The following is a 72089-nucleotide window of genomic DNA, read 5'->3' on the forward strand; positions in this document are numbered from 1 at the left end:
TTGTATCTTTTTCTCTTTGGGAGAGGAATTCTGTCCCATTAGGTTTTATCCTTTTTTTTAATTTGTGAGAGATCATCTATACATGGGTACTTTATTGGCTTGATGATGATTGTAATGAATGACTTTGAACATATGTTGTCATTGATGGAACATGTACACACACATATGATCACATTATCTACCGGTGTTACTTCAAAGTTATTTGTATTATATTGCTACTGGTATTAGAAGTTTTGCTTAGAGAGTATCAAACCAGTACATGGAGACAACCAGTATATATGTATATACAGGAATGACCCGATACCAACCTGAAGATCTAGTGGAGATTATCAAAGGAGCAATGAAGGACAATCGGCTTACATGTTGATATGGTTAACTCCAACCGATATTGATGTTCCAACCGGTATTCATGGATTGTGTGATGAGTTACCTTAACCAACAATTTTTTGCAGTAATTTGTGATGAGTTATGTTTGATTGTCTAGATACACTACACCTAGGAAATTGTGATATAATTTCTAAGGCCGACATGAAATCTAAATGTCTATATAATGACATATGATGAGATATGAGATATGATGATTTGATGCGAAGATAGAAGTGTTAAGGTGTTGAGGGCATTGCAAAGTATGTTGGTAATGAAGTTTTGAATGCACAGAAAAGGATCTATTCAAGCAAGTTGTGCTACTTCTAGATCACACCACCTGTTGTTTTCTAATCACTACAACAGTCAAATCCCTAACCAGGTAAGCTCTAACAAGCTTCATTGTACAAATCCTCTAACCAGGTGATCCATTAGTTTGGATTCAAAAATCCTCTACCGAGGTTACTCTTAACAGGGTACTACCTTTAACAAGGTATAGCTTTTAACAGAGCTTTGGGATCTTTAACAGGATTTGCTCCTAGCAGAGCACTTTTGTAGACCTTAACCGGTCAGTTACCTATTACTGCAGATAGTTAATTTGTGAGTCCCATCTCACCATGGTTTTTCCCATTTGGGTTTTCCACATACAAACACTTGTGTTATGGTGGATGTTTTACTTATTGTGAATGCTTTAATATCATTTTGGATAGCATCCATAGTGTTTAACAAACTTGTTAAGTATATCTATCGGTCGGTGTTTAAAGTAGTATTGTTTTTGGTATCACTGATTCAACACCCCCCCCCCCCCCCCCCCGGTGATTTATAAGTCTATCATACCTAACATGGGTTAGTTGTCGAGACTCCTCATCACATTGCATATTGCATCGTCATCTTGAATTCATTTGCATAATAATTCCATCTCCCTAAGTTTCACTTAAAGTGGGTGTTAGTGTGAATGAAGTTAGTTTCTATCTAGTTATTAGTGGGAACCTATTCATATGTTACATTTACAAGTAGGTCCTAAATGTCATTATCTAGAAGTTCGTTATAATGGGGTTGGATGTTCATCTTATTAACTTTTAGCTATCTAGGCATTTAATATTTGCATCATGCATTTAATGTTTGTATCAATGGTAGTTGTCATACCTCATCATACCTTGCTTATATAAGCAAGGCCTCTCATTATATATTACATATTCGATCAAAATTCAATTAATGCATTATTATGCAAGTTATCTTGCCGTTTTCTCTTGTGGGAGCTATTTCATCTAGTAAGAAATTTAGGGGTGTTTAGGAGTCACCTATCTACTACATATTTCATTTCATGCAATTCATTAATAGTAGTGGAAGTATTTAGTTGACCAATAGATACTGCAAGAACATGAGCCAAGATGGGTTGGGTCAGTGGATATTTTGAGAAGAAGGGCATTGGAAGCTTGGGAGCGATCTTCCCCACCTATATTAAATAATTATACACTTTGATAGCAATGTCATAAGCACCAACTAACACCATACCCTCAAAGATTGAATCATAACAACAATGTCATTGTTTAAAGCCCTTAGACAATACAAGAAACCATGATTGAAAGAAGGTTTGACCAATGCGAGGATTCTTGTCCCATATCCTCTAAAAGCTAAAGTTAAAATCTCCCATGAACTCACGAGGGGCTCTCTTAATGGTAGTTAATTACTCAATAAAAGAGAGATAGTCACTTTGTCCTCAAACTAGATGTAGAAACTCACACCAAGCTAATCCTAGTTGTGAATAGAGTTGGGTTGTAATCTCCTATACCATTGTAACTTTTTCTTTTAAGGAGGTGACAAGAAGCCTCACAACCATGTTGTCTTTTTTAGTGGCATCGTGAATTAAGTAATGTTGTTACAAGTAAAAGGGGACTAACCCCATAAAAGGTCACAAAACATGATTTCTCAAGACAAGCATGATATGTTCTTTTGTTTAGATAGGAGAATTTACTTACAATAGGTGACCTTGACTAGGCTCTTGAATAGGGTGAAGATCATCTAATATATTTATGTGTTTCTTATTGCAAATAAAGTTAACTCTGAGAAATCAAGATGCTTATCTTTATATGATGCTCTAGTTTGTATCTTTGGTATGAATGATTTGCACAATCTAGAGCAAATATAATGGGGTTGCAAGAAATTTGTAGTCACCTAGTGCTCATATATGTGTCCAACAATTTCACTCTAATATCATTACCAAATCTCTTAACAATATAAAATATAGCTCATCAAACTAGTCCGACTAAGCATGCTACAAACTATTCACCTATAATTACACCCTTTGCTGAAACTAATTCAACATTCCAATGACACACTAAGAATGATCTCAACTACAAGGGCCCCACACCTTGATATCATTCCCATTATGTCATTAGAATGTTTAACCAATTTCAACAGAGTGCAATTTCAAGTGATAATAGGTACACTTAGAATTGTTCTAAGTGGCCAAAGTTTTGTGTTGAGTGCTTGCTCTATTGAACATGTGTTCTAAATAAAAGTATTACTACTTGAGTGTATCATAGCTAAGGTGGTGTAAATCACTATGATCTTATAAGGGTGAGTTGTTTCTAGAGTTGTTTAATATAAGGATCACTTCTTGTTTGATTTCAAATATATGTTTTCAATATTGGTAATAAAAATTAAATTTCGTTATTATTTTGAATATTGAATATCACATTCAAAATATCATTTTATTTATTATTCAAATTTTATTTCTTTAATATATTATTTTATGTTGGATGTACAAATTGGAAGTTATACATAGCTCTTGCACCAAATATGAAGGAACACACAAATCGAGAAGTACTATTCCTTGACTAAAGACCAAATAGATTTTAAAATGAAAATCAATGAATAGAACAATGATACTTATTTAGAAATTTGATATAAATATGATCATTACAAGTGTATGATAATGAATCATCAATATGTAAAAAAAAATTAGATAATCAAGTTTAATGCTCTAAAATATGAAAACCTATTATCTATTTGTCTAGGTCACTTCTATACCTATAACATATTTATACACTTGTGAATCTATCTTGTGCAACTATGGATCTAATTTGGCTCCAGTGTTCTCCGTCACACCTACCGAAAAACTAGTTGTGTGGGTTGGGAGCTTGAAAATATACCTTCTCTTTTCATCAAACTCCTAACATATCAAATCATAATTATTTTTTTTTATAAATAATATCCAAGTAATATAGAAGCGTCGATTTTCTATAAATGTTATAATAATACTATAAGATTCCTCCATAATTTCCAAATCCCTTAAAATAAACTAAACGTACTCCTTTAAAAAAACAATTTAAAAAAATCAAATAAAATATTTCACGCTTTAAATTAACACATTATTTTAGAACAATAAATCAACCTAAACTTCAATTTTAATTTTAAAAATTTAAGTAAAATATTCTATGAAAAATCATTCATCCTCCTTCATTGTTATCTCAAATCGAAGAAAAAAAGTGCCGCAAGACATGTTCTATGTTTTACTGTTTTCGTGCAAACACAGAAAAATTAAATTCACGTGCCATTGAACCAAGATCTTCCATGCCGTTAACTGAAGGAGCTCAAATAACAAGTGTAAGGTGCAGATGCATTCCAGAGAGCTTGAGTTTATTCCCCATCCCATACAAAAACGTCACACGAAGTTTGAGCTTCGTTAGTCAACTCTATTTAATAAGAAAGCTTCAATTGCTGTGCTGTCAACACTTGAAGCACCATTAGAGTTCCAGCTTTTGTAGCCGGCTGAAAATCCTAGGAGGGATTTTACATAAACTCTCACACCCTCTCAAACTTAACTTGAAGAGTTGCAGTTTTGGCAGGTCGGCAATGGCATTAGGGAGATTAGTTAAGCTCTTACACCATTTTATGTCCAAGTGCTGGAGCTCTGACATGTTGCCAATGGTACTAGGGAGGTATTTTAATTCTATACACCCTTCCAAGTCCAAGTGCTGCAATTTGCACAGGTCGCCAACGTTAATAGGAAGGGAATCTAAGCTTTCACACTTTCCCAAGTACAAGTTCTTTAGCTCTGCCAAGTTGCAAATTCCATCAGGGAGCCTACTTAACCTATCACAACATCTTAAGTTCAAGTTTTGCAGCTGGGATAGGTTGCCAATGCTACTGGGGAGATTATTTAAGTTTCGACAGCTTTCCAAGTTCAAGCGCTCCAGCCTGGTAAGGTCGCCAATGGTATCAGGGAGCTTATCTAAGCTTACACACCTTTCCAAATTCAATTGCTGCAACTGTGACAAATTGCCAATGGTATCAGGGAGATTATTTAATCTATCGCACCATCCCAAGTCCAAATGCTGGAGTTGTGACAGGTTGCCAATGGTATCAGGGAGGCTGGTTAATCTTTTACAACATGTCAAGTCCAAGTGCTGCAACTGTGAGAGGTCGTTAGGAGGTGAAAACAGGGAAGAGAGGAAAACGCTATCCAAATCAGCGCAGTCTTTTAGTTGCATAACCTTCAATTCCCAAATGTTGTCCATATATCTGGAGTGACGTGGCTCATCTACTGCTGATCTATTCCTTCCAATTGCAAAAGGACAATGTTCCAACCTTAACCAGATCAAACTTCTAGGAAGCATGGCTAGTGTGTCTTCAGTCATATTTTGAATGGACAGATTCTGCAAATGAAGATAGCGAAGAACAGAGCTGTTAAGCACCTCAAGCCTCTGTGGATTGCCTCCTCTGAGTCGAAGGCGAGACAAATTGATATTGTTGGATATGGTGCTCAAATGGTCAACCTTCCATTGCCGGGTGCGCTTTTCTTCTTTTTCAGCTATGACCCGCCCCATATCTTGCAAACGGTCATGCATATGAAATACACCATCTTTAATCTCTATGAGAGACTTCAACTTAAGATTAGATAAAGGACCTTCAACCACATCGTACAAGAATTTCCAGAAAATAATGGGCAATGTGTTCTTTTCTCCAATAAAAAAACAAGCAATATCCACAAATATTTCTTTTTCCACCTTACTCAGGGTATCATAACTGATTATGAGTCCGTCGTAAATATCTTGGTTGTGTTTAATGTTGTCAAGAGTTTCCCTCCAGCAACTTTTGTCACCTTGTTTATCAAAGAGGGAGCATCCAATGACTTCCAACGAAAGAGGATGCCCCTTGCAAGCTTCCACTATTTCTTTGGAGAGATCTTCGTATTTGGGTCTTGGAGATGGTCCGAGAAAAGCGTGCCAACTAAATAAGTGGAGAGCTTCAGTTAGCTCTAATCCACTCATCTCGTGGACGCATTCCGATGAAACCCTAGCAACATTCAGAATGTGTTTGTTTCTGGAGGTTATAATAACCCTGCTACCAGGAGCCAGCCAATCCCCACCAGAAGTCAGCCAATCCCCACCAAAAGCATTCAGTTGTTCAACAGTATCCACATCATCCAAAATAAGCAGCACACGGTTTCTTCGCAAACGATCTTGGAACAAAGATATGCCCTGAGAAACACCGTGGACCACTTTTTCATCGTAATTGCATAAATCTCTGAGAACTTTTGTTTGCAGTTCTTCAAGACCTGTAGCCTTTGCAGCAGTGGCGCGGACATTAAATACGAAGGAAGCAGCATTGAAAGAAGCATAAACTTCATTGTACACGGCCTTGGCAACCGTGGTCTTTCCAATACCACCAATGCCCCATATTCCAATTTTAACCACGTCATCCACTGAGTTAAGATTTAATTTCTGAATGATGGCATCTTTCACATTGATTATTCCCACTGGATGCTTGGCAACATGTAACGGCACTCTGTCGAGTGTCATGATCAGGTCATTCACCACCGTCTTGACTAGCCGAGCTTCGTAGCTGCAATGGCCAGAGTAGGTCAATTAAAATTGCAAAAGTACTACCTATAATCCTCATTCTATTTTCTCCAGAGAGGTGCAAGAAAAGTCGTAAAATAAAACTTTCACATATAAAATGAAAGAATTTGGAAAAATATTAATATTGTACCAATATATAATTGGTGGAAAATTAGTTAGTGGTAAAAATAGTTAACATTCAAGATCTTCCTATTCGATCTTGTCTGGTAAGTTAGCTTAGTTGTCTAGATTCTTTTGTTTATTCCCGTTGTCTCAGGGTTAGTTTTTTTTTTAATCCTAATGTGCTTTTCCAACATTTTTTCAGAACTGTTTTATTAATACAAAATTAAATAAGATATATTTATTAATAATACAAATAATTAACATTTGTATTGTTTTTTATTAATACAAAATTAAATAAGATATATTCATTAGTAATACAAATAGTTTAACATTTATTAAATTGAACTTTTGTTAATATATTAAAATTCAATATAATATCAAGGTTGAGCCTTAATAATCTAAGAGGAATCATTCATGATCATTGAAAAAGTGTTAACAACTCTTTAGAAAAACTAATAGTTAAAAGAACGAAATGATTTATCAAAATTAAAAGTCAAAAATTATAATATTTTTTAATTTAAAATAAAAATAATTATATTTAATTTTTAAAAGACTGAGTAGGATACTACAAGGACAAGCTTCTCGTGACTTCTTGCTAAAAACAAGATCTTTAGTCAATTGAACCAAGTCCCGCAAAATTTGAAAATTCATTTTAAGTAGAGATAAAAACTATAATTGATAATAAATAGTAGTTAAATTAAGAATTTAATTTAATTTTTTTTAAATAGACTATAAATTTGAATAATATAAATCATAATTTTTTTAAGTCAAATATTTATATTTGAATAAATGTTAAATTAAAATTAAGAGAAAACATTAGCGTTCCTTATTGTTCATCAATCAAATAAGTAATGAAACAATAATATAAAAAAAATACAAATAAAAATTTAAAAATAGATTAAAAAATTTATTAAAAAAGAAAATTAAAATTTTAACAATTGAAAATTTATTTTTTTTTAAATGTTTATATTTAAATAAATGTTAAATTAAAATTAAAAGAACATAAATGTTGCTTATTATTCATCAATCAAATAAGTAATGAAACAAAAATATAAAAAATATATACAAATAAAAATTTAAAATTAGATTAAAAAATTAAAATTCTAACAATTGAAAATTTACTAACTGCCATATAGTGGCAAGTACTTCTCTTTATGATGTTGTAAAGTTGTAATATATTTTTTCGAAGGCAAATCAAATAATAGTTTCAGATAATAGATTCTTAGATTGGCAAGTACTTCTCTTTATGGTGTTGTAATAACAATATTTGTTACAAGTTGTAATATATTTTTTTGAAGGCAAATCAAATAATAGTTTCAGATAATAGATTTTTAGATCTTACTAACTGAATGTATCGCAATTTTACAGTTTGATTATGTGAATAAAGATTATAGTTATTAGTAAATTGAAGTTAGTAATTTTTTAGAATAAATATTTGTTAAATATTGATGAATTTATATTAAGAGAATGTATTTACAATTTGATATATGAATTTGTTAAATATTTATGAACACTAAAGCCGGCCTGGAATTTGACGGCCCGTCTGTCATATGATTTTTTTAATATTGCCTATTATGATTTTTTACGGTTTATTAATAATTTAAAGTGTTATATGTACGGTTTTTTGGGAAAAAAAGACTGTCAATGCATACGGTCTAATAATTTTATTAGTTGTCATATATGATCTAAAAGAAGAAAAAGGGCCAAATAGACCATCAAATTCCAGGCCTGCACTAAAGTATTATTGATAGTAAAAAACATATAAAAGAAGTAATGGACTATCAAAAATGTGTGTTATTTGACTTTTGATGTAGCTAATATTATTAGAAACAGCTGCTGCTACTTTTTTATTGTAATTATTGATGTCAGTCACTTGTTGACAATATTTTTACTGTTCTGAATTTTTTTCTTAATTCTCATGCACTTCCTCTTGAACTGCTTATTTTTTTCATTATTGTAATCTTAGATCTAGAACATGTAATTGGTTTCAACATGTAATTGGTTTCTGAACTTAAATTTAGATGGCTCCAGATCGCCGTCGTATTAAATTTCATAGGCAATATATTCATTATTTCTCTCTAGGTGTTGATATATCGTGAAAACCCAAAATCTGGCCCTCATTTGTTTTTAGAAATTTGAATAGCCAGTGGTAGCCAGTGGATAATTGATTGGTTCTTAGGGTTTTCTTTCACCGTCTTGGTTTTTTGGAGGATTTTGGCCTTAATTAGGGTTTATATTTTAGGTAGTTTTGTAATAAAATATGGATTAAATACGGGTTTTGAACCTTTTAAGTTTAGTGGGTATGCTGCGCTGGGTTTGGAAATTATGGGTTGGTTGTAGTTGTATATGGATTACCGTAGTTGGAATTTCAGAAACGTTTTTTTTGGTTGGATTAATGTAAGTCAAATCAGATTTTAATGGAAGTTAGCAATGATACAATGTTCTGATTCTCGTTTTATTTGTGAGCGTGTTTCTCTGTGGTTAGAAAATTGTGGTGTGTAACTTTGATATGGATGTCATTTGGGTTTGGGTGGATAGAATTTATTAAGAAGGTTTTGGGTTTTTTCTTCTTTTGGGTTTTTGGGTTTGTTGCAGTAGGTTCAGTTAGAAAATTGCGCACTGTAGATAGACATTTACATGTCTGTAATTTTAGGTTGAACTCTGATTGTTGATTTTATTGGGTTGATGTACCAAAATTCGTGGTTGGAAAACATGTGAATTAAGGTTTTTGAATATTTAGTGGCTATGATACTATGCATTCCAAATTGTGGGTCACGTTTGGTATACTTGTGTGTTATTGTAGGTTGAAATTTTATTAATGTTTTTGTAGGGTTAATCAGATCAATTGAACTTCTTTTGATTACCATCAGGCTCATGAATTGTATAGAAATTGTTCTAAGCACACAATATTCTTGCTTTTGGAAGGTAGATTGTGGAACAGGGTATGTACATCCACCAAAGCATAATAGTACGGGTATTTTTGTCAGATATTGTGACTGGAATTGTTCTGGTAGACATTCTTGCAAACTTTAGAAGCATAGACAAGACTCGTCAACTGTTTGACAGGATGCCTCAAAGAGATGTGTTTTCTATGGACTGCAATGATTGCAGGATATGCACATAATGGATTTGCTGAAAAAGCTTTAGAGACTTTCAAGCAAATGCAGTTGGCAGGTATAAAGCCAACTTCCACTAACTTTCTCCCTGCCTGTGCCAAAATGGGAGCTTTGGAACAGGGCATTGACATCCATTAAAAAGTGTAAAGGATAGAAGACTTCAATCAGCTGTTGTAGTTGCAGCTGCCCTGATATACACGTACCCAAAATGTGAAAGCGTTGATAAGGCACTTGTACTCTTTGACAAAATGCCTCAAAGAAAAGTGATTTAATGGAACGTCATAATTGCGTGAAATGTGATTTTGTCAAGATGTTGTAGTTGCAACTGCCCTGGTTGATATGTATGCAAAATGTGGAAGCATACAAGGCATTTGAATTATTTGACAGAATGCCTCAAAGAAATGTGGTTTCGTGGACTGCAATGGTTGCAGGATATGTACAAAATAGATTTGTTGTGAAGGCTTTAGAATCTTTCAAGCAAAAGCGATTGGCAATTCCACAACCTTTGCCACCATCCTTCCCACCATGCTTCCTGCTTCTGAAGTAAATTGGGTTAGGCATTCATTCCACAACCTTTGCCACCATCTTTCAAGCAAATACGATTGGCATTTTTATGTTGCAGATAAAATATTGTTTGCTGCATCAGGTGCGCTGCTTTATAATTTGGTTTTATTCAACATATTGAACATAAATAGTAGTAAATGTGTAACGTACATTATCCTGACCGAATAATGTATACCAGAAATATAAAGCAATCTTCCAAGACATTTACATAGTCATTTTGAGCGTAGTTTGTCCAGGTACATGTATGTAGGTGTGGAAAGCTTAAAGGATTTGCACATGCACTATTAAATCCAACTAAAGGTGAGGAACAAACTACTTAGTTTGGCACTAACTCTATCATACTCAGTACTATTATATATACATACACCAAGAAGAACAATTATACATACACCAAGAGCAATCTAAAAAAAGAACAATTATATATACTTACAGTTATTACAGAGGTAGAGCTATAGGTCATCCACTATTGGACATGAAGTAGCAATGAATGTAAGTTGCACTAACTACAAGAGTGTGCCTATTATGAAAGACTTGGAATAAGTCCAAAACAATCAGTTGAAGGTTATATGTCTTTAAAGTTCAAGCAGAGTTGCATTGCATAACTTGCTTTCTGCGGCTCTACTATTTTTTTATATATATATTGGAAATTGTACAAAAAAATATAGCTTAAACAAGCATAAAAAATTTACAAAGATCTGAGCAATCAAGAATCACAAAGATCCAGCACTATGATATAAGAACAAGAACCTCGAAACCACAAGATGCCAACCATCAGTTACACCATGAACCAGCATTAGAAGTAGCACCTTCGACATTACAAACATCACTCTGGGAACCATATCACCAGAACTTGAAAACACATAAGAATCTCAATCTTACCAAAACAATTTCCATCACCAAAACTGCCAGCCATGTCCATAGAACTCCAAACGAAGGAACAGCAAGTATCAGCCAATATAGTCTCATATGACAAAGAGTCGAAAGAAACCATATAAGCAGGCCAAAAAAAATCAGCATATCCAACAGCCCAAAAAAACCTCATGCAAACAGTTAAATCACCAAATAACACCTTAACAATTTTTCTTATTTCCTTTCTCATCAAAATAATTAATGAAACCCCTCCACTTTCTTCTTAAGAGACTGAACCCTCCACAAGGAGAATGAACAACATCAATGTCATCATCAAAAGAACCATCATCTGGCCAAACATCCTCACACACTGAAACATCCACAGCAACATTTTTCTCTTTATCCACAAGAACCCCAGGGTTCTAACAACCCGGAATAACAACAGCTGAGACATGACAAATTGGAGATATCTCAATAGGCACATGACCAACTTGCATTGGAATGTCTTTAGCGACAAACTTCCTCTTATGTGAAACAACTGCATAGACCTGATTATCAACTACAGCATTCACCATACTATGAAGACCAAGAAAATTATCATTTTAATCTGCTAAATGTGGATGTGTTTCCTTGGTGCCTGTAGAGCACATATGAATATAGGCTTAGGAATATTTACAGCAACGCTATTTTTTATTTTTTGTTTATATGTTTTATTTATATACAAATTTGCTTTCTTAAAAAAAGAGCAATCCTCCTGTATGAGAACAGGAAGTCTTGGTCAAATTCTGTTGAATTATTTTGTAATATTACAAAACACTAATATTATAAAACTTATAAAATACATTCTTTTAACAAAAATAACAAACAATGCCCATTAAAATATTAGCTGAAATACTTGGAAGTTAAAAAATGTAATGATAACCCGTTAATGGGTCCTCGGGGGTTGATCCTTTTTCTGATATAGGGGATGTTAAATGGGAACCACCTAGTAAAGAGTGGATAAAGGTCAATTTTGACGGTGCTTCAAGACGAAATCTAGGAATCTTGGGTGTTGGGGTGGTGGCGAGGGATGACAATGGGTCTATCCTCTTTTAAGGAGCACAACGTTTGTAGGACGGTACGAATAATGAAGCGGAGGTCCAGGCGGCACTTTCGGCAACTGAGTTGGCTTTAAATATAAAAGTCCAATGGCTGCATTTGGAAGGAGATTCTCAAGATTATTAACGCAATTGCTAAAGGCAACACACCATGCTGGAAAATAAACCGCTAGGTGTCTACGATCCAAGAGAAGCTCAAATCATTTGTGGAATTTCGTGTCTCCCATGTCAAGCGAGGAGCAAATGCAGTGGCAGATTTACTATCTAATATTGGATGTGATATGGACAGTTATACGGCCAAGTGGTGGAAAGGAGATGGAAGACTATGGAGGTGGTCTTAAATGCAATCTTTAAGGAATTTGCAGCCTGCAATACGCAAGCGAGGGAAGTTTTTTGGCAAGTACACCATGCAAGTTGGCGCTTGCTCCTTGAATGTGGTAGTTATCTTTGGCAGGTCACACGTCTTGGTGCAGGTGGAGGATGCAGCAAATCTTCCGTGCAATCTCATGGCATTTATGCCATCACTTCTGCATTCATTACTCATCCTAAACGACGGCGGAGGAATTTATTTCCTTTTGGTTTGCGAGCTAGTGTTTGTGTGCTTTTTAATTGATTGCACTACTTTGTGGTTTTTATGACATTGTCATTGCAGAAGCTGGTGCAGTTTCAATTTGCAGGTGACTATGGAAGCAAACTTCACTCTGCGCACAGATAAGAAGTTGGTGCCATTCTTGAGCAAGGTGACGAAGAAGAGGATGCAAGGACTTTTTAGTTACAAGGCGAAGCAGCTGTGGAGTGCAACTCGCCTCATGCTTGTAGAAGAGGTGGTGTTTGTCCATCATTGATACCGAACGAATATGGAGGTGTACTCTTTGATTCTGGCATGGGCATGCAAGTTTGAGTCGGAGGTCGAGAAGATTAGACTCACATTGACCAAACTGATTGATGAGGAGTACTTGCTCAATCTCGGCTCACTTCTGGAGTGGGTTGTGCCTCGAGTAGGAATTTGTATCAATGAGGGAGATGACCAAGAGGAGCCGCTGCCTTTTGTCCATTGGCCGGAGGATGATATAAAAGAACAATGTCGTGAATGTGCTCGTATAGGATGGGAAGCTATGAAGCTATGTGCGAAACTAATTAGGGCGGACGAAGTCCTGAAGGCATTACAGGGGGTAGCACGGATGGAAGCTGGTAAAGATCTGAGAAACAGGTTTGAGGAAGGATGGGCTATTCAGTTGCTGGCAAGCTTGGAAGGTAACCCCGACTTCGAAGATGAAATGTGAAGCGGCAAGAGGTAAAGCTCCGGCCACCAAGGAGGGAGGGGAGAAGGAGAGCCAGGGTGGCAGAGAGAGTGGCCATTTGGCCATTGTTTTTATATGCTTTTACAAATTTTATGATAATAGTTAACTGTTAAAACTAAACCATTTCTATAATATTTGGGTGTGGCGGAAGCAGCATATTGGTCTTTTTTGGACTTGCATAGGTTGTATGGTTTTTTAGAACATATTGTATGGTTGTGGGTGGTATGGGGGTTTGTTGCCTACAGTATGTAAATGGACTATGGGAGACTGCATTTCTATATGCTTAAAATTTTGCATTAATATAATTCAAAAACTATTACCGATCACAAAAAAAAAAAATGTAATGATTCAATTGTTCCAAATTGAATATTTATTTTTATTTATACTTTATAATTATTTTAATTTAATAGATTGTTAAAAATAGATAATAAATATTTTTAAAAATTTGGAACATAAAATGATTTTAAAATGAATATTATAAATCATTGTAATATTAGAAAACATAATAGTATTATAAATAATGTAAATTGCACTCTTTAATTTAAAAGAATTAAAAAAGAATGACCATTTTAGAAGAACAAACAATGGTCATTAAAACATTTGCTCAAATATTTGAAAGTCAAAAAATAGTAACTGTTGTACTGTTTTAAAAATGAATATTTATTTTTGTTAATCATTATAATTTACTAGATTATTAAAAATAGATAATAAATTGAACAAAAACTTACTTATAGCGACATTTTCCTAGAAAAAAAATTAAAAAAATTATTGCTCTAAGTATTGCAAACCTACTGCACTAATTAAAGGCAATCAACAATCATTACTTTTGAAGGACTATATATTTCTTGTTATCAATTTTTTTTTTTTTAGAAAAACAACTATGTATTGTATTCCTGCATTTGTACATGATGTTTTATTTGTAAATATTTTGGTGGATTATTTAATTTATATTTAGTTTAGTTTTAATAAATTATAGAATGGTACTAAATTTCAGCAATTTAGTTTTAATAAATTTCGTAAATTCATGTAACTAGTATTTAATTATTTTTATTAGTTTTATCCATCAACTTAGGTTTTAAAATTGAATATGTAAGTTTCATTTAAAAAGTAGATATGATTTAGTGTAATAATATTTTAAAATAATAATAAAAATATTATTCTAATGTCTACAAATATAATTAGTGATTACTAAATTATTTTATAATAAATACTTAATTTTAATTATTCTCAATAAAAATGACTTTCATTTCCTCCAATTCATCATCTGTGCCTTCTTTAGGTGCAGGTGCTAGTAATTATCGATCATGAACAAAATAAAAACTAAAAACTGACATTACAATTTAAAAAAATGATAAATAAAAATATTGACAATCTTTCTCGTATACCAAATTTAACTTATTAACGTGATAATTGTTTGGCTTGTTTCTCGAATGGACAGGATTCATTATTGTGCTTTTCTCTACAATAGTTAATTATAACAAGTAATGTTTTTGAACTGAAGTTCATTTAAGACGGTGGTAGGTTAACGAATGGCAACATAAAGCAATTTATGATAAATAATAATAAAATTATAAAATGTAATAAAATCTATTTATAAAAAACCATTTCAAATAGAATCTTGAATTGTCAAGTTTGAGCATAATAAGGTACTTGGTAATTTACAAGGCATGTAATTAAACTAGCACTTGTACCTATAGGAGGTTCAAGAAATATGCTGATAGGAAATTATAAGTGAGTGGTGGCTTTAGATCTATTTTGAACCTTGGTGGGTTTTTTAAGATCTATTATTGCTCTTTCATGATTGACTTTCAAATTGCATATTGTTTAATTACTCTAATTTTCATTCATGTAAAAAAACAAATTGAGGTTGATTTCTTTGTTGTTGTGATTGGTTTTTATTTGTGAAATGTGATTATATAATTGCATGACATGTTGAATGTCTTTAAATATCAAGACATAACATTATCTTACAAAAATATGTGCAAACTTGACTCATAGTGACTACTATGAAGGGGCAAAATCTTAGAATTTGAATTTGAATATATTTTATGTTTATTCCTATGTGTTGTGTTATTGATCATAAATATCATACAAATGAATTATGGAAATAGAGATGCAATCTCAAGGTAAAGGACAGATATATGGAAGTAAGTGCAAGTGAGTGTACAATAAAGGAGATTTCAAATGATGAATGCATGAGAATTAATATATATTGGAGTAAATAGTCATAGATTATGTCTCTAAAGCTTGCAATTATAATTATTCTTTTTAATGTAAATCTCTCTAAGATTTCTATTAAATTGAAATAAAGATCAATTATAAACCTAACTTAATACGAAAATGTGTCACTTAAATAAATAATAATTGATTGTATATATAGAACTTATAATTAAAACAAGTTTTTTAGTCAAAATCCTTATAAACTTTCTACTATATTAATAAAAATCAGACCATAAATTAAATGTAATATTAAAATATACTACTCACCAATATCTTTGAATTATTATTATTATTATTATGTTTGATTAGATTGACCCCAAGACCTTCCCCATCCTATGGAAGGCCAAGAGTCACAACTTAGAATTCCACTTTAGATGTCCCTATTGGGAATTGAACTTGGGTCTCCACTGTGAGAACCCAATGTTTTAACCAGTTAAGCTCAACCCCTTGGACTACTCACCAATATATTATTACTAAACAATTAATCAAATAAAATATAAATTACATAAAAGATTACGTAAATATAAAAACCATTACAATTACATATATTCAAATAAGACCAAAACACCATGGTAGCAAGGAAGTGCTAAAATAATACAACATTTTCAAGTGTACAAACTGAACTGGTAATCCATCTAGATACAATTATGATTTACTCAATACATACCTCTACTTGCAATAAGCAGATGATGCTTATGGACTAGCTGTCAATACAATTACATGCGTCTTCTGGATATATATATCCCATTTTTTTATAAGGAGATGGTGCTCAAGACAGAGGGGCAATAGCACTAAAAAAATAATCAGGAGCCCAAAGTATTATAGGCAACATTTGAAAGGGATGTGGATTTGATATAAATGTGTCTGAACTTGACATTTCCTCCATTGGCGATGTTCTTCTTGGCATTGAGGAAGATGTGTGGGTGGCTGTACCATTTCATATTTTCTGAGAATATGCAGGGGACAGTGATTCTATCAGTGGTTCATCTTCTACAATTGGAGAAGGTGGTGTTTTGAAGAAAGCCCACTGTGCAATGTTCAATCGTTTTGTAAAATCTGAGACGTGTTGAGTTTATGCTTAATTTGATGGCTGCAAATGACTTATTAATATGCCAAGAAGGAAGCGAAATTGGTATTGGTTGCCAGAACAGAAGACCATATTAAGGTTGTTGTTGATAAGTCCTCCTCCATGGGCGATCCCTCTGTTCATGTAATTGCTGCTAATGTTTCCAAAAAGGACTGTTACAAATTCTTAGAGGAAACAATAGTCGTTGTAAGACCCACATTTCTTACTGTTCATTTTGCCCTGAATTGTGAAATCTAGTCGAGATGTTTTTCTATGTTTATTTTTTTGTGGGTTTTGTTATAGAATTTGTAATTGTTTTGCTTACTTGGATAAATTTATCAACTGGGACAGAGACTAAATTAATATTGTTTGATCAGTGGATCATATGGTGAACAATGTTGGGATAGCGCACGGTTTTCTGTTTGATTCAAAACTGCTACTGACTTTTGGTGACTTGAAAACAGTTTAGCGAGTTACCTGAAAACAATTTAGCGAGTTACCTGAAAACAGTTTAGTCATGTCAAACAACGATTTAGGGGCGTGAGACAGGTTTTCCGCTTCTCCGTACGCGAGCTTTCTCGCAACAGAAGCCTATCGGCTAATTTTCAGGCGTGAGACAATATTCACGGCAAGATGTAGTGGAGCAAGTCCACTTAAAACAAAGCCTATCGGCTAATTAGTTTGTAATCTATTGTGATGAAAAACTAGTTAGAGACAAATGGTTATGTTTAGGATTTTAATGGTTTTAAAATTTAACCTTGATTTGTGTATTTTTATTTAATAAATCTAATTTGGGCAAAGCAAGTGGGCTTTGAAGAAAGCTTGAGATGTTCTGCATTTTCATTTAATGTATCTGATTGGTGCCGCTATACTATACTAAGCACTATGAACATTATTGAAGATTTTACATTTTAACGGTATTGTTATTTAGGGCAAACCAAGTAGGCTTTCAAAAAACTTTGAGATGTTCTACAAGTTTTAATAGGGTGGATGATAGGTGGCAAGAAAGATGGTGTTGAAGCTATCACAATGATCTTTTTCATTACAATTTGTAGCGTTTCTTTTTTTTAATTTTGCTTATTTTTTAAAGCTAATATTAAATTTTATTTTTATCGTTTATTTAATATAAAAAATATATTTTACAATTGATAAATATGAGGTATTTTTTGTTGTCTCAAGTTATAATATTACAATGCAAGGACGTGTCCGCCTAAAATCTAAGCATCTCGAGGACAAGAACGTTTGTGAAACATGGAGACGTAGGGGAGACGTCCCCTTGTTACTGCAGAGATAATCAAGACATTGTCATACGACGGGGACATCTTAAGAACGCCCATGCAACCCTCCATTGTCACAAGGACACTATGGTGTCTCCTACGACGACCATACCAGAAAGGCAAAAAAATCTTAAATTTTTCATCAAAACCAATGCCTGAGGCCAAACCCTAATTGCCAATTGATCCTACCAATGCCTCCCAAAATCTTCATTTTTACTCAAATTCATTCCAACAAGGTTGAAGAGGTGCAAAAGAGTCCATGAAGAAGTGAGAGTGTGATTGAATTGTTGCATGTACAAATTCTACACAACTTGTAAGGATTTTTCAAGCATAAGATACGATTCTATGACTTTTTTGAATCTTTTTTAGTTTTATACATAGTTTAAAAACTCGTGGACTTGCCACGGACTCGCGAGTCCATGGTAGCCACGAGTCGACTCGCCAAGGACTCGCGAGGCCATCTGAAAGACTTGCAAGTCTTTTGCAAGGACTCGCGAGTCTTTCAGATGGAATCGCGCGACCCAGAAAAAAAAGTCATGCAAGCTTTAAAATTGAGTTTTTTAAAAACAAATTGAGTTTTTTTTAAAAAAAATTGCCTTCATTTGGCATAACTGAGGGAGTGAAAAATAAAAGAAAAATAACACCCGACGCCTTTATAAATAATAAAAGTATTTTTGGCCTCACGGGGCGCTGCCCCTTGACCCCACCCTATATCGCGACAGGGAGCGCGCAAGGGGCGCTGCCCCCAAACCCCCGTCGAAAAATATAGGGGGAAATTGCACCGATGGAAGTAGGGGAAATTGCACCGATGGAAGTCTGATTAGGCTCCATATAACAGCATAATTAGCATTGAAGAAATCTTGGTATTATACATTTTAGAGTTGAAAGTTTGAAACTATGAGTATGTGACATGTGTAATGTTTCAATTATGGCTCTTATGTTCTCTAAATGCATTAATTTCTTTATGTTTTTTTGTAAAACTACGGTTTTTTTTTTGCCGAGTCCATGGCGAGTCCGAGTTTTTCAACTATGATTTAATATTCAAATTGTAATTTTATTGATCATTTCAAAGACATGGCTGCAAGAGCATATTCATTGTTCATTGTTCATTGTTCGTTGTCCATGTTGTCATCAAGATTCGACATTGAAGTTTATTTTGCCAAACTAGTTTAAAATTTTTGTGTGTCCTTGTCCTTTGTTTTTGTGCTTCATGTGCCCTAAAGTAAGAAAACGAAAAGTGAAATCCTTTGCTAACAAAGATTAAGAACAATGATTTTTATTTGTGTATCAACTACTTTTGCGCTTCGTGCAATCTTATGATGTTACATGCATAGTTTGAATTTAAATTTTAGAATTATAAACTTATAAATTTTATATTGTTTATTGCGGTGTCATAATAATTTCTCATGGCATGAGGGAGGATGAGGTTGAGCTTCAAAGTGAAAGTACTAGATCCAATTATTTATTTAAGGTTGAGGCTGAGAGGGGTGATCAGGATGGTGAACCCCAAACCATTAGTTCTATAGCAAGTGCAATCACAAGTATAAATTGCCTCTCCACATTAATACCAGAGTATGCTAAGGTTCCTTTTGATTGTAAGTCTCCTTTGAAACAATTTGCAACAAAAATATTGAACAAGTTTGGGAATCTAGGGGCACAAGGTTGTGGAAGTGTTATTTTTGTGCACTTGAATTTTATGGCAGCATTACTAGAGGCAATGCCCACCTTCTTCATATATGAGGAAAAGGTATGGAAGCATGTGAATGTTTCAGAAGATTGGCAAACCTAAAATACAAAGTTGAGATATATAATCTATGGGTTGTCAATGAAGAAAATGCAGTTGCACCTATATTTGCTTCTCTGTCTCACAGGCCGCAGAGTCATCAATATCAGAGCTGGCCACTATTCTACTTCTACTTTGCAGAGGCAAGTTGCACATATGTCAAGTTCTTCTTCAAGGGACTCTACAGTAGACGTTAGGGGGAAACACAAGTTGACAAGTGATGGTCATAACCCAATAGCTAAATTATTCAATGTGTAGCTGAAGGATGATACAGATGATGCCATTGGCAAATTCTTCTTTGTCAATGACATTCCATTCCATGTGGCTCAATTTCCTTATTATAAGGAGATAACGTTGATGGTAGCAAGGGCATGCCCATCATGTGCCACCAGTGAGACTAAATTGAGGACCACAATCTTGGAAAAGAACTATGCCAAGATAAATGTGTTAATGAAGAAAATGAAAAAATGGTGGTCAGAAAGTGGATGTTGTATACTTATGATGGGTAGACGACCATTAGGCACCATCCACTCATCAATATCATGGTTACATGTACAAAGGGCCCACATTTTCTTAGGGTGGTTGATTGTTCATTGTATCACTAAGATGTTGATTTTCAATTTCATATCCTCAAGATGCTATTGAGGAGGTCCAACAACAAAATGCGATCCAAGTAGTCACAAATGCAGCCCAAGTGTGCAAAGCTGCAAGAAAATTATTTTTGGCATCTTATATTATTGGGAAAGGTGTACACCTTCCATAATGTTTAAAACTGTATTACTTATTTATTATGTGTGTTGCACCTAGGAGACGTAACACGTAGAGATTCCATGAAGATTTTGCTATTGGGGCCACTTGATGAGTTGTATTATAACAATGTAATGTTATATTGTAATAGTTTAATATTAGGTAAAGATATTTAAAAAATAAAAAAACTTAGTACCCAATATTAAATGAGGGGTCAATGAGATTTTTTTTGTAGCACATGTTTGCTAGTTAAGGTTCCCTCGTGGTTTGGGCTATCATTGTATTTAGTCCTTTGAAGGATTGCATTTGTAAAGCATGACATCGGATGTGTGGATTCATGTTTGCACACATGGAAATGCATTGAAGGACTTGATGGTTCAATGTATTCATTGTAACTTGTAAATGTTTTGTATTGTTTTATGGTTGAATAATACAATGGAGCATGGATATTTTTGGAGGCTAGGTTTTTCACTCATGAGGGTTTTCTCGAGGTATATGTTGTGTATTTGATCTTTGTGTAATGCTGATTCTTGTAATATCCCTACATAAATTTAATTAGATCTTCTTATCCTGTCTCTGCACTTATTCTTACTGATTGTCAATGATTAATTTATTATCTTTGCACTTATTATTTTTAATGCACTAATTTATTCTTAATATACTAATGATTAATTTATTATTTTAATTCATTAAATGCATTTATTAATATCACATTTTATTGTATAGTATTAATTAATATTATTATCTGCATATATCGTATTATTATTAATGGGTATGCTCTATGGGATCGGACCCTTATTTCCCAAGAGCTACCACCGATCATTGCAACTGAATGGGGGCAGCGGTCAAAGGAAGGGTCATCCCCTTACCCAAACATCACTACCTGCTGTAGGGAATATATAAGGATCGTACCAACATTGAGTTGGGGGGTCATCGAAGGAAGGAAAAAGGAAAAAAAACGGACTACAATAATCTGGTCCGACTATTAAGAACTGGTACGTATGCTGCTCCTAATGTTGAATTCTTAAACATAAATCATCGTATATATATATCCATAAGTATATATCAATATGTGTGTAATATGGTTCCAAAATAGATTGAATACATTAATCACAGAATAAAGTAATTCAAATATATAAATCAGATTGAATACATTAATAACAGAATAAAGTATATAAATCAGATTGAATATATTAATAACAGAACAAAGTAATTCACAATTTCACATATATAAATCGGATTGAATACATTAATAACACAATAAGGTAATTCAGATTTATAAATCAGTTATGTTAGATAATACTAAACTTTATATAATCTGGAATACACTAATAACAAAACAAACAGTAATATAATTCAGAATATCAAGACTATTTATAATATTCATAATACAAATATTTCCACAACTTGGTCTGAAATCTTAAATCTTAAATCTCCTGTGATTCTTGTAATCCCCAAGGGAGACGGGTGCTGTTAGGGAGAGGCAGAGTAAATCCACTCCAAGATATAAGAGCCCCAAGGACGAAAGGACTGAGGTTCCTGACGGCTGGGCTGAATGAGGGAGGTGGTGTCATAGCACCCTAGACAGCCAACGCCCTCTTTTGGGATTGAGGGTCAGAAGGGTTTTGGAATTAGGACTCAAGTAATGACAATATTGAGTTGTATTGTGAGCAACTTTAACTATTTATTTTGAATCAATGTAATATGTTAGGTAGTAATGTTTGTTTTCCCTTTGGAGTTGACAGCCTATAAATAGGGGACATTACAATTTTGTAAGCTTGTATGCATTCTTTTCTCTCATGGGTTATGTTGGAAATGGATTAAATGATTTTGGGATTAGAGCATTATTGCTAACACATATTTGGTGAACCCCTAGTCAATGGTGCTAGAGAAATGTAGATGTTTATCTGCAACCACCACACTTCATATGCACTCGTAAAGAGCTTCTCGGTTGAGTTCTTGCAACCTATCAAGACTAGATATGCATCCTCTATTTCATTCCTCTTGGAGAGAATGCTTGAATTGCAAGAGACATTGTAATTAATGGAACTATGGCAGCAGAATAAATTTGATAGCCAGAATCCAAGACAAAGCAAGAGAAAAGAGTGAAGGATGTAGTTAAGAGTGATGTTTTTGGGGGCGATGCAAAATATAGTCTCCATCATTACTTTAGTTTTCCAAGTCATTAGATATGGGTATGCCAAAGCACCTAGCCTTGGAGAAGATGTGTAAGTGCATTGATACTATGTTTGACCAAATGTGGGTTGTCATTCAAGAGGAATCCATATTACCATTCTACAGGGAGCACATTCAACCAAACATTCATAGAAAATGGGAGATGCTCAACGCTCCCTTGCACATGGATACCTATGCATTGAACCCCACGTGGTTTAAGCAAAGACTTGGTAGAATTATACCCATACAAGATGTTGAGGCGAAGACAAGATTCTTTAGGACAACTGAAAAGATGTATGATGCTATAAAGGCCAACATCATTCATATTGAGGGCATAATTTGCCACTCGTAAGGGTTATTCTAAGGCAGCCAAGATGGATATGGCAACTATGGCATAGGATGACCCAATTGTCGTGGAAATGCCATGGATTAATTTCTTTGACTACCACTCTAGATATTCGATTGCTATCTTAGGTTTCTTATTTTTCAACTGCTAAGAGGAACTAGCCTACTTATAGCTTCATCCACACTTTGGAAAACATACTTAACTCTAGAAGAGCAGAGAAACTTGCGGTTGTACATAGTGTTTTGTGTCTCATTGATCACAAGACACTTTTGTACAAAGAGAGTCCAGCAACATGATGGGATGTAAAACTATAGGAGCCAACATAGATTGATGAGGATGCTAGGGTTACAAAGGCAAGGCTGGTTCGTATTAGTTTGGTAGAGCAAAACCATGTTGAGTCCAACAGTTCTAGTGATAAGGAGTTTAGGGATGACTAGAGGCCTCCACTCCATTTTGTTATTTTGACATCATATAAATATTATACTCATTGTAATCACCATTATGAAATTTTGAATGTGATATAAATTTTGAATTTTCAATGTTAAATTATTAATGTTCACTTCAAAGTTTAGTAGTATTTAACTGTTTTACTAATTTGCTTTTCTAAACTAACTGAATGTTTTTCTATTTTTTACACTAAATAGACAATACTATCAGCAAGAACTTTGATACATCTCTCTTGTTGAATTAATTAGCTTTGTTAAAACCACGAACAAGATTATGACATTAATTTTTCACCTCTTACTACATTTTTTTAAGAGGCTGCTATATTAATTTTAATGATGTTGACTTGGAAATGAATGAATGAATGATGGATTTTAATAACATTCACCAAGCCAAAGCAGCCTATGGGACCCACCGACAGCACACACCCCAGAAAACCAGGGCATTAGGACTTACCTCTTACTACATTTTTTTTAAGAGGCTGCTATATTAATTTAAATGGTGTTGCCTTGGAAATGAATGAATGAATGATGGATTTTAATAACATTCACCAAGCCAAAGCAGCCTATGGGACCCACCGACAGCACACACCCCAGAAAACCAGGGCATTAGGACTTTAAACAGTATGTAACATCTTCTCAAGATCTGCTCTTCTGCAATGAATTTTAATCAATTGATTTGTCGTTTTTTCGAGTTTTGTTTCTTCAAAAAGCATATTTAAATTGTCCGTTTTCAAATTGGCTTCAAAAATGACTCGGATGTCACTGTATGTCGAGCATTCCATGACAAAAATCTGCTCCGTCTCTACTGCTCCTGTGTTACAAAATAGGCATATTCTTTTCTCCCATTCTTCTTTAGGCACCTTCCACTTACTTGTTTCACATCTCAAGTGATGAGAGCTGGCTCTTATGTGATGAGAGTTGGTTCTTAACTAAGCCATTAGCATTTTTTTTCTTCATGGTCTCCTGTGGGATTGAATTTTGTGATATAATAAAAAAAATTACATCCATCTTGTTTTGTCCATAACCTACTTCTAAAATTTTCCTTCACAATTGTTTTGACTTCTGCATTGATGTCTGGGCATTCTTGAATACTCATGTCCCATTTTTTCATCCATTTGTCATTTTGCTTCATCCATACGTTTTTCCTTCTATCTAGTCTTTCCTTCATAATCAACTTAGGCCATCGATGTTCTTCCATATTTTGGATCTTCTTTAGATAACTTACCAAACGAACCATCACTATTTAAGCTTCCAAAGAATAGGTGCCGATTTCCGCCAATAGAATCTCATATGGGACAGCAATTTTAATTTTGAAACAGCTTAAGATTAGGTGCTTTTGAAATCTTTCCAATTGTCTCCATTTCTGATCTGACATACTGCTGCCCCAAATTTCACATCCATAAAGAATCACTAGAGTGACAAGCAAACCAAAAAGCATTCTCTTGGTTTGCCAATCCCATAGCTCAACATTTCTACACCTATTTTGTAACGAGTAAAATGCTTTCCAACCTCCTTAATTCTTTTTGCTCTACAAGTTTCCCAGCTAAGCTTGTTGGGAAAATTGAGCCCAAGATACTTGTATTCATTCACAACTTCCGACGAACTACCTTCAAAGAGAGAGTCATTTTGTGCCTTTTTACTTCTTTTCAAAGAAAAGATCATCACATTGGTCTTGCTAATATTCACTTGCATCCCAACTCCTTGACAAAAGGCTTCAAGTGTCTTGAAGTGTTTTCTCAACCCCTTGCCAGTTTTAGCAATTAATATGAGATCATCTGCATATAGAAGTAACTTTATTACATAATTAGCCAACTGGATTCCTCCTCTACTAGTATTGTTTAGCCATTCTTCTAACTTATCAATATATAGCCCAAACAACGTTGGGGAAAGTGGGGAACCTTGTTTGACCCAAATATCACTGTCAAAACATTCTAACATTCCCTCTGAGGTTCTGATTTTAGCCTTGACCTGCTCATATAGTCTATGAACTGCAGCCCTAAGCTCATTAGGGACACCCAGTTCTTCCATCCTCTTCCATAGTTTGTCTCGTGGGACTGTATCAAAGGCTTTTCTAAAGTCTACAAAGCAGCAAAATGTCTCATCCCTTTGGTTATTCCATATTTTTTCAGCCAAGAATCTAAGTGTAACACCATGGTCTATAATAGAATGTTTTGGTCTAAAACCAACCTGTCCTTTGGCTCTTTTTCTTTCTATTTCTGCCCAACTACTGATCCTCCGTTCAATCATGCTTCCAAACAACTTCTCGAAAAGGGGGTTGACCATAATAGTGCGGTAATTTGATGGGTTGTTAATATCACCGCTTTTGTGAAGGGGGATCACAACACTAGTTGTCCAGTTTTCTTGGAAACCCTCTTGAGTGACATTGTTGAAGATGCAGTCGATATGAGGTGCAAGGACCACAATACCCCACTTAGATATTTTGCCTGCAACCAATCTATATCTTGTGCTTTTCCCCTCACCAACCTCTTTATGCCATGTTTGATATCTTCAATGGTAAAAAGTTCAATAGTGACATTGATTATCGGAGTTTCTGTTTATCTTGGTCACACTCATATAGCATCTTTGCATATTCAAACCACTGACCTCCTGTGATATTGTTCTCTATTTGTTTTCTCTTTTGTTGCAGCTATTTCCTGAATCTTTTGGGGTTTTGTTTTCCAAGAGTAATCACCTCCACCCTTCTTATGTTCACATATTTTTCCTTTATACCTGTTGTGACGTTTTCACACATCGCCCCATTGCAAATGGGGACCCTTGCTTTTTTGCTTTTTAGGGTTTGTTCTTTAAGTTTTTTTAGGGTTTTGTTAGCTAGCCTTTGCATTTTGAGTGTCGCCCAGGGGATCACATGGATAAGCAAGTCCGACTTGAGTGAGGTCCTGATCCTGAAATTTGGCTAAGTCTGGAATGTCCTGATCCTGAAATTTGACTAAGTCTGGAAACTGAAAAAACCTCCAAAAACTAGATTTTGCAATATATCTCCTGGAGGTCTGAAACCACTCTCAAACATCCTGAAAGTATATATGGAATATAACTTAAAGTATAAGAAAGAAGAAACATTTTCACTTATACTTAAATGTTATATTCCATAAAAATTATCCTGATAGAGAGTTCGAAAGTCAAATTTCGCTCCTGTCCCTCACCAAGGGACCAGAGCGAAAATACTTATTTGAGCTATTCCTGACCGTGTTTGGACGAATTGAGACATCAAAGGCATGGTGAAGGACGAAATGAGCATGATAGAGCATCCAGACTTGATCAAAAACAATGAAATGATGAAGTTTTTGCCTAGAGGGTCAAATTCGCTCCTGTCCCTCACTGAAGGACCAGAGCGAAATTCTTCATAAGGTACGATCTGGGCAAAGATCAAGCAAGTTTTATGTTCGAAGGTAAGAAAGGAGATGAATTGAACCCATTGAAGACAAATTGAAGATTATTAAACATCAACAAGGGACCCAAATGCCCAAGTTCGCTCCTGTCCCTCAGGCAGGGACCAGAGCGATTTTTGTCTTAGACAAATTTCTTGCCAAGTTACAATGAATTCCAAGGCATGGATGAATAAAAGGGGACATTACGAGACCGTTGAAGATAAATTTGGAAGCTGGCGAAGTGTGATGGAGACTACAAGTACAAATTCGCTCCTGTCCCTCTCCAAGGGACCAGGGCGATATCTTAGTTATGTTGCCTTTTCCTCCAAATTCAAGACACTTCAAGGCGAAGTACAAGGTGGCAAAGATGTTTTAAGGTGTCTCAATCAAGCACAAAGTTACGAAGATCACCAAAGTGAAAGATTTGCATCAAGACACCTAATTCGCTCCTGTCCCTTGGGAAGGGACCAGAGCGATATTTCCATAAAGGCATAGATTTCAAAAGTTTCAAGCGTCCAAGGTGTTCAAAGGGACTTCATTCTACGCAATGAAAGTGATGGCAAATTGGTCGAAACAAGGACAAACTCAAAACCTTGAAGTTCGCTCCTGTCCCTCAGGAAGGGACCAAAGCGATATCTATTATATTTGCCAATTCATGTAAAATTCATGCCAAGTCAAGGTTTTGCAAGGTGGTAAAAGGTCTAAGGCGTCCTTCGAAGGTGATATACCAAAGGCTTCAAACGTCAAACGATCACCAATTTGTATAAAGAGCCTATATCGCTCCTGTCCTTTGGACAAGGACCAAAGCGATTTTCATCAAAACACTCATGTCCTGTCAAAACCAAGACAAGGCAAGGATAGGCAAGGTTAAGGACGTCCTTTGGAAGGCAATGAACGAAGAACGAAGATCAAAAGTTTGCAAATTTGAGCCAGGACACTAGGATCACTCCTGTCCCTCAGGAAGGGACCAGGGCGATATTTGCCAAAGCACTCATTTTCCTTCGGAGATCATGACAAAACAAACTTGCAAAGGGTTCAAAGCGTTGTTTGAAAGGTAATAAAGGAGAAGTTGATATCAAGGACGAAGAATTTCAAGTAAAAATTGATGGATCGCTCCTGTCCCTCTCCAAGGGACCAGGGCGATAATAGTCATGAGATGCATTCATTCGCACAAACAAGTCAATTAAGCTCAAAGATCCTAGCAAAAATGTCTAATTCAACGTGGAAATAAATACTTTGGACGTCGAAATTGCAAGAATCAAGACCCAGTTGATGGATCGCTCCTGTCCCTCTCCAAGGGACCAGGGCGATGAGGTACGTATCTTTCCATCTTCAAAATATTTTGGCGCTCAAACACATTTTTGAATTTATTTAAATGCTAGAAAATTCGATAAGATTGAAAATTTAATTAAAAATAGCATTTAAATATTAATTAATTTTTGCCTTGTAAAAAAAATCGAAGTTTATTAATTTAAAACGATGGCAAATTAATTAATTATTATAGAGCGCTTGGTATTTTATTGTTTTATGAAGGTCGGCCTTTCTTATTTATTAAAAAATCGTTTATAATTGCTTTATTTTTACAAAAGTCGGCCTAAATAATGATGAGAGGTAAGCACTTATAAAGGAGGGTGGTGAAGATCATTATTTTCACATTGTTATTTTATCATCTCAAGTGCGATTTAAGGAAGACAAAGAGGTGCGAATTATATTCAAAAGGGGTGCGAACTTGAAAATTCTATTGGTGCGAACTTGTCAAAGGCTTGAAGATCACGTCAAAAACTTGAAAGGTGGCGAAATTGCTATTTTGAAGGGAGATCACGTTGAAGACCGTCTTATTTCAAATTTTGCCTAGGCGAATTCCTTTATTTTTAGAGTTAAGCTCTCAAGTAAGGTATGGCAAGATCTCTTGTTTTAATTTCGAATTTTGATCGTCATTGCCTTAATTTTGAATTTTGAAAATTTGTTTTCCCTTAGCTCAGTCGTTTTTAGGAAATGATTAATAAAGGACTTATCATTAAGTTTCCTAAAATTTGCTCTCTAATTTATGTTATGTATTGCAAAATCATGTTACTAATTTTGAAATGTTGTGTAGGCATCAAATGGAAATCTCTTCAAGGAAAATCAAGCCGGATCAAGGACGGTCTTCGCCAGGACGGTCTTCGCCAGGACATGGGCGACCTCTTTCAATCCAGCGTTCCAAGGCGAGGTACATCATCATCCTGCACATCAAGGACACAAGGAGTTAGAACAAGGGCTCGTTGAAGAAGTAAATAGTTCCAGATGAATTAATTAAAGCAAGCTTCTCAACAACATCAAGTTGAATATCTACCAAGTTACAAGTGTCAAATGAGGTGGCGTCCTAGTCATCATTTCTCCAATCAGTGAGGTCCACCTCAGCATGTCCAGATTCAATGTACTTAACTCATGGAAGGTGGCACAAACTCCGATGTACCTACCCCGGCTATCCATTGGTCGATTTTTCTAGAAGGGACATGTGTCCAAGCAATACAATTTTGTCATTGGTCAAGCATTAAATGTTATGTAATGGTTGTAACAAACCCTAATTAGGGTTTTCATTGTTGAATCTTGGCCATTGATCTTGAATTGATCTAAGCCATCAAATTGTATTGTGGGCACTATATAAGCCCAGGCATTTCATTTCTAAAGGCTAATTAGAAATAATTAGAGAGAGAGTTGTAAATAGTTGAAAGTAGTTAGTAGATAGAGAGTAGAATAGGAGGACAAGGCAAGAAATTGTTGCCATTGATTGTAAACAAACTCCATTTTCATTGAAGTAATGGTGAAATATGTCGTTTTCTTGCAATTTGCATGGTTTCTTGTTGAAGTCTTCAATCTTAGATGGTAGATAATTAGATGAATGGAGGAAATGTGATTGATTGATGATGGAATTCGTATATCCATACTACTAGCAGTTTGTTGATTGCAAACTTGCCTTGTGTAGTCAACTGGAATCGTTCAGCTTAAGCTCAATTTCAATTTGTCGCTTCTTCATTGATATGCATCAACTTGATGGTGTCTATGCCTGCAGTGATGATTTGAACATCATAAAGCTTCCCTTAGAAGATCGCACTAGCCTTGTGTAGATGTTCCATTGATGTCAAAACAAGACCTAGTTAGAGTTTTATCAAAAATCAATCATTGCTCCTACATTCTTAGTATTAGGATTAGATCCTCTCTTCGCCCTCATCCTTTTTTCCATTTTTTTTCAAATCTAAACTAGTAAGAGCCCGTGTCCCAGCAAAGCAGATCGGAAGTTCAATCACCAAATGTAAGTCCCCTTGTGATTCCAGCAAATCACATCATACCACGGCGAGCTTATCCACATGTAGAGACCCTACTAAAAGGAACCTTGGAGTCATCCTAACTGATCCTTTATGCGAATCTTCAGCAGTTAGAGACTTTTTCTCAAGAGAGGATAAGATACCCTTAGGTATTTTATTCTGTGTTAGGCTGTGTACAAAATACACGTCAACAATACCCCTTAGCAATCCTTCATACTCTTTTTTACTTTCCTTGTCCATCCCCCCTCCCACAGATTTATTTTTGCTAACTTGCACTCCTCATCAAACCAAGGATTTGCCGAGAAAGGGTTCTTTGCCTGTCTTCTAGATCTAATCCTTTTACACATAACTAGAGCTTTGTGAATTGAGGGGATCAACATATCCTTGCCCACAAGATGATCAAGATTATTTTCTAGTTCCTTAATAACCCGTTTGAGATGATTCTCTTGAGTCATGAGGATTTTGAAAGACAAATTAAAATGGAGCATTGACTTCTTTCCATTGTGATTTGTTATTGGTGATATATTTACGTCGAGAGGCATCATACAGTGGAAGCATCCTATCCGTGTACAAAAAACTGAACTGGATTAAAGTGATATTTGATTGACGTGCAAGCTACAAGCAAGAAGTTGACGATAGTGGGAGGGAGTAATTGGACGAAGGTAACACCAAATGATTCCACTATGCATGAAAATGTTATCTAAATGTCGTTGACATGCACAACAATAAGTTGAATGAGCTTATTCTGTCTCAAATTGGTCTTCTGGCGAGGCTAAGCACCTTCCATGCCTAGCACAATGATTTGCAAGGTATGAATCCTACGACACTTGTGAATCGAATTATGATCTTGTCGAGGTTCAATGCGAGCTCATTTGTGGGGAACATGAAGCATCACGACTATCCTTTGCTGCTGCCGAAAAATTGTATTCTGTTTTATTTTATGACTTTTGTTCATGTTTCTGAAACTTACTCCAAAAACGATTCCCTGGCATAGTGGTATTAGCATGTGTTTTCCTAAATGGATCTAGGGTTATCTCCATAAAAATGAATTTATTAAAACTACTTTTTACATCTAGTATTTGTTTTTGTTAATGGGTGTCATTATCTTGAGGAGAAAGTGAAGAGAGAATGCTTTGAGAGATCGGTTCTAAATTTGTTTCAGACCATGTGAAGATTGAGAATGGCTTTATTTTTGTTGTGTTAATGCAACATCCCATTTTGAATGGGCTGCAAAGTGAGAAGTTGAGGGAGGATGTTGTTATGTCTCTTGTGTTTACCTGACGTTGTGAGGTGAATTCTGCTATGTTTACTTGAAGCTGAGAGGTGAACAAATGGCAAGAACCAAATCATTTTTATGACGTTGACGATACTATGGTTGCTGCTAATTTTGACGGACGATGCTACACTTCAATGAGAGAAGTGCCTTTTTTATTCATCAAGCATAGTAAACAATTGCTGTTTCAATTATAAGAGGTTTGAGATCTGCTTGTTGTCAAAACCTAATGTAAGCGAAGTCTTTGAAGTCCTCGACAAGGTTCAAGAAGTGGAGGAGATGACAGTAAGGTCAAAAGGAGGAGTGCAGAAGTGATTCAGTTTTCTCATCACAGACATGTCAGAATTAGTAGGAGATTTGAGATTTGAAAGAAAGACAGAACACAGTGATAAAAGAAAGAGTGCAAAGGTGATTCATTTTTTGTCATGATAAACATGGCAGAAGTAGTAAGAGATTTGAATGAAAGCCAACACAGATAAATTTCAAGACAAAGTTAATGATAGACAGTGCCATGGGGGAGGAAGCAGAACACATATCACCATATAGACCTGTAGTGGACAATGCATAGAAAGCAGGTTATGATGCATCAAAAGACAGCGTTTTAAAGATTGCATGATCTACCTTTTCCTTTGAACCTACTTGAGACCCCTGTCCATTGTTAAAACTTCTATCATATCCCTGCACCTGTCCAAGGATAGGTGGAGCTAAAGACTGTCATAGGAGATTCTTGTTACAGTAGGGATTTTTATTGTTAGTTAGAGGTCTTTTATTTGGCATTTCCATAGGCTAAGTTTGAAATTGTTAAACCCTTGTCATTGTTAAAACCCTCATGAAGACCCCATACCAAGCATGTTCCTACCTCGTATCAATTATGTTGAATACTGCCAAGACTGTTGATACTCTAGCCAAGAAACCCATCATAAAGTATATGTCTGACCTAGATGTTAAGGTGAAGGAAGTTTTATCAGAGGTTTAATCATTAGTAAGTTGGCATTTATAAGTCATTCGTGTATCATCCAAGCAAACTTACAATGTAGCAGGTGCGAAGGATGTCAAAAACATCATGAAGATAATGTGTTAGTGTGAGAAAGCGGACATGAGGGTCAAAGGCAGCACTATAGTAACTAGTAAGCACCAAGACACTCAGCATGACAGTTTGATAGGACAGAGCTATGAGAAGCCCTCACCAAAGTTGCAGTCAAGGGGGAAGACAGTACCAAATGACAAACCACAATTGTTGAGCAGGTTAGAGCAAGGCTTAGAAAGAAGGAAATAGACAACAAAAGAACATAATTAATGGTGCTAAGGGGCAGTTCAGTGAGCAAAAATACAGAGAAGTTGCCTAAAAGAAAGTATTGTGACTATTAAAGCTATGATGACAATGAGGAGAAAGCAAGAATTCTGTCACCATAGCAAATAATGAAGGATGTTTAGTGTTTGAAACATTGAAGTGACATGACAGCAATGAAATATGACATCTCAAGAGCCCACCAAGCATAGTCACAAGCACAGAACAGTCATTTTAAAGGGCAAATACAAATGAATAGCAATGAAAAAAATCATTTCCAAATACCATGAACAGCAATGAAAGCAGCAGGTGATGATCACTAAAGTTATTTCTCACTGTTAATATCTTGATCTCGGACTGAGTTACCAGGTTCGCCCCTGGGATGCCCTGGTACAGGTCCGGGTTCGACCGGGTCCGTGGTACGGGTCTGGATCGACCTGGGTTCGACCAAGGTTCGAAAAACCCATGGTGGGTTCGACCAGTCAAACCCAGTCGAACCCAAGCGGACCCAGTCGAACCCGAGCGGCTGGGCGGCCCATAAAGTTAAAAAACAAAGCAATTTTTTTTTTTTTTTCAGTTCCGCCTTTTAAAAAGTGAAAATTATAACCTAAAAAACACTTCTAAAACACTTTATTGACACATTTCACCTCATTTGTGTTGCAAACAAATTTTTTATGAGAGCAGGTTGAAGAAAGGTTGAACAAAATTTGGCTTCCAAGATCAAAGAGGAGGAGTTGAAGACTGATTTTAGAAGCTTCAACAAGTGTTGCAGCATCATTTCCATACATTTTCAAGCTTCCATTGGCTGCAAGAGGTTAGGTTTTTAAACATTTTTTTCCAACTATTTTTGTTTCACAAATTGTCAAACATGAAACTTGAATTTTTTTTCATTATTTAGTTTTTGTTTTTGAATATGTTTATTTTATTTCTTGCCATAGGAACTAGAATGGCATCTACATCTTCCTCCATTGGCAATGAACAAATAATTGCAAAACAAAGAAATGATCCAAATTCTCCCTTATGGAAATATGTGGACATTATAAAACAACTTCCGGGAGGTGGGGGATTCTGTTGGAAATGACATGGATGTGATATTGAACATAATAGTTCATATTATCAGGTGGTAGGCCATTTGTGTGGAATAAAAGGAAGAGGCATCAAAAAATGCCCTGGAAAAAATGGTAAACCTATACCAAATGAGATAGTGATGAAATATATTAGGGAGCATGAGGCGGCAGAAGAGAGGGAAGCCCGTAGATTGAACCAAACCGCATCAAAGAAAACAAGGGGAATGCAAGGCCCTTCTAATCCCAGTATTGTAGTAGAAGACCACCCCTTCTTTGCCACAAATGAACCTCAAAGTGAACCACCCTTGACACGTAAAAGAACAAAGGGGCCTTTAGAAACCGCATTCCAAAATGAGAGTAGAGACAATGCTGATCAAGATATAGTAAGGTGATTTATGCAAATGGGTTGTCATTCAATGTTGTTCGCTCCCCATATTGGAAGCAAATGATAAAAAGTGTTAATGAGGCACCAAGAGGGTATAAGGGCCCCGGTTATGGGAAGGTACGTGGAACATTATTGGAGAAAGAGGTGAAGAGGGTTGAAGATGCATTGAAACATTGAAACCCATAAGGGATTCATGGGTTGAGACAGGTGTAACAATTGTTTCAAATGGGTGGAAAGATGCTAAAAACCGACCCTTGATCAATGTCATAGCGGTGTCCCCTAAAGGGGCAATGTTTTTGAGAGTTGTGGATTGTGAGGGCCAAATAAAAGATGGCCAATTTATTGCAGAAATTCTCATCTCTGCCATTGAGTCTGTGGGACCTCGCAATGTTGTCCAAGTCATAACGGACAATGCAAACAATTGTAGAGCTGCTGGTTTGTTGGTTGAGCAACGCTATGATCACATCTTTTGGACACCTTGTGCGGTACATTCACTCAATCTTATGCTACAAAGGATTGGGCAAAAAATAAAATGGATCAGAGATGTGTATGCAGAGGCTGAGGACATCCAGATGTTCATCACAAACCACCACATGTCTCAAGGGATTTTTAGAACCTATTCGAATTTGGAGCTATTGAAGGTAAATGAAATAGTAATTTAATTTTACATTTTCTGATTTTTTTGAATTTTCAATGTTAATAATATCATTGTGTAAGCTATATTGTGTATTCTTCTTTAAAGTTTGGCTTTATTTTTTAATCATTTGGCATTAATTTGTGTTATAGGTTGCTGAGACCCGTTTTGCATCAAACACAATCGTCTTAAGACGACTTGTGAAAGTTAGAGTGGCACTATGCAATATGGTGATCAGCACCAATTGGACTGTATGGAAGCAAAGTAGCACTGAGAGGGCAGAAAAAATTAGGGATAGAATATTGAATGAGAAATGGTGGGATCTTGTTACATATCTCCTAAGTATCACTGAGCCCATCATGAGCATGATTCGCTATACAGACATGGATAGGCCTTGCATAGGTGAGATTTATGATGGCATTGATTCAATGCTTGAAAAAATAAAGGTCACTATAAATGAAAAAGAGAATGATCCTCAGGAGAAATTCTTCAAAGAACTGGAAGTAATTATTGTAGAGAGGTGGAATAAGATGACCACTCCTTTGCACCTTCTTGCCTATGCCTTGACACCTAAGTACTATAGCAATCAGTTTCTTGATAAACCAGGAAGGATTCCACCATGGAGAGATCTAGAAGCATCTGATGGGTATAAGGCAGCATTTCTTAGACTATATCCCGATGATGATTTGCGAGATGTTGTTACAAATGAGTTCATAGAATTCACAAATGGCAATGGTCTAGGTGTTGATGCACTTCGTCATAGATCCAAGAAAGATGCTCATAGCTGGTGGTACTTCCATGACACATGCTTCCAACATCTACAACCCCTCGCTATAAAAGTTTTATCACAAGTAAGTTTAATTAATTAAAATTTTAAATTTACAAGTTCTAGTTTATTTATAGTTTACTTTGTCTTCATAGGTTGCTAGTAATTTTATTTTTATTAATGTATAACTTTGATTGTTTAATTTGTCTTCATAGGTTGCTAGTTCATCTGCTTCAGAAAGAAATTGGAGCACATACTCTTTCATCCACTCAGTAAAGCGCAATAGGCTACTATCAAAAAGAGCGGAGAATTTAGTATATGTGCATTCCAACCTACTTCTTCTTTCACACAAATAACATGACTACACACAAGGGGAAACAAAGATGTGGGATATAGAGCCAGAGCATACTGATTTGGATGCTCCTGCTTCTCAGCTTCTTGCATTGACACTTGATGACTCGGAAATTGAGCCAACTTATAATGCAAGTGCAAGTGGCATTGGCTCATGTAATGTCAATGTCAATGAGGAGGAGGAGGATGAAGAATTAGATGATCCATTTGATGATTAAACTTTAAGTTTATATTGTGGAAAGTTGAAACAATGATACTTGAATATTTTGTCATTTTGATATTAAACTTGATGTATATGATGCTATTATCAATTATGGTATGATCATGATGCTATGATTACAAGTTTATGTTTGTTTTGTTGTTCATATGATGCTATGTGACATGCATATTTTAATTCATGCTTATAGGCTTCACAAATATCAAAATATATATATATATATATATAAAAAAAATTTACATGTTTTCGTACTAACGAACCCAAACGAACCCAAACCCCTTTTCAAAATTTTGCCGTACCAGTGTACCGGGTTCTTCGAACCCGAACCGGAACCGGAACCCGAACCCGAACCGGCAACCTAGATCTCGGAAATGTTCTTTGGTTTAATTGTCAGAGTAAGGCCTCCCTACTGGTTCTTTGCAATGACAGCAAAGGGTGTCAGTCAGTGCAAAAAGCTATTAAACATGCCCTCTTTTCCTGCAAATGGCAGTTGGAGAAAAGAATAAAATCACCAAGAGCAGTTATAGCCATATCTCACCATCATTTACTCATCCAATGAAGTGGAGACACTTACTGAAAAATTCAAGCATACTTTCAGCTGTCCTAGTTGGAGTCATCCAGCTTTCTTCCTTTCATGCTATGATGATAATTTTCAAGGAGATAAGCAGCCCAAAGAATCTGACTTAGCAGTTGATGTCAGGGAGCATTTATCACAAGAGAACATGCCCAATTTTCACAGATGTTGGTTAGACATGCCAAAAGTACGTCTTGATGGAGCTTTCAGTGGAGTCAAACAAGGGAGTCAATTTCGAGCACCCAGAGATGAGCTTTGACCCAGCAACCAAAGCAAACACTCATCATTTTTTATCCTCAAAGCATGTGCCTAAACAACAGGATGCTGTTGGACAGTTAATAAGGACGCCTAGGGCAGATTTTCAAGTAGTTCTGGCATTATTCACTATGCATTGTAACTCTTCAGGGTTCTTTCCGGGTATATTATGCATTGTAACCCATTTTTTCCTCAAGAAAAACAACATTGTAAAATCAGGTTCTGTCATTCTCAGACTTCTGGAGCTGTAAAGAACAGCTTTTCCCACTAAAACTCAGTGATCTTGCCTTCTTTTCTCACTAGAACTCAGTGATCTTGCCTTCTCAAAATCTGTTTCATTGTGTGCAAAGATGATGATTGATAAATATTACTGTGTCTTTATGCAAAACTTCTAATGTATGTCTCATTCCAGCACCTTTAGATAGAAGAAAACATACTTTCTTTGCAGGTTGTAGGCTGTGTGATTAGTACAAACAGCTACTAGTTGTGAAAAGTTCATTTTCCTTCTTGTACTGTTAACATTTTTACCTTCCTATGAAGCACTCATGCATGGATATGTGAAAACTTTTGAGTTGTGTCATTGAGTATATGTATGTCAAAAAAGCAGTATAGGTCTACAGTCTAAACATATGTTGGTGCATCACCTCTTTACCTCTTTAAATCATGGGTTTCATTAATGCCATTTTTCATCCCTTTTCTCAGCAATAGCAATAGGCAAGTTAGATTAAGTGATCTCCAAGAGAATCAACCCTCTCTAGAGGTGGGATCTCAAAGTACCAAAGCCCCCACTCTCAGAGATCATCCCATGTTTCATTGGATAGCTAAGTAAAGCACTTAACCAAAGCACATATCAAAATGAAAACAGTTATCTAAACCAACCACTTGATTAAATGCAATATTCATGACCATAAATTTTAAAGAGGTCATATAATATTTAGTTCAGATTCAAGCCATATAAGCTATTAACAAATGAAAAACAATTAAAATCTAAAGCGGTTTTCTACAATCACTTCCCATACATTCTTTGAAAATATATGCATTGAGACCCCAACCCAGTCTTCAACACAACCACATATTACATCACCACTTCCCTCTTCAAAACCCCAATAACAAATACACAATAATGCTTCATGAAGCGAATATTTCAATTTATTTTTTAAAATTCCATCAAATTGAATACAATTTGAATTATATTTTTTTGAAATGAATGTTTTGTATGCATACAATATTTGATGACTGATATAGAGATCGTGAAGTTAATAAGAATGTTTTTAATATTTTGCACATTTTACACCTCCAACGGATTGTGCACTCATCCATGCTTTTTGGGGATAGGAGCAACACATAAAGTAAGGTATGTAGGGTTTAAGGACAAGAACACACTAACAAGAAATTGTATGCCTCTTTTCAAGTTGGTTAGTCAGCTCATGATAGCATTCCCATTATTTTAAAATGCTACTTAGTGACCTTTTCTATTGTGATGTACCTATATATAAATGCCATGGATTAGGGTTATGATTGGCAAGGTACATCTTATTGTGTAGTGAGTTTAGATTTGATATAAAGAACTCGTAATAATTAATTCTTCCTTGGAACAAAACAAGATGAGAATAATATCATCCCAATGTTTATACTCAAGGTGCTATAGATGTATGAAACAAAGAATGATCTATAATATATAGGCTTTAGGATGCACAAGTTTAGGTGACAAGTGTCTTGGTGGAGGTTGAGTTAGCAATTGCGACCTATGGACTAACTCAACATGTAGGAGAAGAGGTGCCAACTAAGCTCATTTTGATGAGTGACATGTGGTGCTTGACTACTAGCAATTAAAGAGATGAATGTGGCAAATGTGGCCATGAATTCCATCAATCAAGGGAGTTGACATGTTATTATTTCTTAATTTCCTTCAATAATAAAATGAATCACCTGAGTAAACTTAATATAAGGTACTAATTATACAATCTAAAAGACTCCAAAGTAGAAAGAGAGTATACTCCCTCCTCCCTAAAGGGGAGAGAGAGAGAGAGAGAGAGAGCCCATGGGATGAAATTCCCTCATGATGAGAAGAAAGATGGAGAATGAGAGAGTCCCCCAAAGTGTGTTGCCTCTCACACTAATAAAGAAATTCACATTGCAAGGTGATGAAGATCTATGCTTGTTGAATAGCAAATCCTCCCATGAAAAGAAGTGAGATTATATGGATATGTAGATATCTTTGCAATTCATGAAAAAAAAAAAGGGAAAGCCACACAAAAATACTTCTCTAGAAGTTGTGTAGCAATCAAGCAATGTTGGTGATGAGTGGTGCCAAGATCAAATCAAGATTGCTATGCCTAATTGAAGAGGATGACTACTCAAGACCATGTGGACAGTTGTGTATAGCACTTGTGCCAAATAAGTTGTGTGTGGATGTGGAATCTCAACGCATGCTATATGGCTACACTACTCAGATCCCATCATATGTCTTATTGCAAGAAATCACTTGAAGCCCTCAATGAATAATCTTTAAATTTTGTAGTGTCAACAAACGATGATGTTGATCAAATCATAGTGCATACCATATGACCACATTGCTCATCACATAAGATATCCACATTAGATGCTTAAGTATGAATAAGTGGTGAAGTTGTTGGTGTTGGATGCATGAGAGAATCAAGTTAAGTCTCTTTTCATCATAACATTCAAGACTTTCCCAATAAACAGGCTCCTCATTTGTCTCACCATTTTTAAAGGATTCTAAAACAATCAAGGGGTAGAAAGTAGTCCATAGTGAAACCATCTAGGAGTGGATGTTCATTGGAATCTCCATGCATCTCCTCAATTTTGGTCCAAAGTGTGTGAGGGCGCTCAATGTATGAGAGGACCCACGATGTTTGGTCAATAAAAATAAAACCTATCACTCCTAAGACATGATCATTTTTATTAGCTCACACTTGCTTCTACCAAAGAGTGCTCAATTTGAAAACAAGACCATACAAATGGGGTAAGAGGTGAATCCCTTTTCAATACATTCCGATTTCAAGGTAATTCAATAGAAGGATGAATTGAGTTTATTATAAACTTAGATTAAGTGATTGGAGATCATATGTGCAAGTTGAGGAAAAGATAATAAATCTCTAAGAAAACAAGTTGTTTGAAAAACCAAGCATTGTGAATAAAAACCAATCACATCACTACAAAGTACACAAAAAGGCCCATTTTTTTATTTACCTTTGTATGGTCAAGGCCTCTCAAAGTTGAAAACTTCATTAGTGAGGGGGTTTGTTGCTAGCTGGTGATCAATTGCTCACATGTAGTAGATGACAATGTTGTTGGTTTCAAAGACATCTAAGCAACAAGTTGGCAGTAATGTAGGAAGTGATATTGTTGAGACACTCAATTTGCAAGCTGGCAATGCCTTGGTGATGCTGAGTGAGTGGAGCAAAGGTGGTTGTGTTGAGCTAAGGGTCATAAGAAAGATGATAAAGGCTATCTAGAACTAGGGGAGGACCATATGAATAGCGACCACTAGAAATTTTACTATCTGCTTTTGAGGATTTAAACTTGTCCACTATTTTGAGTGGGAATATTAATAGAATTGACCACCTTATCACATCTACGACAACTAGTGTAAGGGGGTCAATTTCCCAAAATGCCCTAAACCCCTTCATGTCAAATTGTCAATGCATGTACATTTTAAAAGAATTAAATTTTAATTTAAAAATAAATAAATAAATGCATAGTACAATATGTGCAAACCTATGTCAACCTATGTTTATAAGCCGTACACCCTCAACTTACAAGCCTAGGGCCATCATATTATATTTTTATTAACTTATTTGATTAGGCCAAGTTTTAAGCCAAGCAATACGTTTTGATGCCTTTCATATTAAAAAGCATTGTTTGTTTTACTCAAAATTGCCTCCAGACAGGTGTTGACTGCAAAAAGCGAAATCAAACCCTAAAATAAAGCTATGCTAGATGGAGTTGTCAAATTGAATCCAAAATAAAGTTGAAGATCTTGTGTATCTCTTGGTTAGTGCACTCAAACTATGTATTGTATTGCAATCCTATGATTGAGATTAATATATTAAGTATGTTTTAGAGACTAAATTTAACCAAAAGGATTTTCTCAAGATATACCTACTTTATATCTTTTAGTTGTTACTCTGTTCAAATTTGTATAGATATGTTGTTACTATGTTCAAATTTGTATAGATATGTTCTTAGTTGCTTTGTTTCTCTAATACTATTAGCATGGATCTAATCTAATTTCTTTTCAGAAGCAATTGAAATACAACATTTTAGCTCATTTGGTTGTTTGCATGAGGATAATTGCGATGTTCCATCTTTTTTTAATTCTTAATTCTTGCATTCTCGACAATAACCCATATTGAGCTAAACTCTCTAAGATACTTCCCTACCACGAAAATTTGAGCTCTTAGAATATAATACTAAAAGTGCAAATCAGAAATAAAAATATTTTTACACAGACATGTTTGGTTCAAAACAAAGAGGTAATAAAGAAAGTAGAATTTGGAAACCATAAAAAATGGATAAGAAAGTTTCGAAACCTATATAGAACCTTATGATTTTATGTTATAATGTAGGTAAATATTTTATAATGCCAAATTGATGATCAATTGTTTTTTATTATTAATATAAATTTAATTTATAATTAAAATTAAAACAATCATTTAAATAAAAAAATTGTTTTGATTAAAATAATCAGCAAAAAAATAAATAAAGACTCGTTTTGGAAAATTAAAAAACAATTTTATATTAATAATTTTAAGTTTAGATCTATATGTTCCATGACAATAGAATCATATTATTTCAGTAGCTCTAATTTCCCAATTCAAAATAAAACTAAAAGCCCAAGCCCCTTCCCTAAAACCTCGTGTGAGATACATGCCACTCGTTATCCTGCCGCAACCACTAAGTAGAAAAAATAAACCAAAAATATAGAAAAGCAAGCAGGAAGTCAGGCTTATTACTTACCCTTCAGTTATATCCATGGACCATCCAGAATGTTCACAGATCTTCTTAAGGGCATGCTTCCACCCATCAATCTCTCCTTTTGAATATCGATTTGGAGCATGGCCATGGTGCTTGAGGAATGATTCCTTGTAGGGACTGGAGTCACTTTCAGGATGTCTAACATCGGTTGGATCCACATGATAGAAGAGAGGAATGATCGAGCCAGGGCTCCTCAACATTGCAGCGGCCTCCTTCAGACACCAAACTGAATCTGCGTAGCCTTCAGAAAATATAGGAATGCATATGGCACTACTCTCGATTGCTTTTTCCAAGGTCAACCCAATTATTTCACCCTTTTCCAATTTGTGACTGTCTAAGAAGACATTCAGTCCTGCTGCTGAGAGAGCTTGGTAGAGATGATCAACCAGAGTCTTTCTCACGTCGGGTCCCCTGAAACTCAGAAACACATGATAGCTATTATTGCTTTTAAAGATAAGTTTAGGTGTGGGAGGCTCGTATCTGACAAAGGGTTGCTGCTTAGGTGTGGGAGGCCTGTATTGTTCCATCTTAGAGCTGGATCTCAAGAGGAAAGAAGGGTTCCTAGGTAACAATAGAAAGAAAACAGGGAACACAACCAAAATTTCAGATGATGAAATGAAAACACAAATGTTTCAAATCTGATCACACATTGCCGTGCCCTATCTGCAAATGAAAACATACAAATGTTTCAAATCCGCTCACCCATACATCTACTTGTAGATTACTAATGACAGCTAACATTGAGTACAGAAGTCAAAGACAAGTTGCCCAGTCACTTCAACTTTACTGGCACGGCAGACCGGCCAGCTGTTTTTTAAACATTTTTTTTCCAGACCTAGTAAGTTGGCTTCTTAACTTTTCTTTATTGTCGGTTAAGTTTTTGTTTGTTTGTTTTTGTTTTTGTTTTTTTTAATCTTTTACAGTTCTTTGGACACTTCTATTCTGGTTCCAAAACGGTATTACGGATTGACTAACATGTAGTCACGTGTTTTACACCGTCAATTTTGCAATAAACGGTTGCAATTGACTAACACATCGCTATCACGCTCTATGAAAGGTCCGTTTTAGAACCAGAATAGCCGCAGCCCAATTCTTTTTAAGAGGGGAAGGTACCAATCAGGTCTTGAATAGAGGAAGTAAAAAATAAAAGGACAAGAGAAGCAAACGCATAAGAGGGAGAAGAACGAAGCAAAAAGGGCTTGAAAATGGAGGAGAGAGGTCACGAAGGGGGACAATGATGGCTCTTGAGGAATGAAAGCAACAGATGCCAAGAGAGACTAAGCTTCAACCCATCATTGTGATCAGGATGATTAATGATTTTGATTGCCTCCTTAAGTTTCCTTTGAAAGAAGTCCTCCCTACACAAGATCTAAGTGTCCTCTAAACACACACACACACAAAATATATATATATATATATATATATATATATATATATGTCCTCTAAACACACACACACACAAAATATATATATATATATATATATATATATATATATATATATATATATATATATATATATATATATATATATATATATATATATATATATATATATATATATATTTTAATCGATAAGAGGCCGAAGTCAAAAAATTTATTATTCATTTATGAAATTATACATAACTTCACTCATGCGGGCGCTGGTAGGAAAGAGTGGAGTCGAGAAAACCTCCAGCCTTGCCCGGGACCATAGTCCAGCAAATCTTTTGAAAAATTACAGTATTGATACATGAAAACCCCGGGCCAGGGTAATCAGGTGTGAAGGTTTTTTGTATTTCCTTCCCTTACAAGCCCAAAAGAAATGTTTTCAGTAACCTTATGATCATTTTCCTCTTTGATTTTGGAGTTGTTCTTTAGTTATTTAGAGTCGCTCCATAATTGCCCATGATACCCTGTTTGGCCTGCATTGTCAGTTACTCAAACACTTGGCAATTTTGTTAGTATCATCCTGTTTGGCCTGCATTGTCAGTTACTCAAACACTTGGCAATTTTGTTAGTATCATCCTGCCATTTATATCATTTGACAGTTTATTGTTGGATACAAAACCTCAAGTCATTTCCAAAGCAAACATAACCCCTAAGATTATAAAATAATAAAATTTAAGAGACAGAATTTGAAGTACCGAATACGATTAGGATAGAACAAGATTGCCCAGAGATCCTACCAACCATAAAACCTCAGTTTTCCAACTCTTGTTTATGCTCCTGGACATTATCCTTAATAAGGGTAAAATTCAGGCTACAACAACAAGAGTAGGCAAAGGGAGATTCAGTCAATCCATCCTGCCTTGCCCTGAAGTTTTATAGCAAAAGGAGATGACTGAGTGGATGTCTATTCACAGTTTGCATGTTAGCCACATAAAGTTCACCAACTTAAAAAATGACATGGAGATATCAAAATATAGAAAACATCAGCAGATGGCATTAAAACTTCAGCAGATGTCCTTCGAAATAAATCAAAGTAGATACCCCTAGTATTATGCATTCAGATACTATCTAGATTATTTATTTAACTGTTTTAATAGCAAAATGATGATGTATATCTGTATAGTAGGTATTCCTTCATGCCCATTAAGTCACAGTAATTTGTAGGATTAATATCATACTAATTTAGTGTCTTATATGATACTTAAGTTTGTTTTTAAAGCTACGATACTATTTGCTATCTTAGCCCTAGTTTCAGATAACTGTAAATTGTATCATGTTTTACCTCAAGTTACAGCTTAAGCCAGGCCCTATAGCTCTGTATTAATATCAAAAAATGGAGCTAGGCTCCCCTAGAAAGCAGAGCCACCTCATTCCTCCCCAGAGGACGAAGAAGAAGCCCTTCCCTCCTCCAGAACCAACCCTCGGCTCTGAGGAAGTCCTCAAACCATGTAGGTTTAGGAGGGTGTCTCACATGGAATAAGAAAAATAGAAAGTTAACATTTATGTTAATTACCTCGATCCTTTCCGCGAATACAAGCACTCCATCCGTGGAAATGATAGGGAATCGAGGCACTGGCCTGTTATTCCGAATGAGAATGTCATAATTCCTTGGCCTCAGAATAGTCCCTTCATTGTCAATATTGACTAAAACCCTCTCAAGATCAGCCAGAATAGAGGCAGTGAAGACCTCTCTGCACAGAGCACTAGTATCTTCACGATTTTTGGTGGAGCTCATAGTCACAGCGAGAAACATGGCGGCCACGTCCGTGTTTGCCCTGGTTCTATCCGAATTTGTGAGGAAATCTGGGCCCAGGATGTTCTCAATTGCATCAATCACCAAGGTGTGAGGGAGACGCATAATGCGCTTGAGGCGGTCACGAGTGATGGCCCCTTCAAAGGCCATTTGTCTCTTAGAACTGCAGAGTTTAATTGGGGTATCCATCGCCTGAAAATTCACAACACGGGATCTCAGGAAAAACTGTAGAGCATCAACTTGTAAGACCTTAAGCTGAGGTTGGTAGCTGAATGATTTAAACAATCCGAGTTAGCTCATTCTGAAAACATTCATTCCAAAACTCCACTTTGGAAGGATTTCATTGGTTGCAAAATAACACATATCCTAGAATGATGCGTCGACTGAGGTAAAATCGTGTGGAGGAGCTTGAAATAATTTTGACAGAAGAGCAAGCACGTACGCTTCATACTGAAGCTCTGACATATCATAATTATTAAGACAACATGGGGATCTTACCATTTTATAATATTAATTAAACCATAATTGTGGGTTATTAGATCCTTAATCTGGGCGTCACCGATCGCACAATTAATGATCGGCCTCTTTTTTATGAGTAAAGGAACGTATATGCCACTGATAGAGATCCTCGAGATTTTAAATGCAGAGCCATAATCATTAGTGTTTAACTGAAAATTTCTATATTTGTTTTTTGGCTAAGATAGAGTACATTTCTAGCAGGTAAGTGTTTATTAATTAGTGTTATTTGCTTCGGGTTTATAAAATAAATTATAATCTTAATAAGAGTTTTATTTTTCTATTTTTCTTCTTCTTTTTTTAAAAGAGTGTAAAATCTTTTTATTGTTATATGAGTATCTGAAGATATTTAAGAGAGTATTTATAGTTAGCAGGGGTAAGTTTTATTCTTAATTTTGCTATAAATGTGATTTTCGGGTAATTTGGATATCCAAGTTAATATATATGGTAAATATACTTATTTATAAATGGATTATATAAATACCTGTATATATATATATATATAACCCTCCCCTTATATATACATACAGGTATCTATATAGATCAAATGAGTGATTTTTTAAAAAATTATTTGATTTAATGTGTAGTGATATATATATATATATGATTAAGGTGATGTTTATATGTGGATATAAGAATATATGATTTCAATTATATGTCTATATATATTAGTGATTCTATATAAAAGTGGAGCTGTATAGGTGTGTTTTGATGACTCGTCTTAGTTATAGAGGCTTATATACAGTGTCTGCTAATATAACAGCTTATTGGTTGAGGGTTGTTGTTGGGAGCTACATGAATTATTGTCTTGCCATCAACTCCCATATTGGCAAGGGAGTCAGCTCTCCTATTGCCTTCCCTGTAAATGTGGTTAAAGATGACCCTATCAAATGTTTTTATGTTTGTCAAAATTTTTGCCAGGGAAGCATTTAGTCTCCAATCAGGCATGAACCCTTTTCTAAGGGCATTGATGATAATAGCCGAATCACCTTCAATGACAATCTTCTTAATATTAAGTAAAATGCCTAAGTTTATTCCTACATCCAGTGCTTGCATTTCTGCAACATTATTAGTGCATGATCCGCAGGGGAGAGCCATAAAGGCCACCTCGTCCCCATTTGAATTGTTGAGGCAACAGCCCAGACCCGCCCTCCCAAGGTTACCCCACGAGGCACCATCAAAGTTCAATTTAAACCAACCCTTGATAGGAGGGATCCATTTACATTCTTTGCGAGATAACTCATTTACTGGGAACCTTTACCAATGAATGGAGGAATTTTTAGACCTTTCCATCTTAGTCTCATTTTTTCATCCCAGTATGACATATTGATGTCTCTCTGATGATTTAGGGTTTGGTTATTTACTATTTCAACTATGGTGGCTTCAATTTTATTGACCAGTTGATACCATTGCATTTTGCTATCTTTGAAAACCCTCCTATTTCTCTCCTTTCAAATTTCCCAAATCATAATAGATGGGGAAATGATCCATAAATGTTCAAACATGCTGCCAATGTTTCGGATTGGCCAAGCGTGAAAAAGATCCAAAATATTATTAGGAATGGGGGAATACCAGATCAACTGCTTTCTTAACCAGCCCCAGCAATTATGAGCATAATCGCATGTCACCAAAAGGTGATTAGAAGACTCCTCATCCTGCTCACATAAAGGGCACCTGCTCGGCCCTTCATATCCAAGTTTCTTAAAAGTCTCAGAAGTGAGGATTCGGTTCTGAATAGCCAACCATGCAAACAGACTTGCTTTCGGAAGGCACCTTTTATCCCAACACAAAGATAAGGGTAGATTGGAGCGAGGGATATGTTTTTTATTTAGCATATGTTTGTATCCCTCCTTTGATTCATATCTTCCCTTTTTAGAGCCAGCCCATATCAATTTGTCGGAATCAGGAGTAAGGGCAATATTTCTTGAGGCCAGGATCTAAGATAGGAAGGATCTCTCTTGGGCCGAAATATCAAGATGCTTCATTGATTTCCATCTCCATTTTTTCAAACGCCCTATGCTAAATTCTTCAATATAATCATTTACATGAGAACCCCTGAGTCCTTCAAGGGTGGGAATAATTGACTTGAAATTAGGAAGAGTGATGAGGGGGGGGAAGGCTCCCCAGGAGTCTCTCCAAAACATGGCATCCTGCCCATTGCCAATGCACCAAGTTAACTTGTCAGATATGATGCTTCTGCATTCTAGCATGAAGTTCCAGATTCTAGAGCCCTTAGGAGGGTGAGCAGTCCTAAAGATGCTTATAGGATCTAGGTTGTGCAGATATTTGTTAAAAAGGGTACGGGCCCATTTAGCGTTGGGGTTGGAATACATCCGACAAACTAACTTGGCCCCCAGTGCTTTGCTCTGGATGAGAAGGTCTTTGATGCCTAAACCACCCATTTCCTTGGGTAAGCAGATCTTGTCCCAGGCAATCAACGGAAGTCTAGCCTTGTCTTCTGAACCTTACCAGAAAAAAGTCCTTATGTGACTAGTAATCTCCTTCCTCTTGGAAGCAGGAAGATCCATACATGAGAGTTGGTAAATAGGCATGGCCGAGAGGACCATCTTGATCAAACTGGCCTTCCCTGCAGAGGAAAGCCATTTACCTTTCCAAGAGGATATTCTGTTTGTAATCTTAGTCACAACCTGGTTCCAGAGATTGGATGATCTAGTGCCTTTGTCTATGGGGTGACCCAAATATTTACATGGCAATTCTCCTGCTTTAAATTTAAGGATTTTTACAATTCTTGTTCGAAGTTCGTTGTTTGTGTTAAAGAAAGTTATATTAGACTTCATAGTGTTAATTTCTTGACCAGAGATGCTAGTATAGTTATTCAAGATTTTTTTAATTGTTTTAGCCTCCATATGGCTGCTTGACCCAAACAACATGGTATCATCCACAAATTGTTGATGGGTGATAGGCTCCATGTTAGAGGTGATTTTGATACCAACAAGTTGAGCCTTATCTCTGGCCCAATTAATCATTCTTCCAAGAGATTCAACCATTATAATGAAGAGAAAGGGGGAGAGGGGATCCCCTTGTCTGAGGCCTCTAGAAATTTCAAAGAAGCCCTATGCAGCCCCATTGACAAGGATTGAGATCCTCGAAGTAGCGATATATTCAAATACTAAATTAATCCATTTCTTATTAAACCCAAAAGCATCCGGACATTTACAAAGAAAGTGTCAATCCACTTTATCATATGCTTTCTTGATGTCCAATTTAATCAACATGCTTGGTACTTTGTTGTTTTGTATTGAGTGAATAGCCTCCTGAGCAATGATTATACCATCATAAATGGATCGATTCGGCACAAAACCTGTCTATTCCTCACTGATAATTATGGGGAGGAGGGTCAGTAATCTGTTTGCCATTGTTTTAGTGAGTAATTTATATAGGGTGTTACATAAAGCTATTGGGCGATAGTCCTCAAAACTTTCCACGACCTCCTTCTTTGGGATAAGGGCGATGAATGTATTGTTGAGTTCTCTGAGAATTTTCCCAGAGTTTCTCATCCCCTCTAAGGCCTCAGTAATTTCCACACCCATGAAGCTCCAACATTTTTGATAGAAGTGAGCCGAGAACCCATCGGGACCAGGAGCCTTGTCCGGACCCATTTGAAATAAGGCTGATTCTACTTCTTCTGTTGTTAATTTTTTGTTGAGCATTAAGTTGTGTTCTTTTGATATTAATTTCGGAATATTTTTTAAGAAATCACTCTCCTTAGTCCATTTAGAGCCTCCCTATTATTAAGGATAGTCTCAAAATACCCCACAACAATTTTAGCAATGATTTTAGGGTTATCAGTAAAATCTCTCGATGCCAATTTGATCTTATTGATTCTGTTTAATGTTCTACGATGTCTAGTGCTATTGTGAAAGAAACTCGTAATTCTGTCACCGGCTTCAAGCCAGTTGTCCCTCGATTTTTGTTTCCAATAAATCTCTTCACGAGCTAAAATTTCTTCATAACGAGCCAAATTGCTTTTTTCCCTTTGATATAAGAAGTTGTTCATCCCAAACTTGATCACTTCATCATTAATAATCTCCATCTCCTTTTCAGTCTCTATTTTTTGTGAAAAGATATTTCCAAAGTGTTCTTTATTCCACCTTGTTAATTGTTGCTTAATCTTTTTAAGTCTGGTTACTACTCTGAAAGTTTTGGAGCCTAAGACTTTAGTGTCATTCCACCAATTTTCAATGAGTTGTAATAGATTTTCATCTCTAAGCCACATTTTTTCAAAGCGAAAGGGGGTTTTTGTCGGTTTTAGAGCTTCTGTTATAATCAATTGGACCGGGAAATGATCTGATCCGGAGAGGGGAAGGACAAAGGTTTCAGAGGACTGTGACAGATTACCAAATAGGAAAAATTTGTCCAGTTTTTCTGCAATGTTGCAGAAGCCTTGTCTTCTGTTATTTTAGGTAAAGGCCTTGCTCTTGGCAGTTAAATCTAGCAAGCTACATTTATGCATCCAATTTCTGAAATCTAAGCATGATTGAGTCATTTTGTTATTGCCCCCCCACTTTTCCTTGGGATCCAGAATTGCATTGAAGTCTCCACCAATTAAGCAGGTTTGTTTAGCTTCGTTTAGAAGGAAATTCTCGATTTCCTCCCAGACTTGTTTTTTTGCATGTGTTTGTGTGGGGCCATAAACATTAATTAATGTGAAATTTAAGTTGCTTTTGATGCTAACAACTCTTCCACACATCCAATTCGGGGTCTTCCTTATAAGATTGAAGGAAACTTGCCTCGGGTCCCATATGATGGCTAGTCCACCAGATGCTCCAGAGGCAGATTGCCCTTCAAGTTCTCTGATACCTATTTTTTTCTTTAAGTTTGTTAATTCACTGTTATTTAGTTTGGTCTCTTGTATTAAGAATAATTCCGGGTTGTATTTGGCAATTCATCGTTTAACGATACACTGTTTGTTAGGAGCATTCATGCCCCTAACATTCCATGTAAGGAGTTTCATGGTTCATTGAGAAGGATCTTCCCCTTCCCTACCTCAAAAAGATTAGTGATTTTAGTCTGACCCACCGCACTACCAGCCCTAAAATAGATTTCCTACCACGCTTCTTTTGGTCAGTGGCGAAGTCTGGGGAGGAGCATTGCCCCATAGTGTTAGCGATCCCCAGGCAATCCACGATTTCACTTGCCACATCACAAAAGGGAGGGTGCCCATAACCTCAGAGAAGGGCTTGCACAACTCTCTGGCTAACAGTGATTTCTGTAATGCAAGTTCTTCCTCATCAGCAATCTCATTAATAAATAACTCCATAAGGTCATCTGTAACAGAGTTACCCACATACTCAAGAATGCATTTATCTTCAAGGGCTCTTCTATCATCTCCACTCATCATCATGGAACTCTTATCTGTTGAGTGATTTTTTTCCTTTTTGTTCTTTCGTTTTTTGTTTCTCCCTTTGCTTTTTCTTTTTCTTTTCTTTTTCCTTTTTATTTTTGTCCCCATTTTCCATACTTAGAGCCAGATTGCTAAGAGAGTCGTTTTCCTCCAATGTGATCTTATTTTGAGCTGATAAAGCTTCCTGGTGAATGGGGGTGGTTTCCAAGATAAGGGGGCCATTAGTTTCACCTACAGTGTTCACATCATTGAGAGTTTTGTTGGTTGTTGGTGTGGAAATCGGCGAGAGACTCTGTTTGTTCGCAGGGTCTATCCTCCTCTATTCCACTATAGGTGCTGCACGTGAAATTTCATTTTCCTTGCATTCTGATAACCTGTGTGTGTTATTTGATACCATAGATCCCAGATATTGTTTATTAAACATGAAACCTCCCATAGGGTTGAATTTAATGTTCAAATCCACCCCCATAGAAGCCTTAATGCATGTTTTTTTTGACCCCTGATAAGGGGAGATTCTAGTCCTAGGAATGAAATCCTTCGCGGTGGTCTCTAGTTTGATTTCATAAATTGAGTGATTTGTAATAATTTTGATGGGATCAAATGTTGATTTACCTATCTCAATGTTGGCTGAAATTTTGATATCAGAGGATTCCAGATAGTTATCCTCCAAACCCTCAAAACCTCCTAAAAAATCTCCTAATTTTTTAAGGACCTCATTATATATTAGTTCGACCAGCATGTTAGGAAATTGAATCCACTTTGGAACCCTAATTTTCTCAACATCTTTAGGGGAAAAATTAGGTTTCCAATTGAAAAATTTGAAACAGTAGCCCTTAAAAAACCTATGATTATTTTTAAGTAAATTATCTTTAAGATCCACAGTATTGCAATTGATAAATAAAAAATCGTTTTCTAAGCTCATGATACTTATCTGGTTTCCCGTGAAGGATTTCAGCCATTGCTGAATCTCCGAGGACAGAGCGCCATAACCGAACCATTTGCCAAAGAGCCCGCGAGCGTTGTAACATTCCCATAATTCATCAACAATGATTATTACTTATAATCATAATATTATCTGTATTGAAGTCCGACGGCTTCTGAAAGTTTAAAGGGCCATGCTTAGGGTAGACCTCCTCCCTTCTTCTGGTGAAAGAATTTAGGTTATATGATGAGGGTTTTCTAACCCCAAGTTTGGTTCTGTTAGCTCTAGAAGCCATATTCACCTGGATCTTTGAAAGAGTCTCTGTCTGCAAGATAGGAGATCTTGTTTCGTTAGGGCATCCAGATGATGATATATCTCTTGAGTGAATGAGGGGCGCCTGCTTCTTCTGAAATAAAGTGATTTTCTGAATTTTACAGGGAGACCTTGCCCTTCTTATAGTTTTTTGCCGGGAATTCACCGCCAGAGAAGCTGAGGGAACTTCTAAAAGAGGAAGATGGTCGGACAAAGCCCCCAGGGCTCTTCTACTAATATCATTGAGCTTTAAAGTTGTTAAATTAGCCCCCGTAACTTCAGGGATTAGGGCATTAAGACAATTCTCCAGGCGAGTAGCATCATTTGGATCCTCCAGAGGAGCAAAACTGTTCTTCCATTGCCCGAGATGCCTCCCAGACCCAGGTAAAAATCGTTGAGGTTTCACAGAGGGGTTTCTGCCTTTCACAGATGTATTCGCGATTCTCATTTTTTTTTTATAATATAGGATTTGTTATGTTTAGTTTTTATATATATAGTTTAGTTTTACACACATATATATATTTGGTTTATATATTCCTATTTTGTATTCTCTTTTATTATTATATTTTATTTATCTATTTTGTTTTTTTGTGTATGTGGTAGGACCTTATTTTATTTTTAACTTTGGTTGCTCTTTTCTTTTTTGTACTATCTTTCTAGATTCTTTTATTTTTTCTCCCCACATTTGTCTCTTCTTCTTATATTGGCTTTTAGTCTTTTACCATGTAGGCATTTTTTATTGGTTTATTGTTTGGGTTTATTCTATTATTTTTCTTCCTTGTTCTTCATGCCCTTCATCTCCTTAGAATTCTTGTTCATCCTAATGATAAATTACGAAGTGTGATTCAAAATGTTGATGATAAAAATTTGCACACACAATTAAATCTAGAAGCAATAAGTGAATAATATAGATAAAATTTAATGATTAGTAATTCATGAATAAAATAGAATGATCATTGAATATATTTAAAAAGTTAAAAAAAATAGATTTATTTAAGATATATGTAATAATCATGTAATGTAGATAAAAATAATCATTTAACTATTAGATTCAAATAGCGATTCATGATTTGATATAAATGAGTAGCTTGCCAATGATATCTACAATTCAATTTTATTTGTTCAAGAGATCCATTTACCATTGTATTTATCCAACTATCTAATGCTTGATTCTTCTATTTCATCGCCTAGAAGTTATCAATCTCGCTCTTGGATATCAAAATTGGGGTATTTATAGAATTACTAGTTGCAAATGCCATTGGAGTTATAAAATCTTTTACAAAATTTCTCAATTGTTGTAGTTGTTCATTTAGTTATTTTTAATTTTTTCATATTTAAAATTTTCAACTTCAAATTTTGAATGGTAAAGTTAGATACGCCACCTCTTCTTCCCTTTTTTGTTTACCCAAATTGACTTAGTTCATTTAGCAATACTGAGGGGTCATTTCTCTGAAATCTTTATCTACAATAGGAGTTGTTATTTCAATAATCCTTTCCCTATTTTTGTTCCCTTATGGCTAAGAGAATTATAGGCTTCTTATGAGATTTTTCTTTGTTTATCGTTGCAGGTATTGCTAATAAATCCAATTGTTGCATTTGTGCAATCCTTGTTATAGCAAAAAAATACAACTTAAGAAAATTTGGGGCCATGGGCCAATGGTAAAGAAATAGTTGACATACCTATTGGTGAGGACTCCTTAGAGTTGATTACATTGTATCTTGTTGAGGAGGACTCTTTAGAGTGAGTTGAGTTATTTGTTGATCCATTTTTTTAACCATTGTCATTTGTTTCTCTATGAAAATGGTATCACACTATGACCTTGTCTTACCTAGATAATTTGAAAATGCACTTGGATTTGAGGATGTAGTAGGATTAGTCTCTATAATTGTATTATCTCCCGCGTGAACATCTTCCATATTTGCATCATCTATGTCCATCTTATCCCCCATGGGATCATCTTCAATGTTTTTCTCTTCAATTGTTGTGGATCCAGAAGCATCAATATTATTCATTTCTTGAATCCTCATTCTTCTATCACTTTGATGGTGTGCCTCCTTCTCTCTTTGTGCTTGAATTTCCTCAAGAGTCATGACACTCATTTCTTTCCTCTTTTGACATTGTTTAGATCCCATGATTAACAAGTTATCACTTTTACTTTATTGAATTCAAAAATAAAAAATTATTTCAATTAATCCTCCTCCTCAAAATGGATCATCACATGTACATTATTCCACTCCAAAGGTATCCAATGATTGACTCCTTCCAAAAATGGATAAAAAAGCAAGAAAAGAACATCAACAAGACAAGAATCATAAAATAACACAAAATTAGTCATTGTTGAATATATAGTAGAACATGTTAAGTTGTAGAAAATGACTAGTACAACATTCATTAAAAAAAATAAAAAAATAAACTGGATCTTATTTAATTTTTCAAATCGGGATCTCATATCTTAAACAAAATCACGGGATCCCGTTTGCTTTTTGCTTGTTTAAATTTACAAAAAAAAAAGCAAACAGAATCCTAAATCCTACATGGGATCCCAATTTGGATTCTAGATCCCATTTTTTTTAAATAATTTTTTGGCTCGGTTTCCCCTTTGGATTTCACTTCGAGAAAAGGCTTGGAGAGCTCACGCTTAGCCTTGGAATTGGTTTGACCTACAACTTGAAGGCCATGTGAGTGTCCATACAAAATACTAACTTTGGACATATATCTGAAGACCTTTTTTTTAAATCTTCTGAAGAAATTAAAACCCATTACAGAAGAGACTGTCTAGATTCTGAATATTCCAAGTATTTTGAAAAATAAATTATATGACACCAGACTAGAGACAATCCTATACACTTTCTTAAAAAACATTATAAGTTTAGGTCAAGTTATGCTTGTCGTACACAAGGGATTTTTAAAACAACAATTATGCCCAATAAAAAATTAACAAAAAATAAATAAAAAATAAATTACAAAAAAAAACATCATCATCAAAGGTAAGTGTGCTACAAATCTTTTCCCAAAAGAATTCAGAAATTATAATATTAAAATTATTTATATTGGTTAGGTTAGGGTTATTCTCATGTTATTTAATATTCTATCACTTTAAATGGAATCAAATGAGAATATTACTATATATTTTAATATTTTTGATGTGTCATTTCTCAAAATCGGAATTAAAATCAAATTACAATACATATATTTTGAATCTACAATGTATATAATTAAAGTTACAATTATAATTCAAATTACATTAACTAATTCTATTTCTAAATTATATAACTTCAACCTTATGATTTCATTCTCATGGAGCTTTACTACTAGACTAATTCAAACAAGCATTCTTATTTTTAACATTGAAAAGATAATAATAATTAAAAAAATAAAATCTTAAATAATTATTTTATTAAAGTTATTACTTCTATTATAATATTAAAACAACAAGTGTTTGCCACTACATGATAGTTGTTTAAGAATTTGAAAAAGCTAGGGTTTGCTGCAATTTTTTATGATTTTTACAGCAATTTCTTGTGATTTTCGCCATTCTCTCTTCGACCCAGTTTTCAGTTTGCTGAAATTTTTCAAGGAAAGCTTTTTGCACGGTTAAGGTCAAATGATCTTAAGTTTTTTTGTTGTGTGGTTCTGGTTTGTTTCTAGTAAACAGTTTGATGTTGTTTGTTGCTCTGGAGAGGAGATTTTTGTTTTATACAACCCAATAAGATGAGAATAGAGCTTTCCTTTCCTTCCTATAGTTTTAAAATTCTCTATCGGCTTCCATTGGGGCATCAAACATGAGGATTAAAGAGAAAGCAAGAAAGGGAGGAGGAGAGCAAGGGGTTGAGGAAGGAAATAAGGACACCGGGGTTTCTAATGAGAATGAGGCAAGAGTATCTAAGGAAGGATCATCTAATGATCAAACACCTAAATGCAATGAACCTGAACCAAAAGGGAGTATGAAGATTGCTGAAGACAAGAAGATTAATGAAGAAATGGTTGAGGATATAGGCAAAACTGTAGAATTTACACTCCCCAATGATGTAGTTGATTATATTGTTGAATTTCAACATAGATTTGTAATCTTGTTCTTTCTTAGAGGGATTCCTTCTGAATCTAAATTTTATAAATGGGCTTAGACTAATTGGGAGAATAAGGGATGGAACATTGAAGCTATAAGAGGGTTAGGCAAAGGATATGTATCTTGTGCTTTTTTTTCTTTTTTTTTCTGTTGATCATGCTCAGGCTATGTTGCAATATGGCACTTGGGTGATATGTGGGCAAATCTGTTATTTACAAGCTTGGTCACTAGATTTTCACCCAGAAGCTCCTTTTAAATCTCAACATCCAATGTGGATAGAACTGCCTTACTTGAACCTTTCTTTCAGACCATTTTTAAAAGAAATTGTTTCTTAGATTGGCAGAGCCTTATGGTGCAAAAATAGCTCTGACAAATTTTCAAGCCTTAGGGTTCACCCTAGGGCATGTATTGAAATGGACTTGACTAAACAATTACTAGAAACCATTAAGTTAATAGGGTCAGGGTTTGAATTTTTCCAACCTATAGTTTATTTGAACAAGCCCAATGCATGTTTTTTTTGCTGACAAGGACACCTAATTAGAGACTGCCCTATTAGGAAATAGAGATTTTCTCAAATTCAAGCAATTGTTGCATCTAGTCCACATCAGATTCCTAATGTCCCTCAACCAATAGTTTTGCCCACACAAGCAACTCAGCCTAACTCAGACTTAGAAGAAGGAAATATGAACAATATGGAGAACTCTCCATCTTATAAGGATGTCATTATGACTAATAAATGGAGATTGGTTAGAAAAATAAAGGATCCTCCCAGGTCCTCTGAATTTCAGAATCATGTTTCTTCTTCTAAGAACTCCCATTCTTCATCTTCTTCAGTTGTTGCAAAAAACGTTGATCATGTGTCACATTCTTATGAGGCACAAATCTCCATCTCCTTCCATATGTCGTGGGGATTCTCCTTCTTTTGTGAGACAACATTCTAAATCCCCTAATTCAACAAAGGATGTTGGCTACTTTTATCAAAGTATTGTCACAGCTAATCGGTTTGATGTCTTGCCACAAGAAGAGTGCCTTTCTAAAAACCTAATCATGAAGCATAAGATTCTCTCATGGAATGTGAGAGGGATCTCCCTCCCACATCGCAAATATGAGGTTAAAGAAGCTATTGTCAAATGGAAACTAGATATTATGTTTTTGCAAGAAGTTAAATTGAATGGAGCCTGACTTGGTTCTTCTCTGTCTAATGTATGGAGAGATGTTATTTTCTTCTATACATCACATAGAGAAGGGAGAGGCGGGGTTGTTATTGGTTTATCTTCTTGGGAAAGCAAGTTTATCATTGAAAACAGAGAGGACCCATCACATAGTTGTGTGTGGGTTCTCTCTTTTATTAATGGTAAACCAATTGGTTTTTGCACTGTTTATGCTCCTAACATTGCTAAAGAAAGGTGTGAACTATGGGAATGGATGACCAACAATCTTCCCCAAGATGATTGGGTTATTGGAGGGGACTTCAATATGGTAGAATACCATGTTAATCACAGTTGGCATAACGGAGTCAAATTGAGTGATGAGGAGTTTGATAGATGGTTGTTTTGTCGGAATACTCTTGCGGTAGTTGACCCTATCTATAAATAGTTGCTTGTCAAAAAAATAATTGGTTTACATGGTCTAACTGCAGATTAGGTGTTGATAGAAAACTTATTACATTGGAGAGGTTTTATATTTCTCCTAATCTACAGTTGTTTCGTGTGGCTAATGAGTGTTGGGTTAAAGTAGACTATTCTACTTTATTATCAGATCATTTTCCTATTGTTTGTATTTTGGAAGGGGAAAGTAAAGAAGAGCCTTACAACTTGCCTTTTAAGCTCAACAATTCTCATATGAAAAATCCTTCTCGTGTTGCTACTTTAGTTGGTGTGTGAAATTCTTTTCCCAAGCCTGAAGAGGGGCAATCTTGGCAGGTCTAGAGGCAACATGTCATCTAACAATTTGTCACCTTTTTAAGATCTTTTGGTAAAAGGATGGCATGACAGAGGTCCAGCAAAGAGAAGTCTCTTAAAGGGAGATTGGAAGTCACTAGGAAAAGGCTCAATTTGGATCCCAATAACCTCTCCATTTAGACATCTATTGCTGCAATTGAAACCTAGTTGCGTAAAATTGAGTCTTATAAAGGTCAAGGGGGCAAGATTAGGGTTAGATTACATTGGATGAAGGAGGGTAATAAAGGAACTAAGTATTTCCTTAATTACCTCAATTATAAGAATAGGAAAGAGTATGTTGGTGCTCTTAAGGATGAGAATTGGACAGGTGTTTACTAATCAAGAGGAGATTACGAAATTATTTTATAATTTCTATGAAAATCTTTTTAAAGAAGACTCTCATTGGCTTGATGTCAAGCAAACTTTGGAAGATATTATAAAAGACATCATTCCAAGGAAGGTTGACTATCAATATAGCAAATACCTCGATTGGGATATGTCCATAAAGGATTTGGAAAGGGTTGTCTTCTTAATGGCTCATAATAAAAGTCCAAGCATTGATGGGTTATCTATTGAATTTTTTCAAAGTATGTGGCCACATATTAAGGATAACTTTTACCATGTTTATTTGGAACCTTTAGGGAATGGTTCATTAGGTCTTGAAATTAACAAAGGCCTAATCAAACATCTTTCTAAAGGAAAAAATGAAGATTCTCTTAATGGATGGCATCCTATCACTCTTCTTAATTCATCTTATAAAATAATTGCTAAAGCTATTGCTCTAAGAATTAAACCAGTTGCACAAGGAATAGTAAGATTTGAGAAAACCGGGTTGTTGGGAGGACACTTCATTCTTGACAATTTAATTCTGGCATGGGAAACTTTGAGTGGGCTCAACAAACTGGACAAGATGCTTTGTTGGTGAAACTTGATTTTGACAAAGCATATGATAGAATGAGGTGGAGGTTTATCATAAAAATGCTCCAGTAGCTTTGGTTGGGTCCCAAATCATGCAAACATATTCAAATGTTATTTCAAGATGTCAATGCTCAGTTGGTGATCAATAATTCTCTCATTGATTAATTCCCTTTACAGTGGTCTATCAGGTAGGGCTGCCCTTTATCACCATTTCTTTGTGTGCTTGCTGCTAATGTTTTAGGATATATATTACAAAACTTCAATCAAATGAATGTTATTAAAGGCATTCATATTCCCAACAATTCAATAGTGATCAATTCTCATTTTGTTGATGATAGTTTATTATTTATTCAAAATTCAAAATCTGAAATGGCTCATGTCATGGAAGCCTTAAATCTTTATTGTTCTCTCTCGGGGTCTAAGTTGACTCATCATAAAACTGAGTTCCTTATGATTAGTTCCATCCAGTTCCATCATGGATCCCTCAGCAGTGGAAATTAATCAAACATGGTGAAATTACTCGGTACTTGGGCATTCCCTTTAGCATAGGAGTTTCTCTATCATATATGTGGAACTGGTTTATCATCAAGCTGAAAAATAAAATCTTTAATTGGAACAATAAATATTTGTCATTTTCTGGTAAAATTCAGGTGGTTAATAAAATTTTCTTGGCCTCTCATGTCTATTATTCTTCATGTTGGATGCCCTCTAAAAAAGGCTATGAAGAGCTTAATAAAATTGTAAGACAATTTTTGTGGACTAATTGGGAGGGCAAATCAGGTTTCAAAACCTCTTCTTAGCTTCATTATATACAACCAAGAAATAATGGTGGTTTGGGGATTATAGATCCCAAGACACAAGGTTCGTGTTTATTAGTTAAGTGGGTCATTAGAGTGATCAGTGGTAATGAACCTTGGAAGATTTTGGTTCGTCATCGAATTTCCCTCGCTGCAGCTAACAATAAATGGAAAGAGGTGTGTTGGGTTGATAAAATTTGGATGGCTTATTTCTTCCGTTTAAAGGCTTCATTTCCTTAACAGTCAATTTGGAAAGCATGGCAACAAGTTTGTCATCTTCTCAATGGAAAAATTCTTTGCAAAATGGGTTTAGCTTCTTCACATCTTCTTTTTGGTGGAACAAGTTGGTTCAATATCATGGGCTACCTCTAGCAGTTAGCTTTCCCAAGCAAGCTTTATACTTTTTTACAAAGGGGATACATCAATTTAGCAATTTATGGGATTTCAATTCTTTGGATTGGGCTCAATGGTATAATATTAAAGCTTCATTCAAGTTGAATGATCATTCCAAAGGTTTTATGATTTTTGTTAGATCTTTGGTTCTTGCTGATTTGCTCATGAAAATTTCCTCTCCCCTTCAATCAATGTAATGTTGTTAAAGATTGGTTCTGGCTAGGGAAAATCCCTTTCACGAGTTTTCACTTGAAAAAGATTTACTTGGCCTTGCTTTCAGACTTGAAGTTTAATCCTAGGCTGAACGCTAAATGGGGTTAAGTTTAAGGAGAAAAAATGGAGTCGTCTTAGTGCTCAAATATGGAAGACCAAGCCAAATTCAAATGTTCAAATTCTAACATGGAAAATTTTACATCATAAATTACCTATAGGGGACAAATTAAGGCATCTAAAGATTGTTCCAACTCCTTGCCCCTTTTGTAAACATGTTGAAAGTGTTAAACATATTTTTTTAAACTGTGTTTGGGCCAAGAAAAAAATGGATTTCAGTTTTTGAACATTTCCTTGGTATATTCAATCATATTTTGGGTTGGAAGGAAGTTGTTTTAGGTGTTGGTTTGACAAAGAATATTATTGCTAACTCAATGAGACAATCTATCTTGCTACATATTTGGAAAAGTAGATGTTTTGCGGTTTTCTCTAGTCATATTACTTGTCAAGGAGTTGATATGCTACAGTTTTATTGTGACGTCATGTTACAATTTGTTTTTTTGTGTTCCCAGTTGGAAAAGAAGGCCTCCTACAACAAGATATTGGAAGAGATTAAGTTCCAGATAGTCCAGTTGCATGTTAATGATGTTCATTGTTCCAAACAGATTCAGAAGTTCTTCAAATTCTCTATATAATGTTGATTATCCTCAGGCTTTCTTCAACTACATGGTTTCTTGTTTATGTTGTTAAAGTTTCTTATGTTGTAGCCTTACTAGCTGAAGTTTTTAGATAGTCCTTTGGACAACTATTATATTGTAATCTGTATTGGTGACTGATTTGGTTCTTCTCTTCCATTTCTTGCAGCTCTTTTGAGTTGTTCATTTTTTTCTATTTTGTATTTGTTCTTTTCTTTGTTCAATAAAAAAATATACTAATGAAGTAATTTTTATTTTATAAATTATTTTATTATTAAATCTAATTGTCAAAATTGTTTTATTCATTTTCTTTATAAATATTTATAAACTTGATATCTTAAGGAATTGAAAATAACTTAGAAACTTGACTATGTCCGAAAGAAGTTTATCTTCTAATCTCTTTACTTGTTTGTTCATAACTTTTCAATCACTGATCTAAAAATCTTGTTATTTTTACTATTAAACTATTGAACTTGTTATTAATCCAAAATATATTTCACATCACAAGTGTCTTGTTGGCAACAAGAGGCTTTGTGTGGTAACTTAAACACCTGCATCCAACATAAAAATCATATATACTTTATGCACAATGATTGTTTGCGAATTGCAATTTGGTTGGAATACAAAGGCCATTGTGTGTTACACAAAGATTTCAAAGGAATCATATACAACTTTGTGCAACTGGTGAATATATAGAAATTCCTTTGTGACTAAATTTGTTATAAGTTTGATTAATGAGTATTGTGAATGACTTCTTGTTTTACTTGAGCATGGATGTATAGAGGGCCATCTTACACACCCATAAGATCACCAACATGAGAGAACAACATGATATGATTAGGAATAGTTTTTAAATAAGGGGTTGGCTATCAAACATCCACCATGTCCACCATAGAAGGATATTGTGCAAACAAAGGAAGAGAGTGCTTAGCCAACACGGGTAGGGTGAAATGAGATAAATGTCTAAACGATGATGTGGAATAAAATCAAAGAACTTGATGGAAGTATTTTCTGTGAATGGATTGTGTTGATTTAATTATTTTTATTTGGTTGGGCTAATAATCTATTACCTTTGTCATTTAATGTCTTTTATGTGTGGTTGAAACTACTATTTTGTTTATTTATATTTATATTATTTTAATAAAATATCGTGAGAGATATCCTTATCAAGGTGTCTATTTTTAATCAATTTTATACCATATAGAAATTCGATGTAGATGTCATTACAAATGTCTAAAATGTCTTGTTAACATGCACAAAATTTTGCAATGCTCAAATGAATGTTCTAAAATGTCAAAATCTTTCGTCTATTTCTCTCAATCACTTCCTACAATTGCATAATCAATTGCACATTTCTAGATTTTTCATATTTAACAACAAATCTAATCTAACTATCAATCTCTATAAAATAACTTATGTTCTCCTTAACACATGTTTGAATATATATAAATAGATATTGTGTGGTTTTAAGTTTGTTTATAACATTATTCCTTGTTTTGGTGAAACTTGTCAAATGTTGCATTTAGTTTTTGAACAAAGATAATAGACAAACATATAAGAGATGCCCTAAACATTAATGCAATTATTAACGCTCTAGACAAGTATACAAGAGATACCTTAAATATTAATAACAATATTAATGCTTTAATAAATGTTAAACAAAATAATACTATAAAATTCTTCCATACCTTCTAAATCTCTTAAAGTAAACAAAGGTTAATACTCTTGAGTACAATTATAAAAATAAAAAATATTTTAAGAAAGGAAGCCAAAGTGCAGAATAGCGCTTTCAAATGCTAAATCTAACATGAAAGGTGATGCAAAAATTTCTTACAAACTTTTAAACAATTGCAAATTAGATAAACACATATAAAATCCGATTTCACAAATAAAACCACAACACCAGATTTACGTGGGAAAACCCCTTTGGGAAAAATCCCACACTCCAAAAGTTAGACTCAATTGTATTATTCAGCAACAATAGTTACAATACTATATACAGAGCCAATGATCTTCAAGAGTAGTTACAATAAAGATTTCGAGAATAATTCTAGCAACGTAACAACGCCTTTAACTTGTCTCATTCAAAACCACTAATGCATCAACATATTTATAGAGCTCATCATAATGAGGTATGTGCACATGGTTACCAAAACCAACGTCAAAGCATGCGAGGTAAGTTGTGTCACAAGCAACACCTTGCTAATCCAATGACACATTGCACATAGCAACTTTCGAAGCAACAACACCTATATCTTCCATAACCGTCATCTTGCCAAATGCAATGTAAGTACAACATAGAATTTACCATGACCTAATAGGTGCCTTCCTTACCTCACACCACTTGTCAAAAGTGAACTCAAATAATAAATGCAATCTGCCAAAATATAACTCTCCATGACTCTTCCACCGAACTAGAAACTGCCATAATCATAGTAGAAATTTTATCATAATCTCAACATAGCAACCTATGACACTAGTTTCGAAAACTCCGAGACTTCCAAAGTGGAAAGAAAAATAAAACAAATAATTAAATTAGCATGTTTGGACTCTAAGGTTGAGACACCTTAATCCCAACATTCTCCCACTTCTTAGTGCTCACTAGCTTTGCCAATGCATTTGCAACTTTCACCAACTTCACCTTTCCATCTTCCACCATATCATGAACAAAATAAAATTGTACATCAATATGCTTTGTTCTGGCATGGAAAGTAGGATTCTTCACTAAACATATAGCACTCTGGCTGTCACAACAAATAGTAATATGTCCTACATCAAAACCAATATTCGAGCACAATCTCTTCAGCCAAATAGCTTCTTTACAAGCATGAGTAGCTGCCATGTACTCTACTTCAGTTGTAGACAACAACTACAACTTGTCGCTTACTCATCCAAACCACTGCACCACTAAACATCATGAACACATATCCACTGGTGGATCTTCTGATATCTATGTCACATGTCCAATCAGAGTCTACATATCCATGAATACTCTAGGAATGCCGAGATCCAGAAGGACTACCATGGAAACACAGGGAATACTCAAAAGTACCCCGCAAATATCTAAACACTTTCTTCACTGCATCCCAATACACTCATCCAAGATAAGTCATAACCCGACTAAGGACTCACAATGCTTGTGCAATGTCTGGCCTTGAACAGTCCATAGCATACATTAGGCTACCAATAACACTTGCGTAAGGAACTCTTGTCATGTCCTCCATCGCAATACGAGAATTTGGACAGTCTTCCATAGAAAGCTTCATCCCTTGTAGAATAGGAACAACTAATTGTCTGCAATCTATCATGTTGAATCTTTCCAACACATATTTCACATTTTTTCTCTGGCTGACCCAAAGCTTATGGTAAGCTCTATCCCTTTTGATCTCCATTCCCAAAATGTACCTAGTTGCACCTAGATCTTTCATGTCAAACTATGCTGACAACTAAGACTTCAAATCTGAAATCATTCTCTTCCCATTTCCAATGAACGTCATATCATCCACATACATGACAATAATGAGAATATAACCATTTTCAAATTTGTAATAAATATAATGATCAAATTTAGATCTTAGAAATCCCAGTGACAACACAGGTGTTGAATTTCTGTTACCACATTCTAGGAGACTTCTTAAGACCATAAAGAGATTTCTTCAACTTGCATACCAAATTCTCTTTACCTTTCTCCACGAAGTGCTTTGGTTGTGACATGTAAATTTTCTCCTCCAAGTCACCATGAAGGAAAGTTGTCTTCGCATCCATTTGCTCGACTTCCAAATCATAAGTTGTTGCGAGTGATAACAAAAGCCAAATGGATGTCAACTTAGCTACAAGAGAGAATATCTCCCCATAATCAATTCCCTCCACCTGAGAATATCCCTTCGCAACCAACTGTGCCTTGTACTTCTCAACACTGCCATTTGGACCAAGTTTCTTTTTGCGCACCCATTTACAACCAACGAGTTTTTGTCTCTCGGGCAAAGGTACTAGATCCCATGTAGCATTCTTCTTCAATGCAGCCATCTCTTCATTCATGGCTTCCATCCAAGAATCTGCATCACACATACCCATAGCCTCTCTTATAGTCCTAGGCTCATCAGTGTTAGTAATCAAAGCATAAATACAACTGGAATCCAACATAGAGTATCCAAACCTTTCAGGTGAATAACCATATTTGTCAAGTTGTCGCCTTTCACGCGTAGACCTCTTCAAAGACCGAGGTTGAGGATCTTGTTCCTCTTCTGAACTTTTTGAGTTGCTAGAGCTCTCCTCATTATCAAGTCCCAAAGGAGTATGTAATTCAACTCTCTCAGGAGTGGATGGAATCTAAACTACCTCCTTTTGTTCTCTTCCTTTTCTGGTTGCAAATCTATTTCGAAAGGATTCAGCTCACGAAAGATAACACTTCTACTATAGAGCACCTTCTTTGCAACCGGATCCCAAAGCTTGTACCCCTTCACACTAACTCCATAGCCAATGAAGATACATTTCACCACCTTGTTCTCCAATTTATATCTCTTTTCACTAGGCACATGTGCATATGTCTCACAGCCAAAGAGTCTAAGATGTCTTAATGAGGGCTTTTTACCATACCATGCCTCCATAGGTGTCTTTTCAACAAGCACCAAAGTAGGATATATGTTAATAAAATAACATGTAGTGGCTACTGCCTCAACCCATAACTTTTGTTCAAGCCCAACACCACTTAGCATACTCCTAGCCCTCTCCATCAGCGTTATGTTCATCCTCTTCGCAACTCCATTTTGTTGTGGTGTATATGGAGTTGTCTTATGTCTTTCAATCTTGTGGTCTTTACAGAACCTATAGAACTCAGCAGAACAAAACTCACCACCATTATTCATCCTCAAACACTTAATTTTTCTACCAATCTGATTTTCAACCGAGAACTTAAATTCCTTAAACTGACTGAAAACTTCAAATTTACTTCTAAGGAAATAAACAAATGTCCTTCTAGAATAGTTATCTATGAAAAAAACACAGTACACAAATCTATTTAAAGAAGACACATTAACAGGACCAAAAACATCAGAATGAACATAGTCCAAAACCCCATAATTGGAATAAAAAGAAACACAGTGTTTTTTTCCATATACACAATGTTCGCAGAAGTTAAACTCAATATTACAACCATCAAGGCCTTCAACAAGGCTCTTATTTTTCAAGTCTCGTAAGCCCTTTTCACCTATGTGGCCAAGTCTTTGGTGCCACAAAATTGTCTTCTCAGCTGTGAGCTTCATCTCCAAAGCATTAGCACCCTTAGGTACCTAGAAAGCACGACCATCAGAGATTGAAACAACAATCTTTTTTTCTACTTAATCTGACAATGAGGATGAAGAATCCAAAGCCCTTTTCTTGGACTTTACAGAAGCACTATTGCACTAAATTGTGCATGCATCCAGCTTATACAAGGTGCTAATCAGAACACCCTTAGCAAGCACTTTAGAACCTCTGGTCATCTTACATCCACCTTGCAAGAAAACAACTTGCACTCCCACATCACTCAGCTTGCTAGGTTTCGTGTCGAACCAGGGATATGCAATCGAATCTTGACTCTTCCACGACCAACAACCTTTGGGTGAGAATCATCACCCAAGTACACCTTCCCACTATTGTATTCTTCATATTGTGAAAACCAATCTCTGTGAGAGGTCATGTGGAAAGAATCACCCGAGTCAATCAACCATACATCTTATGATGCATGGGTTGCCAAGGCAACGACAAAAGCATCCACGCCATCTTGATAGGATTTATTGGAATCAGAATCAGAGGATTTCTTGTTTTTCTTTTTCTTGTCCTCTTTACAATCTTTCAAAAAATGACCGGATTTGTCGCAGTTCCAACATTTCGCCTTAGACTTTATACAAAGAGACTTAGATCTCCTCGAAGACTTTCATTTACCCTTGTCATTTTTCTTACTTTTCTCCATCGTTTTACCATGAGCAACTAGGAGCTCCTTAGCCATCTCAGGAGATTTCCTTCGCATCTCTTCAGATAACAACAAACCAACCACATCCTCCATTTTGAAAGTGGTTTTCGTGCTTCCAATGACCATCATAAGGTGATCCCACAAATATGGCAAAGAACATAACAAAAGCATACATTTATCTTGATCATCAAATTTGTTACCGACATAATTCAATTGAGCAACAAGCATGTTGAATACATTCAAGTGATCTACAACAGACCCTCCTTCCTCCATCCTCAAAGAATACAACTACTTTCTCGAGAATAACTTATTTACCAAGGATTTCCCTTGATAAATATCACCAAGCTTCTTCCAAAGTGCAACTTCAATCTTCTCCTCATGGACATTTAGGAGCACTCAATCGGCCAAACAAAGTCTTATCAAACCCTTGGCTTTTTCGATCCATTTCATCTCATTCATCCTGCGATGTATTTTGAGGTTTTGTTGAAGAAACTGCAGCCCATAGATCTTTATCCACGAGCATGCCCTCCATTTTGAGTTTCCACAACTCAAAATTGCTGCCATTAAATTTATCCATCTCTATTCTATTGGATGTGCTTGTCATATCTAACCTGCAACAAAGTTATGACATCTTCCACTACAAAACTCCCACTAAAACTAGATCAACACAAAAAACCCGTCAACCCAACAACAATAACAAAGTTGGCTAAGCTCTAATACCAATTGAAAGTAAGCCAAAGTGTGGAATAATGCTTCCAAATGTTAAATCTAATAGGAAAGGTGATGCGGAAATTTCTTACAAACTTTTAAACAATTACAAATTAGATAAACACATATAAAATCAAATTTCACAAATTAAACCACAACACTAGATTTACGTGGGAAAACCCTTTCCAAAAAAAACCCACTCCAAAAGCTAGACTCAATTGTATCATTCAGCAACAACAACAGTTACAATACAACATACTGATCAATGCTCTTCAAAAGGAGTTGCAACAAAGATTTCGAGAATAATTCCAACAACATAACAACGCCTTTAACTTGTCTCATTCAAAACCACTAAAGCATCAACATATTTATAGAGCTCATCATAATAGGTATGTGCACATGGTTACCAAAATCAACTTCAAAGCACAAGAGGTAAGTTGTGTCACAAGCAACACCTTGCTAACCCAATGACACGTTGCACATAGCAACTTCCGAAGCAACAACACCTATATCTTCCATAACCGTCATCTTGCCAAATGTAGTGTAAGTACAACATAGAAGTTACCATGACCAAATAAGTGCCTTCCTTACATCACACCACTTGTCAAAAGTGAACTTAAATAATAAATGCAAACTGCCAAAATATAACTCTCCATGACTCTTCCACCGAACTAAAAACTGCCATAGTCCTATTAGAAATTTTATCATAATCTCAACATAGCAACCTGTGTAGGGGAAAAAGCGAGACTAGGCTAACATGTCCTAATCCTACCTTTTGACACACATTGTGGAATATGAAAGAGCCTAGAGGTATCACACAATTCGCTGCTACTTTTTGTGGAAGAGAGAGCCACGGGCTACCTATTAGGGTTTCTATTCCTTTGTTGTAATTGAAAGATAAAATGATGCAAGTTCAATTCCTAACCCCAAAGTGCAAGTATGAACTAATAACAAGATTGCAGAATTGAGTTTAAACAATGGAAAGCTGTAAACACAAGGACAAGACAAGAATGTAGATGCGTACCTGGAGTTAAAATCTGAGTGAAAATGTTCGGGACGAGGGCGCAGGCGCCACTATCCTGATACTGCTCTTGAAACTGTTGTTTTGCAACCTAAAAAGCTGTCAGAAAAAGCTGAGGCTTGCTGTCTGACAGAGGGACCAGGGCGCCCAACGCCCCTGTCCTGGCAGGACCAGGGCGCCCCACGCCCCTGTCCTGGTCTTTTGCCCTGAAATTTGGTGTGTAGCTCAGTTTCTGTCTGCTTCTACCGGATCTGCAACTTGCGGTGTCGTCCAAATCCCGAAATCTGCACTTATATCTAAAAAAGTATGGTAGGCGGCTATTTTGGGTTTTGCCTTAGTCAAACCCCCGCTTTGGTGATTTCCACCTCCACGAATAGCCAAGTTGTATTGTAAAAGTAGTGTGTGTGCAAACCTTGTGTGTGTGCAAGATCCTAAAATGCAAGTAAGCAAACTAGAACAACATAGAAAGTAAACCCTAATTGCTTGTAAATGATAATGTAAATGCTCCAAACCAAGATACAAAGTGATCTAAAGCATGAATACAAATGATATAATGAGGCTTATGCAAAGACATGAAAACAACATGAAATCATACCCAACCCCAAGGGAGGGGTACAAGCCAATCTTCAGTCGGTGATCCCTTATTGCTCTTCTCAATGCTTTCAAAGCCCTAAATGGATGAATGAAATTGATGAATACTTGATGAATGGATGTTGAATGTTATTTAAGTCTTCAAAGATCTGCTCTTTCGCTGCATAGAAGGTCCCTGAAACCAAAATTCTCATCCTTTCAAATGAAGAAAGAGAGCTCTTATATATGAAACCCTAGGTCTTAATTTCAACTTTTGGCCGACCTAGAGATTAAATCTCCCGCCAATTTCTTGGAGTTAAGCTTTATTTTATGATTGGATCGGGCTCCTAAAATTTCGAGAAAAATATCCGAAACCATGTGCACTCCGGGCGCCATGGTCCCGACAACTTCTCACCAAATTTTCAGGGCCGTCGGATATGATGATTTTAGAGATAATCCCGAAGTTACAAGTGATTTCGAGATGTTTTGACCCCCGAAATCAAGCCCCCAAGTTCAAAATAGGATCTAATTAGGGTTTTTGATTAAATGATGTATTGGAGGAATAAAATGAAAGAGGCACACTTCAATGAAAAGGGCCCAACTTTATGATATGGGAGATGATAAAAATAGAACCTTGGACCTAATTAAGTGTTAAAGGGGAAATGCAATGCAAAATGCAAAATGCGCCAAGGCGGGTGCTAAACTAAGTGTGAAATTGTACCGCCCTAGCAAGTGCGTACAATTTACAACGCTACACAACCTATGACACTAGTTTCCAAAACTTCGGGACTTTCAAAGTGGAATGAAAAATAAAACAAATAATTAAATTAACATGTTTGGACTCTAAGGTTGAGACACCTTAATCCCAACATTTTACACAGGAAAAATAGTTTTTAAAAACCAATTAAATCCTAAGTTAAAATTTTAGTTTTTAAAGATTTATGAGAATATTTATCACCATTCACTATTATATCAATTCGAAGAGGAAAAAACAAATAGATGTGGCTACTCTCCACACAAAACAGCATACTATGCGATTTCTAAAATCCGCAAAAAACAACAGATTCCCACAAAATTTTCATGATCTACATCTCCATTGCTGTAAAACCACGAAAAATGGTAGAAAAAACAATGTTTACAGATCTGAAAGTTTTTTTACAATACCATTATATGTAGAAATTAACCGCTGACAAAACAAAGACCACATAACATACCTTAAGTAAATCGTAATATATGTATAGAATTATCACTCTGCATTTTCTTGCAGAAGTAGAAAAACTAACTTCCCATGCCATTAAATTATACAAGAGAGAATTTAATACAGCGTTCCCTAGTGGCTTAGTTGCAGATTCATTCCAGAGCTTTAAGTATTCCCCATCCCATACGATTGGCGCGAGAGAAATTTGAGCCTCTAAATAATTCTATTTAATACTCTCTAAGCACTCAATTTTATATACGTACAGACACCATGGAAAAGGATTAAAGAATATTTCAATTTTTTTGTCCTGCTACACCAGAAGCTGCATTAGAAAAAGTACTCCAGCTGTGACAGATTGTCAATGCTATCGGGGAGGTTATGTAAACTTTCACACCCTCTCAACTTCAATTGCTGCAGCTGTGACAAGTTGCCAAAAGTATCAGGAATATTCTTTAAGCTTCCACACCATTCTAAATTCAAATGTTGCAATTGTGACAGGTTACCAGTGCTATCAGGAAGGTTCTTTAAGTTTATACACCCTTCTAAGTTCAAGTGTTGCAATTGTTGCAGATTGCCAATGGTATTAGGAAGGTTATTTAGATTCTTACAACTTCCCAAGCACAAGTGCTGCAGCTGGAATAGGTTGCCAATAGTTTCAGGTAGTTTATTTAACTTATCGCACCATCTCAGGTCCAAATGTTGCAGTGATGACAAGTTGCCAATGGCATCAGGAAGGTTATTTAAGCTTACACACCTTTCCAAGTCCAAGTGCTCCAGCTGTAATAGGTTCCCAATGGTATAAGGAAGGTTCTTTAAAGTTAGACACTCAAACATGTTCAAATGCTGCAGCTGTGATAGGTTGCCAATAGAATTAGGGAGGTCATTTAAGTTTCGACACCCTCCCAAGTACAAGTGCTGCAACTGTGACAAGTTACCAATGGTATCAGGGAGGTTATTTATGTTTTGACACCCTCCCAAGTACAAGTGCTGCAACTGTGACAGGTTACCAATGGTATCAGGAAGGTTATTTAAGTTTCTACACCCTCCCAAGTACAAGTGCTGCAACTGTGACAAGAAACCAATGGTATCAGGGAGGTTATTTATGTTTTGACACCCTCCCAAGTACAAATGCTGCAACCGCAACAGGTTACCAATGATATCAGGGAGGTTATTTAAGTTTCTACACCCTCCCAAATACAAGTGCTGCAACTGTGACAGGAAACCAATGGTATCAGGGAGGTTGTATAAGCTTTCACACCTTTCCAGGTCCAAATGTTGGAGGCGTAAATTAGAAAGTGGAAACAGGGACGAGATGCCCAAATCATAGCAGCCTTTCAGCTGCATTATCTTCAACTCCATAATGTTATCCATCGATCTGTGGTGACGTGGATTCTTGTCGGCTTCTTGCATCTCAATTTTAAAGGAACAATGTTCCAACCTCAACCATATTAGACTTGAAGGAAGCATGTCTAGCGTATCTTCTGTCATGTCTTCAATGAGCAG

At 35.6% G+C, this 72089-nt stretch overlaps 2 protein-coding genes across 2 annotated transcripts in view; both read right to left on the reverse strand.

Annotated features, from left to right (window-relative positions):
- Positions 1-3755: 3755 nt before the first annotated feature.
- On the reverse strand, positions 3756-42516 carry LOC131050267 (disease resistance protein RUN1). Its single transcript, XM_057984456.2, has 2 exons — positions 41804-42516; positions 3756-6213 (listed from the first exon to the last, which is right to left on the reverse strand). The coding sequence occupies exons 1-2, from the start codon at positions 42346-42348 to the stop codon at positions 4113-4115; spliced, it is 2646 nt and encodes an 881-aa protein (XP_057840439.1). The 5' UTR covers positions 42349-42516; the 3' UTR covers positions 3756-4112.
- Positions 42517-70608: 28092 nt separating this feature from the next.
- The window catches only part of LOC131050263 (disease resistance protein RUN1), a 12620-nt gene continuing 11139 nt past the window's right edge, over positions 70609-72089 (reverse strand). Inside the window, exon 2 of the mRNA XM_059214896.1 lies at positions 70609-72089. This exon is cut by the window's right edge and continues 1174 nt beyond it. Within this exon, the coding sequence (XP_059070879.1) occupies positions 70914-72089 (1176 nt within the window). The 3' untranslated portion in view covers positions 70609-70913.

Source organism: Cryptomeria japonica, unplaced genomic scaffold, assembly GCF_030272615.1.
Source record: "Cryptomeria japonica unplaced genomic scaffold, Sugi_1.0 HiC_scaffold_17, whole genome shotgun sequence".
In the NCBI taxonomy this organism is placed as follows: Eukaryota; Viridiplantae; Streptophyta; class Pinopsida; order Cupressales; family Cupressaceae; genus Cryptomeria; species Cryptomeria japonica.

Excerpts from the sequence above, each read along its gene's own strand:
- LOC131050267 (XM_057984456.2), bottom strand. The coding sequence starts at position 42,348 with ATGGAACAATACAGGCCTCCCACACCTAAGCAGCAACCCTTTGTCAGA. Across the intron at positions 6,214-41,803 it reads TCCATGGATATAACTGAAGG|CTACGAAGCTCGGCTAGTCA; the intron begins GTAAGTAATAAG and ends TGGCCATTGCAG.